Genomic DNA, 72,089 nt, shown 5'->3' with positions numbered 1-72,089 from the left:
AGTGAATACATATTCTAACCTTCATGAACAGGCCAGGCAGACCACTCTTGAGAGCCTTACCTCTTTCAGTTCAATATTTCCAGTGTATCTTTCTGCTCACATCGCAAGACCTTTACTGCCAGGGCCCCAGTCCACTGGGTTGGTCTCAGGATAGGAGAGCCAGACACCACACAAGCCCATCACCTTCCACCCAGGAACTCTGTCTTCAAAGTCTCAGTCCCTGTGGTCTTCCTCAGTAAGAGTGAGCAAGCTCCTATGTGATTCCACTCCTATGTGATTCCTATGTGATTTCTCAACTCTCCAATTCATCACCTTGTAGCTTCAACTCAGGATACAGCATTCAGTGAGCTAAAATCTTATATCAAAGACACAACCATCACCCTAATTCTAGATGGAAGATCTCATAGGCAAAACACAATAATAATAAAACCCAGCACAGTATGCTGCCTCCCCAAATCACCAACTTGTCCTAGTCATCCCCAGTGAGAGGAATTTATGTGAAACTGGAGACACTGAATCAAAAAATAACAGTGAAGATGACAGAGGAATCTACAAATTCCTGAAAACACACTGAAAAAATTCATGGTGGACATAAACGAAATCTTGATTGATTCAAGAAAACACAAATAAGTGGCTGAATGAAATACTGTGGACTAGCCAGGATTTGAACTCAATAAATAATAAGAAACATCAAGAGGCAGGGCAAGATGGCGGCACCGGAAGGACTCTCATTCTGACCAGCAGCACAGCAGGATCAGCATAGTGACCAGCAATCAGAACTCACGGCCATAAAACACTGTGATTGTGTTTCCCAGGTGAGAGGATACCCCACGTTGGGGGATTCAATCAGCTTTTAACTCACCCGGCTAAACCTCGGAAGAGATCCCGGTTCCGCCTGACACTTGGCTTCCTGCTGCCAGCACCAGCCCCAGCCCAGAGCCACAAGCCAGTGTCTCTGGTCACGGTCCCAGACTGAACCGTGTGCACCACACTATTAGAGACTGGAATTTTCCGTCGAGAGATAACCTCACAGTGCAGGAAACGATTGGGATCAACCTTAGGTCACACAGACTTCCCCCGGAAAAGACTCGGGTTCCAAGGGCGCCCCAGGTGCCAGCCCGGAGCCAGAGCCTGGGACCCAGGCTCCTGCACAGAGCCTTGCCTGTGCGCCTGATTCGCCACCTGAGATAGAACTGTGGGCACCAGGGCACCAGTGAATGAGTTTCACTGTCCAGTGCAAACAAACAGGGAGGGAAACAGCTGGTCTGATCTCAGAGCACTCAGCCGACACCCCCAGCCTGAAAAGGTCCCCAGAAAATTACCCAGCTTAGGGAAACACCCTGGCTCCCAAAGGCCAGAAAGGCAGACACAGGCAGTTTCTGCACACCAGACAGCTGGCAGGGACTGAGCCACCATCACTCAGCTGTGCTCCAGACACAGGCACAAACAGTTGCTGTGCACCAGATGTCCAACTGAGTCACAGCAGCTGATCATTAAATTTACAGCAAGAAACCCAGAAACAGGGCAGCTGTCCTCAGGACTTCCCTGGGTGAGAGGAGAACCCTCTCGACTAACAAAGACCACAGTTACCACTCAGGTCTCTATCCATGAGGTGAGCAGCAGCAACTCTTGAAAAAACGCCAGCCATCCAGGGACTATACCCAAAAAGCTGAGAAGACATCCTTCAGGAAAAACCAGCTTTCTGCAAAGGGGATTCTCTCTACCACAGGGTCCCCAGGAACCACCAGAAAATAACCCCAAACACCTAAGATAGCACAATGGGTAGAGGACAGTGTAAAAGCTCAAGCAAAAAAAGACAGAGCAATATGGCATCTACAGAAACCAGTTACCCAGGGGCAAGTAGCCCTGGACACCCCAGCATAACTGAAATCCAAGAAGATGACCTAACAACTATGTTCAAGAAGATGATAACACAGGAAACAAATAAGATACGTAAAGACATAGAGGAAGATAAACTCAAACAGAATATTGCCATCAGTAAAGAAATAGAGGAAGCTGAAGCCAAACAGTTTATGGCCTTTAGAAAGGAAATGCTTAAATCACTGAATGAAATAAAAGAAACAGAATTGAAGGAACTAAAAGAAAAACAGGAAAGTACAATCAGACAGGTGAAGGAAGTAAACAAAACAACTCAAGACCTGAAGATAGAATTGGAAAATTAAGAAAACACAAATGGAGGAAATAATGGAGAGGAAGAACCTAGGGAAGAAAACAGGAACTACAGAGGTAAGCATAAACAACAGACTACAAGAGATGGAAGAAAGAATCTCAGGTGTAGAAGATACAATGGAAGAAATCAATGTATCTGTCAAAGAAAATGTTAAATCCAAAAAATTCCTGACACTTACTGTCCAAGAAATCCAAGACAATATGAAAAGACAAAACCTAAGAATAATAGGTATAGAGGAAAAAGAAGATTTCCTTCTCCAAGGCCCAGAAAATATTTTCAACAAAATCATTGAAGAAAATTTCTCCAAGTTAAAGGAGAGGCCAATAAGAATACATGAAGCCTACAGAACACCCAGCAAATTTGACCAGAAAAGAAAATCCTCCCGCCACATAATAATCAAAACAGTAAGTATACAGAAAAAAGAAAAAATACTAAAAGCTGCAAGGGAAAAAGGCCAAGTAACATATAAGAGCAAACCCATTAGAATCACACCTGACTTTTCAACAGAGACTATGAAAGCCAGAAGGGCCTGGACAGATATCATGCAGACCCTAAGAGAACACAAATGTCAGCCCAGGCTACTATACCCTGCAGAGCTATCAGTCCTCATAGATGGAGAAAACAAGATATTCAATGGCAAAAACAAATTTCAACAATACCTACACACAAATCCAGCATTACAGAAGACACTGGAAGGGAAAATACAACCCAAAAAAATTAGCTCCTTTCAAGAAAACACAGAAAATAATTAACCTTACTACAGTAAAACAAAAAGCAACCAAGCACACAACCTGATGACCACAGCCAACATCAAAATCAAAGGATCTAACAGCCACTGATCATTAACCTCTCTCAACATCAATGGACTCAACTCTCCAATAAAGAGACAGAGATTAACAGAATGGATACGTAAACAAAACCCAGCAATCTGTTGCATACAAGAAAAACACCTAACATGAGAATTTTTCCTGTGCTGCAAATCTGTCTAAATAATTGTCTAGCTATATTTTAGGTAACTGGACTGGAGAATTCGATACTATGATGGAGCAGCTGAGAGTGGCCATTGTCATGGTAAATTCTACCAGAGTGGACGCAGGACTAGCCACAGGATTATCATCATGGATTGCTGCAGCCATGAATCATCTGAAGGAATGGGTGGGCATGGGAGTGTTAGCAGGCCTTCTGGTGTTGGTCTCCTTGGTTTGCCTATGGTGTATATGCAAGATTAGAGTCTCACAACAGCGTAATGCACCCATGACCATTCAGGCCTTTACAGCCATTGAAGCAGGACAGTCTCTCCAAGCATGGTTGGCTACCATAAAAAGCTAAAATGTTACCCTCAGGATGCGAGTCTAAGCACTGCACTCAGGGTCAGCTGCTTTCGACCCAGAGAAGAGCATGTCTGATTGCATGCGGGTTGATGCCCCAGGTCCTGCCTCTGAGAAAAAGGTATCGGACGGGTCTAATGCTCTTTGGGTGGATGACATCTAAATGAACATCCCAATTTATTTCTAATATCAAAGATCAGACCTCTACTCTTGCCTGATGTGTCTAAAACAAAAAGGGGGAACTGTAGAGAGCTGCGTAATGCCGCGCCTTAAAGATGGAGCTGGTTTCTGCCTTCCACCTTCCCGATGGTGAGTGCTCTCTGTCACGAACAACTCCACATTTGGCTACGGGGGAGGATCTGGCTTGCTTCCATGTATGTGGACCTATCTGCATTTCCCACGTGGCATGCTGGGGTTGGCTACCCAGAGGCTATTTAAGCTGTGGGCTGGCTTTCCCCAGGGTCAGATGATTGTTCAAGGTTCCTGAATAAACTGCATTGAAAAAAAAAGAAACACACCTAAGTCACAAATATAGACATTACCTGAGGGTAAAGGGTTGGAAGATGACTTTCCAAGCAAACGGACCCAAGAAGCAAAGAGTAGCGATTCTAATATCTGATAAAATATACTTTCAACCAAAATGAATTAAAAAAGATGGGGAAGGACACTTCATACTCATCAAAGGAAAATTCCACGAGAAAGACATCACAATCCTGAACATCTATGCCCCGAATACAAGAGCACCCACATTTATTAAAGAAACATTGAAAAAATTTAAACCACATATAGATCCCCACATAATAATAGTGGGAGACTTCAATACCCCATTCTCAACAAAGGACAGGTCAACAAAACAGAAATTAAACAAAGAAACAATGTCTCTGACAGAGGTCATGAATCAAATGGACCTAACAGACATTTACAGAATTTTACACCCAAACACGAAAGAATTTACGTTCTTCTCAGCACCTCATGGAACCTTCCCTAAAATAGAACATATAGATGTCACAAAGCAAGCCTCAACAGATACAAGAAGATTGAAATAATTCCTTGTATCTTGTCTGATCATCATGGAATAAAGCTGGACCTCAATAATAACAGAAATAGCAAAAAGCCTACACACACATGGAAACTGAACAACTTTTTACTAAATGACAGCTGGGTCAGGGAAGAAATAAAGAAAGAAATTAAAGTCTTTCTAAAAATCAATGAAAATGAAGATACAACATACCCAAACTTGTGGGACACAATGAAAGCAGTGCTAAGAGGAAAGTTCATAGCACTAATTGCCTTCAAGAAGAAATTCAAGACAGCTCATTCAAGCAACTTAATAGCTCACTTAAAAACCCTAGAAAAATAAGAAGCAGACAAACCAAGAAGGAGTAGACGGCTGCATGGCTGAAATCAATCAATTGGAAACAAATAAAACAATTCAAAGAATCAATGAAACCAAGAGCTGGTTCTTTGAGAAAACAAGATAGACAAACCCTTAGCCAAGCTAACTAAAAGGCAGAGAGACACCATCCAAATAAACAAAATCAGAAATGAAAAGGGGGACATAACTACAGACACTGAGGAAATCCAAACAATCATTAGGACTTACTTCAAAAGTCTATATGCCACAAAATTTGAAAATCTAAATGAAATGGACAATTTTCTTGATAGATTTGACTTAGCAAAGCTGAATCAGGACCAGGTTAATCAATTAAATAGTCCTATATCCCCCAGGGAAATAGAAGCGTTCATCAAAAGTCTCCCATCCAAAAAAAGCCCAGGACCAGATGGCTTCAGGGCAGAATTCTACCAGACCTTCAAAGAAGAGCTAATTCCAATTCTTTTCAAACTATTCCACAAAATAGAAACAAAAGGAACATTACCAAACTCATTCTATGAAGCCACAGTCACCTTGGTACCTAAACCTCACAAAGACCCATCAAAGAAAGTGAATTTCAGGCCAATCTCGGTTATGAACATTGATGCAAAAATATTTAACAAAATACTTGCAAAACGAATACAAGAACACATCAAAGATATTATCCACTATGACCAAGTAGGCTTCATCCCAGGTATGCAGGGGTATTTCAATATACAGAAATCCATCAATGTGATACACCATATTAACAAACTGAAAGAAAAAAAATCACATGATAATCTCCCTAGATGCTGAAAAAGCATCTGACAAAATCCAACATCCATTCATGTTTAAAGTATTAGAGAGATCAGGGATACAAGGCACATATCTAAACATAGTAAAGGTGATATAAAGCAAGCCTATAGCCAACATCAAACTGAACGGAGTGAAACTTAAAGCAATCCCACAAAAATCAGGGACAAGACAAGGCTGCCCACTCTCTCCATATCTCTTCAACATAGTGCTGGAAGTCCTTGCTAGAGCAATAAGACAGTTGAAGGAGATCAAGGGGATACAGATTGGAAAAGATGAAGTCAAATTATCGCTATTTGCAGATGATATGATAGTATACGTGAGTGACACCAAAAACTCTACCAGGGAATTCCTACAGCTGATAACCACCTTCAGCAAAGTGGCCAGATACAAAATTAACTCAAAAAAATCAGTCGCACTCCTGTATACAAAAGACAAAAGGGCTGAGAAAGAAATTAGGGAAACAACACCCTTCACAATAGCCACAAATGACATAAAGTACCTTGGTGTAACCCTAACCAAGCAAGTCAAAGACTTGTATGAAAAAAATTTCAAGTCTCTGAAGAAAGAATTAGAAGATATCAGAAGATGGAAAGATCTCCCATGCTCATGGCTTGGCAGGATTAACATAGTAAAAATGGCCATCTTACCAAAAGCAATCTACAGATTTAATGCAATTCCCATCAATTGCCAACACAATTCTTTACAGACCTGGAAAGAAAAATTCTCAACTTCATATGGAATAACAAGAAACCCAGAATTGCTAAAACAATCCTCTACAATAAAAGATCCTCTGGAGGTATCTCCATCCCTGATCTCAAGCTGTACTATAGAGCAACAGTTATAAAAACTGCATGGTACTGGCATAGAAACAGAATGGTGGATCAATGGAACTGAACAGAAGACCCAGAAATAAACCCAGAAATAGCACACTTATGGACACCTGATTTTTGACAAAGATGCCAAAACCATACAATGGAAAAAAGATAGCATGTTCATCAAATGGTGCTAGTCTAACTGGATGTGCACATGCAGAAAAATGCAAATAGATCCATACTTATCACCCTGCACAAAACTGAAGTCCAAGTGGATCAAAGACCTCAACATAAAACCAGACACATTAAATTGGCTAGAAAAGTAGAGAACTTCCTGAACAGAACACCAACAGCACAGGCTCTAAGAGTAACAATCAATAAATGGGACCTCATGATACTGAAAAGCTTCTGTAAAGCAAAGGATACTGTCATCAAAACAAAGTGACTGCCTACAGATTGGGAAAGAATCTTTACCAACCCTCTATCTGACAGAGGGCTAATATCCAGTATATATAAAGAACTAAAGAAGCTGAAAAGCAACAAACCAAGTAATCCACTTAAAAATGTGGAACAGAGCTAAACAGAGAACTCTCTGTAGAGGAATATCTAATGACAGAGAAGCTTTTAAAGAAATGTTCAACCTTATTAGCCATTAGGGAAATGCAAATCAAAACAACCCTGAGATTTCACCTTACACTCATCAGAATGGCCAAGGTCAAAAACTCAAGTGACAACACATGCTGGAGAGGTTGTGGAGAAAGCAGAACCCTTCTCCACTGCTGGTGGGAATGTAAACTTGTGCAACCACTCTGGAAATCAATCTGGTGCTTTCTCAGACAACTAGGAATAGCGCTTCCTCAAGATCCACCCATACCGCTCCTAAGCATATATCCAAAAGAGGCTCAAGTACACAAAAGGACATTGGCTCAACCATGTTTGTAGCAGCTTTATTTGTAATAGCCAGAAGCTGGAAACAGCCCAGATGCCCCTCAACTGACGAATGGATGTAGAAATTGTGGTACATCTATACAATGGAGTATTACTCAGCAATGAAAAATAAGGTAATCATGAAATTTGCAGGTAAATGGTGGGACCTGGAAAGGATCATCCTGAGTAAGTTCTCCTAGACGCAAAAAAACACAGGGTATATATGCACTCATATAAACATACAATAAAGGATGAACCCACTAAAATCGTTACATTTAAACAAACTAAGCAAAAGAGAGGACCCTACCTAAAACGCTCAATCCCCATCCTGAAAGGCAAAGAGGATGGACATCAGAAGAAGAAGAAAACAGGAAACAACCTAGGAACCTACCACAGAGGGCCTCTGAAAGCCTCTGCCCTGCAGACTATCAAAGCAGATGCTGAGCCTGATGGCCAACTGTTGGGCAAATTGAATGCAATTTTATGTAAGAAGTGGGAAATAGCAAGAGCTGGAGAGGACAGGAACTCCACAAGGAGAGCAACTAAACAAGAAAATTTGAACACAGGGAACTTCCCAGAGACTCATACTCCAACCAAGGACTATTCATGGAGATAACCTAGAACCCCTGCACAGATGTAGCCCATGGCAGTTTAGTGTCCAAGTGGGTTACATAGTGATGGGAAGGACTGCCTCTGACATAAACTGATTGGCCTGTTCTTTGATTACCTCCCCCTGAGGGGTGAGCAGCCTTACCAGGCCACAGAAAAAGACAATGCAGTCATTCCTGATGTGATCTGATAGACTAAGATCAGAAGGAAGGAGAGGAGGACCTCCCCTATCAGTGGACTTGGGGAGGAGCATGCATGCAGAAAGTGGGGGAAGGGTGGGGTAGGGAGGGGAGTAGGGAGGGGCTTATGGGGGGATATAAAATGAATAAAGTGTAATTAATAATAATAATAATATAATGTTAAAAAAAGAGAAACATCAACACCAAAATAGTTTGATAATGGCTCCAGGAATTATAATTTACCTAAAATAATAATATATAATATATGCATATGCATTATATATTTATAATATATACATATTTTAGTTACAGATATCTTAAATTAATACGTTATCTTATTAAGCAATCTATATTATTATCTTAATAATATAGATAATAATATATTATTATTTTAATAATAAAGATATCTTAATAAGATAATATATAATATGTATATTAATACAATGATACTTATCAGTAAAGGAATAAGATATGTAGTCCTTTATATCTAAAGATACCCTTATTTTAAAGGACATTAAGCCACTTGGGCTGACAGTTCTCCCCATAAGAGCCATAGTCTAAGAAAAACAACAGTATCAGGCATGAGAAACCTCTGTTTGAATTGCTTACCAGGGTAGTTTGTTCATGTGACTTCCAAAACAATATAGATTATTGATGTAGACCTTGGTTGCCTCTCAAGTTTGAGGATGAGCTATTGCTAAAGCCACCCTATACTTTGTACTCGGAACTTGAAAGATTCTTCCTGGATCTGACCTGAAGAGCCCTTTCCTGTGGTCTAGCTCTTTTGAGTTTAGAAAATACTATGCAAGCTTCCAAGAGACAAACCTGCTTACCCAGGGCAACATCTGTGAACCATGACAATTACCAGTACGACAAGAAAACCATAAAGATGAAATAAATGGCACTCACAGGTGACTGGCAACCAGTTGCTGTCTATTTTGAAGTTAAGGTCCACTCTTGAGGAAAATCATGCCTAGTACCGGAAACGTAGCCAGCTTCCTGGGACTGATGGTATCATAGACCTTAGAAAATAGTTTATTACCACTGCTTTACCAGATGAGCATAAGTTCTTACTACAATCTAAATCTTATCTTTATACTCACAGCTAAGTGTAGTTACTTCTTTTCATCAAAGAAACCCCTCTCTAAAGAAAATGGAGACCATTGTAAACAAACAAACAAAACCCACAACTGAACACAAAGCAACGATCAAAGGATTGTGGTATGTCCAGTCCCAATAGATGCACCTACATCACAGTTCCCTATAGTTTAGGGAACATAAACAAAGAGGGGCTGAAAGATTGTAAGAGGCAGAGTACCAGAAAGTCTGCTCTGGAACAGTTTTGCCTAGAAATGGCTGCATAAACAACACCTGACTGATGCCAGAATCAAAGATGTGTTAACATAGATGGGGAAGATTTTCTCATGGTCCCACCTCAAATAGAAAACAAACAACTAAAGGTTGCTGGGAGAGGAGAATTAAGAACAAAACCTTTATTGGTTTTCAAGTGCAGGATGGTCATTCCTCACATAAAAACAACAAAATGGACTCAGCATGTTTTATTTCTATATGCTTGTTTACACATGTGACACATAGAAAGCACACACATGAAATGTTTGTAACAATAATAATAAAAGAAAATGCTGTGAATTTGAGAGTTGGAGGACACAGGAGAGGTTTGAGAAAGTTCAAATTTGAGAAGCTTGAGAGATGAAAAGGAGAGTGAAGTCGTATAATTTTATTTTAATTAAGAACCTATTTTTTGAAATTTTTTTATTTAACTTTTATTAATTACACTTTATTCATTTTGTATAAGTCCCTCCCTCCTCTCCTCCTGGTCCCACCCTCCCCCCCCTTTCTGCATGCATGTCCCTCCCCAAGTCCATGCCCCTCCCCAAGAGGGGAGGTCCTCCTCTCCTTTCTGATCTTAGTCTATCAGTTCTCATCAGAAATGGCTGCATTGTCAGAGTTCTAGGTTATCTCCATGAAAAGTCCTTGGTTGGAGTATGAGTCTCTGGGAAGTTCCCTGTGTTCAAATTTTCTTGTTCTGTTGCTCTCCTTAGGAAGAACCTATTTTTTAAAATTAATTGAAGCTAGATGTAAAAAGCTTAAAAACTGAATAAAAATTCAGCGGATTTATTCGTAGGTAAATTAAAATGAATTTTAATTCATAGGTAATTAAAATGTTTAATTTTTAATGCTTTTCACCAGAAGTTACCTAGAAATATACTACTGTAGAAACTTCCCAAAAATCTGCATACCCACGCACCAAAAAAAAGTTAAGATGGAGTTACCATATAAGTGCACTACTAGGCAGTGCAGGCTAATAAATTAAAAGCCCCGTGGTAAGAATGGGCTATCTTTGGTTGGGGTGTCAGTCTCTGTAGGGCCCCCAGGGCTCAGGTTTTTCTTTTTCCTTTTTTTTTTTTTTTTTGGCTTTGTTAGTTACCTCACTCAAGATGACCTTTTCTAGTTCCCACTGATACCACAACCAAGGACAATGCATGGAGAGGACTTAAAACCCGGCTCAGAAATAGCCCATAGGCTCAGTCTCCAACTGGGGTCCCTAATAAGGAAAGCAGAGGTTTTCTCTGGCATGAACTCAGTGCAGGCTCTCTGATCACCTCCCCCTGGGGGAGGTGCAGCCTTGCCAGGCCACAGAGGAAGACAATGCAACCAGTCCTGATGAGACCTGATAGGCTAGGGTCAAATAGAAGAGGAGGAAGACCTCCCCTACCTCTGGACTATGGGAAGGGCATAGGGGGAGAAGAGGGAGGGAAGGTAGGATTGGGAGGAGAAAAAAGGGGGACACAGCCCGGATACAAAATGAATAAATTGTAATAAATGATAATAATAATAATAAAATTTTTAAAAGAATGGGTTATCCTGGACTTGTTGTCCGCTGAGGTCCCAAAGACTCTCACAGAGTACAGACAATTGCCAATGCTCTTGGTTACATTCCAGAACTTAGCAATAAAACTCTACTCCTGAACATACCAAACTTAAGTCATGGAACATGGAGAAATCAATATGGCACTGACCTGGAAACTTCATCCCTACTGGCTAGCTTTCACAGTGCTGGAAGGGGCTATTAATGCTACTGGAGTGGAAAAGAAATCATCAATATTACTTAACTGCAACCCCAACCCTGGGAGCTACAACAGTGACTGCCTGGCAAGAGATGTCCACTGGTTCAGTATTAGCACAAACATATTGAGAGTAATTAGACACTTTCCTACTTGATTTAACTCCTTCTCCTTAAGATGAAACCCATACTTCAATACCCAAAACGGTTCTGAAGCAAAAGAATAATGACAAGAGGGATCGCCATATCTAACACTAAGCTATACTACAGTCACAGTAATGAAATCATGTCATCATGTCAATGTTGTGAAAGTAGACATGTCAATCTGATGGCCACACTTTATAAATTAAGGTTCCTCTTTCCAAATAACTCTAACTTGTTTCAACTTAACAAAACAAAACCACCATACTGGCACATGTAGCAGTAGAATTAGAATCTAGGATCCCCAGAAAGCTAAAAAAATTAATCCAACACATTACACAGACACACAACTCAGGGATATTTGCCTAAAAGACTCTATATCCATCCTGTTAAAGATAGTTGCTCTTCCAGTTCACTGACGTTTCAATCATAATGCCTCGGAAATGGAAACAGCCTCGGTGATTACCAACTGATGAATGGATAATGGTGTGGTACAGTACATAATGGAATTTTTTTCTTCTGCTCTAAAGAGTAACGAAATTGGGGCTAGAGAGGTGGCTTAGCAGGTAAGAACAGTATCTTCTCTTGCAGATGACTTGGAGTTCTGTTTGCAAAGTCAGCTAAAAACTTGTCTGTAACTCCACCTCTAGAGAATTTGAGGCTCTCCTCTGGCCTCCATTGGCACTGAACATATGTGAACCACAGACACACATGCAGGCAAAATGTCTATACACACTTAATAGGTTCTAAAGTAAAAATTTAAATCATGAAATTTGAAGAAAAATGGACCAAACTGAAAAAAATTACAATGAATGTTGTAAACCAGATCCAGAAAAATAAATGCAGCATGCATCTCAGCTTATATGTTTATCCTAGTATCAAACCTTTAGATTTGTGAGCTTGTCTTGTGACATATATGGAAGCCAAGAAAAAAGAAAGTAGCCATTAGGCAATGGAGAAAGAGCTTGAGGATGGGTACAATATAACACAGGTGGTATGAAAAAGGAATGTAAAGAAGGGGTAACCTTATGTGAGGAAAGAAATGGAAGGGAAGGGCATGAGACAGTACGGAATGAGTATGTTTAAAAACACATGAAATCTAGTATTTTATGAGCTTCATATATGTTGTTTATCTCTCTATATATAGTTTATATGTATAGTTGATCAAACTATAAAGTTATCATTGTCAGGTATGGTCTAACTCCCTTCAGTTAGTTGGTCAGGTGAATCCCAGTGATCCCAGCAAATAATAGAGGCTATTGCTGTTTCTCTTGACCAACTGCCAAAACTTGTTGGCAAGACCTGACTGTCTACCACATGCTCAGGTCACAGGACATGGAGAAATCAAGCTGGTACTGACCTGAATTCTTCTACCTTGCTGGTTATCTTTTAAGATTTCTGAAAGGTCTTTGAAAGCTGCTGGTGGACAATGGTTATCAATATTATTAACCTTCTGTGAACATTGAAATCTGTAATCACCAGCCTGGAAAGATGTGCTTATTGGTTCAGTTGCCACATCAGTGTAATGGGGGTAACCAAGAGCTTTTTAACAGGATTTAAGTCCCTCTCCAAAAGAGGTGTGTCATATCTTGTATTATAAACCTGGCTAAAACCCCGTGGCTGTGAAGGTCGTACACCTCAGGGAAGACCCCACTATTTTCCTAAGTAGACATAGCACCCAAATACCCTTATACCTTCATATTATTGTATCTCTCATCCTTAATCAGAGACACTTCTTGTTATTAAGGGGAAAGAGTTAACATAGAGACTCACTATTTGTCAAGGGTCAAAGAATAAAATGGCTATGGCAATCTCAGCGCCAAACACTGAATAAAGTGATGGAAATTTGAAAGAGCCAGAAGTCCGAGAAGACTGCCATGAAATAGGGTCTTCTGGGTATGAGAGGGTTGTTGCACTGATGACCTCATAGCAGGTGGAGTTGCCCGAACATGATCAAGCCAATGAGCATTCTAGGATGGGTGAAAGAGCTGCTGATATGACACCAGTAGTAGCTGGGAGATATAGATCATCAAGAAATGAAGGGAAAGACAGAGTCAGTTTTCTCCATGAATGTGTGTCCTGGCAGGTTGTCTGTCCTCCAGTCAATGGTCCTATACTTATGTGTATAAGGGCAGCTATAATTGATTCCGGAGTATTACAAAGGAAAAAACAAAAAGGAGAGAATAGAAATGCAGAAGAGCATCAAGAAGTGAGATCTGAGAAAATTTGATGGAGGAAGCATGGTGTGGATATGATCTAAATATATTATGAATATATGAAAAAACAGATAAAATAAAATTTTAGAAGAGGAATGAACACTGACAAATCAGAAAGTGTCAATAAATGTTTCTATATTTTTAAACTTTTTTCTAAAGGATAAAACAGGGTATTTCAAGAGATAAAAGGGTGCCCATTACTGAAGGATAATCCCTACAAAAGCTGCTTTGTTCTTCTGAGCTGAAATGGAATAGCACTTTGATGGTTAGTATAAAGTTGTCAATTCAGCGGACTCTAGACCCACCTGGGAAAGTATGCCCTACAAAGCCATGCTTTGGGCCAGCATACTGCTTTAAGCTTTCTTCTTCACTGCCAAATATTTGCCAAGGAGGTGTTGCTGCCATCATGTGCTCCTGCCATGCCTCCTCTGGTTTTCAAATGTACTAAGAAACAGCTGTTATGCTGTGTCAAGTGCACTGTACCTTTGAAGATCATGATTTATCTGTTTGCATTTTCCCATGCATTCTATTCCTTATGCAGTTGTCAGTGGGCAAGGGAAGAGTCTGATGAGATAATATTTAGTGAATGCTGATTTCATGTCTTTTGGGTAGAAAGGTCTGATAGAATGCTGGCTCTCAGCTACCAGTATGTGCAAAGATGTGAAGTATGTTGTAGGACAAAGGAAGAACACAAATTTCCTGTGCGTAGTTCTCTGAATACCCATTTAAGCTTTTGGTTTAGATGAGCCTCTGATACTTTGCCAGTTAGGTTACAATTAGAGACATGAAGAAAAGCTCAAGGGGAGATGTATGCATTCATAACTTTCAGAGACTGGGGCTTTTTCATAGAAGGAGAGGAACAATAGAATTTAGAATATTTAGTGTTTGTCAAGAAAAATAACTCCTCTCCCAGCAGCTATGACATGCTAGTTTCTCTCAGCTAGGGATGGTAATCAGTGCCCCTTCTCATCTTTGTCTGTATTGAGCTGGCACACGTTTTATGCATGCTACCACGACTGCTGTAAGTTCAAATGAGCCTTACTTTGTTCAGAAAACACTGTTTCCTGAAAACACCATCTCTGGCAATCCTTCCATTCCCTTCTCAGTGTAGAACCCTGAGCCTTTATGGAACACTGTAGGATATAGATGTTCTTTTTGGGACTGAGCACCCCAAAGTCTTTTATTTTCTGCACATTGACCACTTGTGGATCTCTATGTTAATTGCTATCTACTGTGAGAACCTTCTCTAATGAGGTTCTGAGATGTACTGATTTGTACCGACATGATAGAGCAACATGTCATTAAGCCTCAAAAAGGCCAAGTCCACTTAGTTAGTAATACTACTAGATTCTCTCCAGGTACTATGACCTACCTCGTTACATGTTCTTGACCTCATTGAGAGTTACAGGTATGGTTCTATCTTCCTTAAATTCAATCAGATCCAGTGGGCATGTTTTACAAGAAATTTTTCTGCACATTGGGTTTTGCTTAAATAAAAAGTAGAAGGTAAAATGTGGACTCTGCTTGGAGATTCCCATCAGAGTATACAGAAAGCAAGAATGTAGAAAGTCTCTGCATCTATGAGCAGACATTGCTTTAGTTGAGATTTGAGTAGCCTGGCTTTTTGATGGATAAATCTTTTTAAAAAAATATTATTACAGTTTATTCACTTTGTATCCCACCTGTAGCCTCCTCAAACATTTCCTCCCATTCCTACCTCCCTGTTCTCTCCTCCCTGTGTCCCTTCCCTGGTTCACTGATAGGGGAGGTTCTCCTTCCCTACTCTCTGACTCTAGCCTATCAGGTCTCATCAGGACTGCTTGGATCCTCTTTCTCTGTGGCCTAGTAAGGCCACCTAGCCAGAGAGAGGTGATCAAAGAGCAGGCAAAGAGTTCATGCCAGAGACTTCACCTCTTCCCATTACTAGGGAATTACACATGGAGTCTGAGCTGCCCATGGGCTACATCTGAGCAGGGGGTCTAGGTCCTCTCCATGCATGGTTTTCATTTTCTAAGGGTAAGAAGGTGGTCCAGTTTCTAGTGTCACTTCCTACCCTTCACAGTGCTACTTTTTCCACCTTAGATAGCACATCCTTAGCCTGCCTCTTCTGATTACAATGGCTAAAGGATCTCAGGAGGATATTATTATCCTAGTAGCCAAGAATATTGTTGTAGATGTCCACTGGTCCCACTGTGGACCCTCTATCCTGGGACAATGAGCACCTTTTATTCTCAATTTGAACCCCCCTGTCTTACCAGGGGTAACTTCAGGTTTCTCCCTATTGAGGATTCAGTCTTTCTGAGACAGCTTTGTAGATGTAGTTAAGAAAGTAGATATTAATGTCTAGTTCTTGCTGAAAAATGTGCAAATACTGAGAAAATAGCAATGGTATGAATGCAGGCCCAGGGAGGATCTGGAACCTTGTTGAGTGAGTCTGAACATCTAAGTGTCCTGTGACCTGTTTCAGTTGGATGAGTGTAGACCCAGAAGCAAGTCACAGTTGTGCAGTTTGTATCCCTTAAACACTCGTCTGGGAACCAGCTGGGAACATTGTAGGCATCAGAAGCAAACCTGTGAGGGAAGGCCAACCCTGCCCATCAGTGTAGGCGCTATTTTTTAAACTATTTTATTTGCGTTCCTTAAGCGTCTACCTTCCTTCCAATCCCTAACCCTATGTAGGAGAGAATGAGCAGGGAAAGGAATGTAGACCTCTTCACACTTAGTTCCTTAGGGCAACTCCAATCTTCGTAGCCAGGGTATACAGCAGTTCAGCTAACCAGCAAGCCAGCAAACAGCAAACGAAGCAGCAGCCTTTTTCCTCCTTGGACTCCATTTTCTCTCAGTGCTCTAGCATTTATACCCTCTCAGAGTTTTCACAATTAAATTCTCTGTAGCTGGCAAAGAACACCACCCTCTCTGAGCCCATAAGAGGCAATCATAGTTAACAGGTATGAACAAACTGAAAGCAGCCCCATATCCCACACTTGGGGGTAAAACAAAAACATATTCACATAATACAGTGAATTGTTAAAGAGAGCAAAACTGTGTCTGATAATTAGTTAATTAAAATCATTTGCGAAGGGGGGTGGCTAATAGACTGAAGCCTACCAGCTTCCATTCTCCATCTGGCTCTCTCATCATCTCTGTGAACATGGATAAGTTACTAATCACTATAAGCATTTTTCTGGGTGCAGTAAACTCAGTAAATGGGGCTTGTGATGCCTTTCTTGGCATCTGTGGCTGATTTTCTTTTGCCAAAGAGCATGGTCATAATATCCTCTGGGATGCTTTTCATGCAGGAGAGGGAAGAAGAGTTTGGACCCACCTATGTTCTTGAGCCTTTTCATTAGCCTACCCTAAAGAAAAACAGAGAATTTTAAGATTTTCACATTTTCTGCCCCTTTTGGCGGCACAAATTGATTACAGTCTTCCCACTTGATCATTACAAGCCTAGGTAGGGAAGATCCAAGATTAGACATCAGTTAGAGAGAGAGAGAGCGTGCAAGATTTCTGTTGGCTTGATCCTCCAAAGTCACAGGTGTTCACTTTCACCTACCCAGAACCTTCTGCACTTGCCAATTCCTATTCCCAGTGCTCAACTCAATACTTGACAAGAAACTGCTGGGTTCAGTTTGGAGAGAAACAGATGCCTTATACATGGACATTAAATTGTCCTGTGCTGTTTGAGCTCATTGAGAAGTAGGCTCTGAAGATGGAAATTGGCCCTCCCACTTCAGATACAAGCATATTTATCTCAAAATGTTCTCTCAAGCTCTCTTTCCTGAATGAGGCTTGTTTTCCAACTCTCTAACATGGAGAAAATAGAACAACAACAACAAACCAGTCGAAGGGTATAGGCATTGTGAGTGTTATTGATTTCATGGTATAAAGCTCTATTTCTATCTGCACATTCAAAACCAAAAGCACTGATACAGTAGATTGTTCCGCATACTGTGGTCTGTCCTGTCCTGTGTTTTCTATAAGGTTAACCTTGGAACTTCTCAAACCACATACTATGACAGGATCTACACAGGTTGTATTATGTTTAGATTCAACCATCTCTTATAAAGCTGATGTTAATAGTACTATCTTCCAGGCCAAATGACTTGGACATCAGCTGTGCCTACCCTGAAAAGATCATCACAGCTAGGCCTGTTGACTGTTCATTTATTACTGTTATTTTACAAAATAAGATGGAACAGAAATGACTAGAAAGGAAACTGGAAATCGTAAGCAATTTACAAGGGTCTAAGCAAATTTTAAGATGTATGAAAAAGGTCAAAGTTCAACATATTGTTGGCTTAAATCAATAGAGTTATTTGTCTACTTTCCACAACAACTATGAGGACCATCTTAAAGAACAAAAATGCATGTATTATCAAAGTTCAATCTTTATCTTTTTAATTTTTATTTTCATATTAACTACAGTTTATTCACTCTGGATCCCAGCTGTAGTCCCCTCCCTGAATCCCTCCCAATCTTACCCTCCCTTCCTCATCTCCTCCCATGCCTCTCTCCAAGTCCACTGCTAGGGGAGGTTCTCCTCCCCTCCTTCTGACCCTAGCCTATCAGATCTAATCAGGACTGGCTGCATTGTCTTCCTCTGTGGCCTGGTAAGGCTGCTCCCCCATCAGAGGGAGGTGATCAAAGAGCCAGCCACTGAGTTCATGTCAGAGACAGTCCCTGTTCCCCTTCATAGGGTACCCACTTGGATACTGAGCTGCTCTGAGCTACATTTGTGCAGGGGTTTTAGGTTATCTCCATGAATGGTTCTTGGCTGGAGCACAAGTGTTGTAGGCGACTATTAATATTTCTATTGTTTTATCTTCTTGTAATGCTGCTGTTAATCCTCTGCAGCTGTATAACCAAATCACCACACAGAGACTGGGTTTTTAGTTAACCTAGAACACAATGCTGGGCAATATTTACTCCCTCCTAAACCTCCAAGCCCTCAGTTTCCTAACATTTAGATTTCCCACATTATACTTGGTTTTTGTGAAATCTTGAGTCTGGTTCATGCTTCAAGTCCTCGAAGCTCTCTCCTCCTGGTCTGCTCTCCTCAAGATCCTCTCTCACTCCTCCTCCTCCCACTCCTTCCTGCTCTCTAGCTCCTCCCCTCTTTCCTGTCCTCTGGCTCCTCCCATTGCACAACATTGTATCTAGTTGCTTTATTTGTGTCCTGTTTATACAAGAGTTGAGACCGGATGCTTATAGTGAGTATCACAATGCAATATCCAGATTGAAACCAGAGAGTTGGGGGTGGGAAATAAGCATTTGAATTAATAAGGGTAAGGCATATACATTTTAAAAGAACATTATACCAACACATTAAGTCTCAGAAAAGACCCCTGGGCCCAGATTTCCTGGTTCTGTTGCTCTTCTTGTGGAGCTCCTGTCCTCTCCAGGTCTTTCTATCTCCTCATTCTTTTATAAAATTCCCTGCACTCTGCTCAAAGTTGGGCTATGAGTCTCAGCATCTACTTTGATACCTTTTTGGGTAGAGTCTTTTAGAGTCCCTCTGTGGTAGGCTCCTGTCCTGTTCCCTGTTTTCTCCCTTTCCCGAAGTCTATCCCATTTGCCTCTCTGAGGGAGGATTGGTCATCTTACCCAGGGTCCTCCTTCTTGCTTAGCTTCTTTAAGTGTATAGATTTTAGTAGTTTATCCTATATTATATATCTAATATCCACTATAAGTGAGTATATACCATGTGTGTGTTTCTGCCTCTGGGATACCTCACTCAGGATGATCTTTTTCTAGATCTTTATCTAAATATACCACAGTAGTTAGAAGTACAGACTGGTGCAACTAACTTTCTGTTTGTTCAATAACCATCCTTGAAGGGTATTCTAATGTGTTCAGAGAGATTAAACTAGAAAATATTTCCTCTCTTCCCCTCTACCATCAACTCGGTTTCAGATGGTAAGAAGAGTCTGTGCTTACAATATTTCTTTGACACTAAGGTGAATCCACAGGATGGCAGTCTCCTCTCAAAGACCCAGAGGTGATTTGTCATGTGGTTCTTTGGGTGTTGGTGGGGCTTGGGTGGGGCTCAGAGGGAGGAAGAGGACTTTTGATGTAGCCCTCCTTCTTTCTAATTGGATGAACCATCTGAGGTTTTTCTTTTTATGCATCTTTGAGCATAAGAATTTAAACTGCCTGAATGCCACTTTTTCTGTGATGCTTGAAGTAAGAATCTTCTGCAGAAACAATAATGTCCCCTTTAAGGGTTTCACTAGTGGTCCTCTGGCTTCAACTGAGTGGTGAGTTTGACTATGCTTATGGGAACATAAAAATATAATATATGAAGATGTTGCCTATTTGAGGCTGGAGAGTAGAAATATTGGTGTTCTCATACTGTAACAAAAGTAGGCAGGAGGCCTAGGGAAAGGCATTCTGGAGTGTTAGCATCCCTATGCCTCCAGTCCTGTTTGTCTGACCTTTGTCTTTCTGCACAGGGGTGAGCGGCCAACAGAAGGTGCAGCAGAACCCAGAATTCCTCAGTGTCCCAGAGGGAGCCATGGCCTCTCTCAACTGCACTTTCAGTGATAGTGCTTCTCAGACCTTCTGGTGGTACAGACAACATTCCGGGAAAGGCCCCCAGGCGGTGATGTCCATCTTCTCCAATGGTGACAAGGAAGAAGGCAGATTCGCAGCTCACCTCAATAGAGCCAGTCTGCATGTTTCCCTGCACATCAGAGACTCCCAGCCCAGTGACTCTGCTGTCTACCTCTGTGCAGTGAGCACACAGTGCTCCCCAGGCACCTGCAGCCTGCACACAAACATACTGTGCCACAGCAAGGTCTGAGCTAGAATGCAGAACAAACATAAGGTGGAGAAATTCCGATTATTCTCCTTGTCCCCCATATACAATGGGAATTAAGAGCCACAGTAGGAGAGTTTGACTTATAGGGGAAATACTTTATTATTCTGAGAATGTGTGATACACATACTGGTGTGGCTGAAATATTTTTCACTTAAATTTAATTGAAACCATTTCATATACAATCTTCTGATTATGGTTTTTCCTTCCCCCATTTTCTTCCAGATCCTTCCCACCTCCCCACACAAGAAATACTACACTTGCTATCTCTCTCTGTCTTTAGATGACAAACAGGAAAATAAAAATTTTAGAAGAAAGGAGAAACACACAAACACAAATAAAAACAAAAACCATAAAAACACAAATTTGGAAACTGTAATATACAAGCAAAGAACAAAAAATATTTTTTAAATGCCCAAACAAAGCAATCTGAGACAAAAAAAAATCTGCAAAACTACCACTGAGTTAGTTTTGGGTTGGCTAGGAGTGTAGCGTATTACCAAGTGTGGTTTGTGTACCCAGTGAGACTCTGTTGGAGAAATTTAATTTTTCCTTTGCAAGCACATGTCAATTCGAGGTATCTTCTTGGTTAGGGATGGCAGCCTTTGTCCACGTCCCACTCTCAGCCCTGAACATGTGCAGACCCTGCACATGCTGCCGCAGTCTCCCGAGTTCATACGTGAACAAGCCCTGTTGTCATCCATCTGCTATGGCTCTTATGCTCTATCCATTTCCTCTTGTACAGGGTTCCCTGTGAACTGGCTGGAGCGATTCGATGAAGATGGTCCATTTAAGATTAAGTCTTCCAAAAACCTTTCAGTCTCATATATTTTTCAGTTGTGGATTTCCGTATTATTTTCTATCTACTCTACGAGGAAGTTTCTGTGGTGATAGCTGAGTGAGATACCGATCTAGGAGAACAGCAAAGTGTCATTAAGAGTCATTTTGTTGTTATGTTCCATTAGCAGAACAATAGTATTTGGTTTTCCCCTGGGCCCATGGTCTATCCAAACTAAGGTTCACTGACCGAGCAGTGTCAGGCATGAGTTCCATCTCATGGAGTGGGCTTTAATTCCAGAGTGTAGTCGGTTACTTCCACAATTTTTGTGCAACTATTATGGCAGTATATTATGCAGGCACTGAAGATTAGAGGGTTTATTGCTTGATAGGGCCTATCTTTTCTTCTGGTAGTATCCAATGTATCTTCCAGTATCCTGAATGATAGTCCACGGAGGTGAAAGCTCTAGTTAGGCACCAGCTCGCCTTTTTCCATGTTCAATGAGATATTTAGATAGTTGTCTTTGGCAATAGGACCTTACTATCAGTTTGTGTGGAGCAACCAACTGCCTTGGCAATAGTCAGAGGTATTTGGGAGTTTACAAGGGGCCTCTTTATTTAACAGTTCAGCTAGATGTAACCCATTCCTAGCATTAGAGGTTTTAGTTAAAGGGAAAAAAAGAACCATCAGTTGGAGCTTTGTCTCCTCCCTTTTTGGTGACTCCATTTCAATTTCTTTTGTATAGCATGTATTTTAAGAAGCTCTTACAATAGTAGGTTTTCATAGAACTCTTCAAATTACACTTAGTATTAGTTGTCCCAACCTGTATTCCCTCCCTTCTCCTTCTCTTTCATCTCCCTCCCATTTAGTTCTTCCACTCTAGTCCACAATACCCCCATATTCCATAACTATATATTCTATTTCTTCCTCATTGGCAGACCTTCCCCTATCTGCTAGTCCCTTATCCTGTACCTAACCGCTGAGGTCATGTGGATTATAGCATGCCTATCAAAGGCTTAAGAACTAACATCCTCATAGAAGAGAAGGCATGCATTTATCATTTAGGATTTAGGTTACCTCACTCAGGATGATTTTTCTAGCTACATCCATTTACTTACAAATTTTATGATTTCATTGTTCTTTGTTAACAGCTGAATATTCCATTGTGTAAATGTAACACATTTCATTATCCATACATCTGTTGATGGATATCTAGTCTGTTTCCAGTTTCTGAATATTACTAATAGAGCAGCCTTGAGCATGGGTGAGCAGGTGTTTCTGTAGTAAGTTGTAGATTCCTATGGGTATATGATCAAGAGTGGTATAACTGGATCTTGAGGAAGATCTGTTTCCAGCTTTTAGAGGAAGCAATATACTGACTCTGTAGTAGACATAAAGGTTTGCACTCCCCCCGCCAATGGATGATTGTTCCCCATACCCCGTTTGCTTGACAACATTTGCTATCATTTGTTTTATTGACCTTGACCATTCTAACTGTTCTAAGTTGAAACCTCAAAGTATTTTTCTAATTTACATTTCCATGATTGGTAAGGTTATTGAACATTTCTTTAAGGAACTCTTGATAACTCTGTTTAGTTCTGTAGCTTTTTTATTTAATTATTTGTTTTCTTCCATGTTCAGTCTTTTTAGTTCTTTATATATTTTAGATACTAAGTCTCTGTCATATGTGTAATTGGTAAAGATATTTTCCCATTCTGTGGCACTCTCCTTTGTCTGAATTTCTAAGATGTTTGCTGCTAAGAAGCTTTTCAGTTTCATGAGGTCCCATTTTTTATATTATTTATGTATTATTAACATGGTTGGTCTCAGTGCCTGTGCTATCAATGCCCTCTTCAGAAAGTCTTTTTCCTGTGCTACGGAGTTCAAGACTATTCCGACTTTCTCTTCTATCATGTTCAGCATATGCAGTTTTATGTTGGTTCTGAGGTTCTTGATCCATGTGGAGTTGAGTTTTGTGCAGGGTGATGGGTATGGATCTATTTGCATTCTTCTACATGCAGCCATTCATTTGGCCAGCACCATTTGTGTTTATCACCTGTAGAAGTTTTTGTTGTTGTTGTTTGTGGAGTTCTTAGGGTCTTTTATGTATAAAATTATATTATCTCTGTAAGGACCCCCAAGACTAAGTTCAGAACACAAAGAAGATTTATTTACACCAGAGGGACAAAGATCAGGGATTAAGAGATAAAGAAAGGACAGATGAGGGATTGTGGGGGAGGGGACAAAGGACTGTCTCTAGATAAAGAGAGAATAGAATTGGCCCATAGGCAAATGACAGTTTATAAAGAGAAAACTCCATGTTAGGATGATGTGTTTCATTTTAATTAGGCATGTTAATTAGGTGAGTCAAAGGAGGCTTTTGACTGATGGACTTCAATACATTAATAGCTGGATCTTGGTAATCAGCCTCAGGAGCAGAAAGTGGCCAAATAAGGGAATGGACCTTCGTGGTTAACTTTAGGAAAGTAATCTAATGGCTCTTTTTTCATTTTTATTAATTAATTCAACTTACATCTCAGTCATAGGCTCCTACCTCCTCTCCTTCTAGCCCCACCCTCCTTCTCATATTCCCCCTCCCCTATTCCTTAGAATAGGAGATTCCCCCTACCCAGACACCCCAGCTCATCTCTTAACCTGAGGACTAAGTTTAGCTTCCTCCCCTGTGGCCTGGTAGGGTGTTCCCATCAGGGGAAAGTGATCAAAAATCAGGCAACATAGTCTATGTCAGAGATACTCCCCACTCTCCTAACTAGTGGGTCCACATGAAGCCTAAGATGCCCATCAGCTGCTTATATATAGAAGACCTAGGACCATCCCATGCACTGTCCTTGGTTAGTGCTTCAGACTCCATGGGCTCCTCTGGGTCCTGTTGATTGGCTCTGATGATATTCTTGTGGAGCTTTTGTCACCTGTAGGACCATCTCTCCTCCCACCCTCCCCCGCCTCTCTTTTCCAGTAGACTTCCCATGCTTTGCCCAATGTTTGGTTCTGAGTCTCAGTATCTGTTTTGAGTCATTGCTGGTTGGAGGCTCTAAGAAGACAACTCTGGTAGGCTCCTGTCTGCAGGCATACCAGAGTATCGTTAATAGTAATAGACGTTGGCTTCACATGCTGACAAGGATGTGGAAAAGGGAGAACACTCCTCCATTGCTTGTGGGAGTGCAAACTTGTATAACCACTTTGGAAATCAATCTGGTGCTTTCTCAGAAAACTGGGAATAGCCATATCTCAAGACCTAACTAACCATTCCTGGGCATATACCCGAAAGATATAACAAAGACATTTGGTCAGCCATGTTCATGACAGCTTTATTTGTAATAACCAGAAACTGGAAACAACGTAGATGTCCCTCAACCAAAGAATGGTTAAAGAAACTGTGGTACATTTATACAATGGAATATTACTCAACCATTAAAAATAAGGAAATCATGAAATTTGAGTACAGATGGATGGAACTAGAAAAGATCATCCTGAGTGAGGTAACGCAGACCCAGAGAGACACACATTGTATATACACATGATAGGGGGATCTCCTATTCTAAAGAATAGGGGGATAGGGGAGTGGGACTGGGAGGAGAGGAGGGAGAAGCCTATGACTGAGATGTATACATATAAGCAGCTTTTTTTCCTATATTAGAGGATAGACATTTCACAATGCACAAGCCCCAAGGAGACAAGTATCAAGGAGGACCAAAGGGAGGATGCATAAATCTTACCCAGAAAGGGAAAATAAAATAGAAAGGAGTAGTGGTTAAAGAGTGGAACAGGTAGAAAAGGTAGCACAGAGAGAAATAAGGGTAGAGATCAGACCTGGAGAGAATAGGGGCAGGAGGGCAGAGGACCTGCAGAGAAAAAAAAAAGGTAGGTGGGGGCATCTCTGTGACAAGCTGCAGACCTAAATCAGAAGAGGCCTCTAGGAGAATATGAGAGTATTCTAGCAAAGACTCCTAGTGCCTAAGACTGAAGAGACACCCTTTATCTAGACAAGTCTCCTAATGGATGGAGGAGATCACCAACCCACTGGCAAAAGCCTCAATCCAAAACTTACCATACCTCCAAGACCAGCTAGCACAAAGATAGCACAGATAGAGCAGAGATTGAGGGACTGTCCAACCAATGCCAGGCCCAATCCTAAGATCCATCCCATGGAATCTAATGGGTTTTAGCAAGGCAGAGTGAGTAGGAGAGAAGGGCAAGGCCTGCCAGAGCCATGTTTCCCATACTTGGGCTGACTGGAGTCCCTTCAATCTCTCAATAAAGATACGTAGAAATCTTCTTTGATACTATTTCTATCTCCTTGCCCTCCTTCAGTTGTCTTGTTGCTCCAGCTAAGAATTCAAGTATGATGTTGAATAGATACAAAGAGAGTGAACATCATTGTCTTGCTTCAGGTTTTAGTGGAAATGCTTTTGAGTTTCTCTCCTTTGGTTTGATATTGGTTATGGGCTTGCTGTAAACTGCTTTTTTTTGTGTTGAGGTATGTTCCTTGTACCCCTAGATTCTTTAAGACTTTTATCATGAAAGGGTGTTGAATTTTGTCATAGGCCATTTCTGCATCTAATGAAATGATCATATGTTTTTGTCTTCCACCATGTTTATGTGCTTATGTTTATTGATTTATGTATGTTGTGCTATCCCTGCACCTGTTGGATAAAGCCTACTTCATCACAGTAGATAATCTTCTTGATGCGTTTTTGAATTTGGTTTGGAAATATGTTATTGAAATTTTTTATCATCTATGTTTATAAGTGATATTGATTTGTAATTTTCTTTTGTTGGACCTTTTGGTGGTTTAGGTATCAGGGTAATTATGGGCTTTTAAAGAAAATTTTCTATTATACAGAATATTTGGGGGAATATTGGATTTAATTATTCTTTTAAACTCTGGTAGAATTCTGACCTGAATCCATCTGGCATAGGCCTTTTTTTGTTTGGGAGACTTTTAATTACTGCTTCTATCTAACCAGGGTTCTGGGTCTTTTTAAATTGTTTATCTGATCTTGATTTTGAGATCTAATATAGATCAAGAAATGTATTTATATATTTAATTTTTCTTGTTTAGTGGAGTACATAATTTTTTTACAATTTCCCCAAATTTTATTTTATTTTTTCTGCTTTTTTTTCTTTATTAACTACACTTTATTCACTTTGTATCCCCCATGTGGGTCTTTCCCTCCTTCCGTCCCAATCCCTCTCTCCCTCCACCCTCTGCATGCCCCTCCCCAAGTCCAATGGTAGGGGAGGACTTCTTTTCCTTCCTTCTGATCCTAGTCAATTAGGTCTGATCAGGAGTGGCTGAGTTGTCTTCTTGGAGTACAGATTTTTAAAGTATGTCATCATATTTCTTTGGATTTCCTTGGTATCTGTTATGATGCTTCTTAATTGCCTCTAAAACTATTAATTTGGATCGATTTTCTCTGTCTTTTGTTTGTTTGGTAAGACTATCAATCTCAAAAACCTAACTCTTCACTTCGTTAATTCTTTCTATTGTTTTGTTTCTATTTTATGGACTTCAGTACTGACTTTGATTATTTCTTGCCAAGTACTCTTTTCAGGTGTAATTTTTTCTTTTTGTTCCAGGGATTTCAGGTATGACAACAAACTGCTAATATGAAATTTCCCCAATTATCATTTTTAATATAGATTTGTAATGGTATGAACTTGCCTCATAGAACCATTTTTACTGTGTCCCATAGGTTTGTGCTTTTATTTTTATTCAATTCTAAAAGATTTTAATTTCTGCCTTGACCCATTTTTCATTCAGTAGTGAGTTGCTCCGTTTCTATGAGTTTGTAAACATTCTGTTGCTGGTATCCAGCTTTAACCCATGGTGGACAGTTAAAATTGAGGGTGTTACTTTAATTGTTTTTATATCTGTTGAGACTTGCACATCCAAGTATGTGGTCATTTATGAAGAATATTCCATGAGGTACTAAGAATGTATGTTCTTTTATGTTTAGGTGAAGTTTTCTGTAAATATCTACTAGTCCACCTGATCTAGAATGTCATGTAATTCCAGCGTTTCTAGGTTTAGTTTTTGTCTGGCTATTCTGTCTATTGGTGAGAGGGAGGTATTGAAATTACCAACTCTAACTATGTGAGGGTCAATGTGTGATTCTAACTGTAGTGATGTTTCTTTAAGGAACGTGGGTGCCCTTGTGTCTGGTACATAGTGTTTAGAATTGCACTAGCCTCTTGGTGGATTTTTCCTTTGATGACTATATAGTGTTCTTCCATCCCTTCTGATTAGTTTTGGTTTGAAGTTTATTTTGTCAGATATTAAAATATCTACACTGTCTTGCTTCTTAGGTTTATTTGCTTGGAATATTTTTTCAAGATGCAAACATTCAAGAAATTTACTTGTTGCATTTGACTTGAGGCCCAGGACATGAAAGGGAGTCCATGACCTACACTAAGTATAAGGCCAGGAACTGGAGACTGGATAGACAAGAGACCTAGAGTAGAAGCAAACATGACTGGCAAAAAAAAAAATCAATTACATAATTCCTAACAATATTCTGATATAGCCATGGTACCTTGTCTAGTCATCATCAGAGGGCCTTCCTCTGGCAGCATATGGAAGTGGGTGCAAAGACCCACAGCCAGACATTTTAATGAGAGAATGAGTCTATATTGGTGGTCTCTATTAGGTTTCTTTCCTAGGAGCTCTGGAAATCCCACAGAATAGGAGGAGAGGAGACTGTTGGAATCTGAGGAAATGGAGAACACCAGGAGAACATGGCCCACTGAATCAACTAAGCAGGGGTCACATGGGCTCACAGAGGCTGAAGATACAAACACGGGCCGGCGAACTAAAGCCGAGCAGTAACAATCAAATTCTGTAGCTCAGTGCTCAGTATCTAAGACTCACTCATGATCGTGGGCTGCCAGGGGTCTGGCTAGCCTCAAAGTTCTGCTCTGCCATGCACAATACAGGTAGCTTATCAGTTAGGCTCAGGCCTGCTCCACTACACAGCTGCCTTGGTTCTCTGCAGTCATCCTGCAGTCCTGGCATCTCCAATACACTGGGGTCTTCACTAAAACTTAGGCTGCACCTTCACCAGTGTCCTCTCCTTTCCTCTTCAGAGACCTAAACCATGCCACATCTTTCTAAGCCTGTTTCTCTTCAATCTACCACCTTCCATATTGCCAAAAACACCACCACATGGAAGGCTCTTGCACTTTACTAAGTTTGGATTTTAGTGTGGCCTTGGCCTTCTCTGGACCAGGACATCATACAGAGGAAATACTACCTAGATTTTTTTTTTTTCTCAGTGATGCTGGTCTCTTTTAAATCACAACTGATTTTGCAGCCCCGGATAACCAGCATCAATTGTCACAGTAAAGCAAATTTTTCACTTCATTGTTTCTTGTCTCTTGTTAAGTTAACCACAGCTGATCCTTCAGCTCTCGCTATCCAGAAACCACAACTATAGTCACTGGTGAAACAGTATCACATATGTTATATGGGAGTAATCAGATGGTTTCTGATTGCATTTAAAGCTTGATCCACAAGATGGGATCTCTGCCTGGTACCATGACTTGGTGAGTCATGTTTTCAGAGATGGAGGCCCTGAGGGGCCGTGGTCCCCCGGCCATGCACATACTTGCCAGCACTGAATGAACTTGCTAGGAAGAGAGACAGTGCATGCAATCGGGAGGGAAATTAGCAGAAAAGAGCCCAAGGAGAAATCCTAGGACACTATTATTCTGCTATAAATAGACATAGCAATAAACTCTCCCTTAACTTCTTACCTGATACCCATGGATTAGTGCATCTCTCAACCCTTAATAGAGAAGCTTCTATTTTTCAGTAGTCGCTATTAATACAGAAACAAGCTGTCCTTTGAGGTGCACAGAATAAGAGATTGTAGAGTGTTCAGCAGTAAATGGGAAACTGTATCATACACTTCACCCAGAAGTTCAGGTATCATAGCAGAGGAGAAGTAAGGAAAAGTATAAGAGCCAGAAGATTAGATTGTGGAGAGCCGGGGTTTGGTCGCCATGGTGCTGGCTTCCGCCCTCAAAACTAGTAAACAAGTCCTAGAGCACATGACCGTTCGGCAATAGCGCACCAAGTCACGAGCCCAGCCCGGGACGTCATATGGGGTGATGGGTGAGCAGCCAATCAGGGGATGATATGTCATCTCACACCATGGGTGAGCAGCCAATCAGGTAATGATATGTCATCTCACACCACTCTGGTGCGAGAAGGGCTTATATAAACAGCGCCACTTCGGGGCTCAAGGTCTTCCTCCTTTAATTGCTTGACTATAATAAAGCCTGCTGCAGAAGGATCCTGTTGTCTGTGTGCGTTCTTGCTGGCGAGACGATTACGCGGGTCGCAACATTAGATGTCTGTAGGGAAACATTATTTCTAAGACACAACTGTTGTAGTTGATTATTAATATCTACTATAGGTTTATCTTTGAGTAATGCTGCTATTAATCCTCAACAACTGTATAACCAAATCACCACACAGAGACTGGGTTTTTAGTTAACCTAGAACACAATGCTGGGCAATATTTACTCCCTCCTAAACCTCCAAGCCCTCAATTTCCTAACATTTAGATTTCCCACATTATACTTGCTTTATGTGAAATCTTAGGTCTGGTTCATGCTCCAAGTCCTCCAAGCTCTCTCCTCCCACTCTGCTCTCCTTGTCCTCTCTTCTCCTTGTGCTCCTCCTCCTTCTAGCCCCTTCCTGTTCTCTAGCTCCTCCCCTCTTTCCTGTCCTCTGGCTCCTCCCATTGCACAACATTGTATCTAGTTGCTTTATTTGTGTCCTGTTTACACAAGAGTTGAGACAGGATGCTTATAGTGAGTATCACAATGCAATATCTAGATTGAAACCAGAGAGTTGGGGGTGGTTTTGAATTAACAAGGGTAAGGCATATACATTTTAAAAGAACATTATACCAACACACCACAGTACAGCAGCTCACATGAACTCACAGTGGCTGGGATTTCATGCACAAAATCCCTGTGTGAGCTGGGATGGGGCTCATGGAGCCTCCCCCTACTTGAGAAACTATTGGCAATTAATGGCTACTGGGAAGGTAAAAGTCACTTTTCTTCAGAGATGGAGGCCATGAGGGGCTACTTATAACACACTCGCTAGCCCCATGGCCATGCACATACTTGACAGCACTAAATGAGCTTGGTAGAAAAAGAGAGAGAGTATGTGCCAAATTGGAAGAGAAAAGTGGTAAATAGGACAGGAATATGAAAGGTGAGTATGGGGGTTGATTCGATCCAATCACATTTCTATGGATGTGAAAATATTTGATAAAATGATGTTGTAAAAGGAAATAGATGAACTACACTAATTTAATGAAAGAAGGCACCTTTTGGGGACATGTAGTTGAAAAGTTCCCCAGAATACTTCCTTGTGATTGGAGATTCAATGTGAGCTATCAGACCCTTTTCTCAAAAGGGTCCAAGGCCTGAGAAGAGCCCAGAAGTGTGCTCACATGGTCTGAAGTTATAGATCATTCTCAAAAAGTGAAATATTTTGAAGTATTTTCCCCTTCACATTCTTCTCTATTACATTTTATTTGCCAGGTGATGATAAAGCAGCCTTAAACATATTTGGATATGGCCAGGGTGAATGGCTGAGTTGGACTTATTCATGTAACTCACCACCTCTTCGTTGTAGACTTAGGAGTCACCACCAAGATTTCGAAGCCTTTAGCTAACTCTGGTTTACATTATAATCATTTGCTTCTTGGTTCCTTAATTCAAAGTTATGTTGGTTTATTTCCAGTTTCTGGTGTTGGGACCTCTCTCCTGTCTACCTACTTCCAATATTCTTTCTGCTCTCACTGTTCGCTGCTATCTCACTATGCACTCTGATCTGTCTAAAGAGGATTCTGTCCTTTGTGTTCTTCCTTGGGCACAAAATTGCTTCATTTGAAAGGTACCTGTTAAGTCTCAGAATATATGTACTTTTTGCACAATGAAACATTCAAAGTACATCCCAAGAATGAGGACACTAAACGTGGTAGTGAGATTGGAGGGAGATACTCACAGTGCCTGCCCCCTGGTGTGAGTTCATGTCACAGTCTCCTGCAGTTGGAAGGACCTAAGATATGACAGGCATCCCTCCTGGGATTGGATTACATTTCATAAAAAAAAAGGCAACAAGATTTTGCATAAGTATCTAATCATTCTGAAGCATGATGAATTTGACTTTGAGTCTCTCAAAAATGCAGATTATCTGTGGCAGGCTATCTAAGTGTGTTATTTTCTTGAGACATTAGGTGATTGATTTTGTCACAGTTCCTAGCTGGCTCTTCTTATGGCAACACATTTGTCAAGTTCCCTGTGGAGAGAAAGAGAAAATGCTGACTCTATTTGCATCAGTCAAACTGTGTACTCATGGAGCACCTTGATTATGTCATTTCGACTTTAGCAGTATAACATCATGTGATTTTTCTAAATACTGGGATTTTTCTGAGAGTTTCTTTAAAATATGTAAAGGTGTTATAATTGTCTCAAACTAAAACAGTTTGTTCCATTTTCAGTTTGCAACTTTACGTTCTTTTTTTTTTAAGATCACAGATTTTCTTCCATAGAAAGCACTGCTCTCGTTCAGTTTATGATCAAGAAGCTTTGAAATTCAATCCTAGAAAGACAGTGAGAAAGAAACATACAGAAATTGTGAAATTGTATTTCTCAATTTGGCCCCTAGGGAACACTGCACTCTAAGGAGAGAATAGGGCTTTTATGCAGATTAGATCAAAGACAGCAAAACCTAATGTATGTACAAGTCAAATGGTTGTTTTCACCAAACATATATTAAACAGTAACAGAATGGATCTCAGATTGGTCAAGAATGACATTTCATAATAGTTCAACCAATGTTGCTGCAGAGAAGCTATCTAAATCCTTCTGTTTTCCTCTCCCACTCTTAGGCTTTGTTTCCTAGGAATCTCCCAGGAGGAGAGAGCTGCTTCCTGCTCCCCCTGGTGACCTTGCTGAGCATCCTGGGCTTTGAGTGCTCTGTGAGTGTGTCTCTGCTTTAGTCCATCTTCACAGAAAGAGCATGGTGCAGCTTCACTCAGGACAGAGACTCTCCTGTGGCCGAGTCTACACAGCACTGATGCAGCAGGCGGATGCAGAGCCCAGGGGCTGCCAGACATGATGGCTGCATCTGCGCATGTCCTGCAGCCGCTCTGGGGCTCAGGGGCAACTGCTCATCCCTTGTCCCTCAGAATCCTTTCCTGCATATGCTCAACCTCATCTGGATCCTCAGTGCCTCCTGAAGCTTACAGCAGGAAGGCAGCCTGTCTCAGGTGTGGAAGGCTTTCAGACTGAGTCCAGGAAGGATAAAAATCTTTCCACCTGGGGACCACCAGACAATGGGAATGAGAGAGCTAGGTGATCCTCTGCAGAACTGGACCCAAACCACCTAAAGGCCCCCCTGCAGAGTAAGAAACCAGGGTACCAGCAACAGGCACTTCCAGGGAGTTGGCATGTTCCATGGGGTTGATGGTACAGAGAGAGTGGGATCTTGGGAACTGCTTCCTTCCCATAGGATAGAACTTAGTTGGCACTTACTTTCTTCTCATTTTGAAGAAAAGATCTTATTCCTGAAGGACATTTATACCCATGTCAAAAGTCTACCCCAATTATCCTACAGAGTTCTCTTTGAACTTGAGCACATGAGTTGTCCCAATACCATTTGAGACAATTATGAGCTGAGGTGGTGTAAGGTTGGCTGTGAGTTGTTTTACAGCAAAATCTGGGTTTCCTTTACTTTATTAATTTCTTTTCTTGAGCTATCATATTTGTGGTAAGAACTTTAAAAAAAATGCTTCTTTATTGCTATGAATGCACAGAACATTATTCCCTGCAGTTACCAAGCACCAATAGCACAGCAGCACTGTCTGATGTCACTCTGGAACACAGCACTCCTGCATTAGTTTTCCTCTTCCTCCTTATGGAGTCATTTGACAAATTGACACTCAAATTATAGCAAAGGTTATATGTCATTTCAGATAAACATTGCATCTGTTTGAACATTTTAATAAAATAGCCTCTGATTACCCAAAATGTTTCAATGCTGCCTCAAGAAAATAAAAAAGTAACACCATGGTGTAATTTAAGACCAGACCTGGATTTGAACTCTCTGCTTCTCCCTCTCTGTGACTTCCATCATTCCAACATGCATGTATCTGTCTCTTGTATGAGTTTCTACTTGTTTATCCCTAAATGCTTTCTTGCCTTGCTTGTTCCTGAGTTTGTGTCTGTGTAGGTATGTCTCCAACAAAGGGGTTCTGTTCTATATTTATTGAACAGCACAAAAAGCATAACATGAAGAAGGAATGAAGGATTCTTTACACAAATCTTTAACAGAGTTTTACAAAGGGATAAGTCATTTATTCCAACCTATAACAAATGGCCCAGATCCCAAGCAAAGACACATTATTACACAATATCTGTATGTTGTCTTTAACATATATAGCAGCTATTTTTTTTATAAGATTGATTTCAACCTATGTTTGCTGTTTCTGGCATTTATTTTTATAACATGCATACACATGCATTACTCTGTTGGAAGCATGGAAGTATCCATAATTAACATCAGATCTATGCATTAACTTATTTGTAAAACTTGATTACAGTGGAATCCAAGGCAAGTAATGTTGGTTGTTACACTGTTCTCTTAAAGGCAGGTTAAATAAACAGGCTAAGTACTCTCTAGAATAACAGCCTTAAGTCTTAAGGAACCATAAGGTATGTTAATAACTCTTGTGCAAGGTCCACAAAAAGTTTCAGTCTCTTAGAGTGTAAGAGATATTTTTTGTTGTGTTTGGCACAACACACATTTCATCTATTTCAAGATTGGGAATCATTAAAAAAGGTTAGATGCATTTTACTTTGCATGATTGGAATACACCTCACTTTATTTAATTCATAGATCACAAAGATTCTTTCAGAACACACATCAGTTTCCAGGCTCAAGTTTTAGTTGTTCCTCTTTTTAATGTTCTCCATTAAAATGCTCTCCATTTCATGTAGGTTGGATCCAATGGCTTATTCCTTTTTAAACTCTGTTAAAGATTTGTGTAAAGTATCCTTGTTTTTCATTTAAGACAAATATCTTCAAAGATCATTCAGTGTTTATTATCTCAAAGCCATTTCAAAATGTCCATCTCCCTCCAACTGTGTTCCACCCAGACTCTGAGGCAGATCTGGTGGGGGAGGAACTTCAGCTCTGAAGGCTGGGAGGAAACTCAGCAGGGTCTGGCCTGGCAGGGTCCTGGGTGGAGCCAACTGCAGGAGGAGGGACATTTCAACAGTTCCCACAGCCCAGGGGTTGGTTGCTTGCTTCTGTCTCCAGCAGCCCCACCAGCACCATGAAGAGGCTGCTGTGCTCTCTGCTGGGGCTTCTTTGCACCCAGGTTTGCTGTGAGTCTGGCTGTCCACATTCAGGGCACCTGAGGAGACAGTGAACATGGAGGGGAGGGGAAAGCAGCTCAGGAGTCCTGCAGAGCTCCCACCTTCTCAGAGAACATGGGGGTGCATTCAGGGCTCAGAGGACACTGCAATGACAGCCATCTGTGTCTCTGTTTCCAATCAGGGGTGAAAGGGCAAAAAGTGGAACAGAGACCTGCAACCTTGGTTCTGCAGGAGGGAGAGAATGCAACACTGCAGTGCAACTTCTCAACAGCTATATCCCAAATGCAGTGGTTTTACCAAAGTCCTGGAGGACACCTCATCAGCCTGTTTTACAATCCTTTTGGAACAAAGCAGAGTGGAAGACTGACATCCACGACAGTCCCTGCAGAGCGTCGCAGCTTTTTGTACATTTCCTCCTCCCAGACCACAGACTCAGGCACCTATCTCTGTGCTGTGGACCCACAGTGCTCCCCACACACCTGCAGCCTGTACACAAACCTTCAGCTGGGTGTGTGTGTGGCCCTTACCATGCACAAGAAATCAGGAAGCCTCAAAGAACACCTGTCTAGTTCAATGTCTCTTTCCAGTACTGGCAGTGTTTCATCCTCAGTTAAGCTTTTGGCCTCACAGGTTCAGGACTTTGGTCTTAATCTTCATTTCTCAATATATACTCACTCCTGAAGTACAAATGTCCAACTCAGAACTAACAGAGAAGCTTATGGAAAGAATAAATAAACATGAACTTTTTAGAGGGATTATAATGTAATTTCAACATTTCTCCTTTCCCTTTCCTCCCTCCAAAGGCTCCCGTATAACCCTCTCCTTTATCCTTCAGATTCATGACCTCTTTTAAAATAATATACATGTAAATTATATATGTATATATATATGTATATATGTATGTATATTACTAAATATAACCTGTTTTGTCCATATCATATAATGTTGTTTGTATAGATGTTATATGTCTTTTCAGGGTTGATCATTTGGCACTGGGCAACAACAGTAATGAGCTTCAACCTACAAATATTTGTCTTTATACCCATAGATAAGTGTAATCTTCACCCCTCATCAAAGAAAATTCTCTTTGCAGTAAATGGAGAATAGTATAGAAAACCACAACCAAATAAAATGCAGAGCTGTAGAGCCCAGTCTACATCTACAGCACACATACACACACACACTTAAGGCTGTAGAGCCCAGATACATCTACAGCACACAAACACACACACACTTAAGGCTCAGGTAACAGTGTGGAAGAGAGGGAAGAAAGATTGCAAGAGCCCAAGGATCAGGAAGTTTGCTGTGTCTTCTAGTAGCATCAGTAGCAGCAGAAAGCTGAACACATAAAGTCTCACCAATATGAGTGCTCAAACATGAGCTAAACAAGCATGGTGTCAGTGGACATGCCAAACTGGACAGGGAAAATCCCAAAAGGTGCAAAGCAGAAGGAATGCAAATCCACAGCCGTCATCCATGCAAACTCTGCTGTCGACACTAGTGTCTCAAGCACATTCTGTCCTGACCACGGTGGAGCCCAGCAATGGCAGGCACATGTATCTGGCCTATTGATGCGGAAACAGCCCACATGTTTCTATGCTGCTAAACAGATGTGAGCAGCACTTACTGTGTAGTTTTCCCTCCCTTGTGTCTTGTTCATATCGTGGAGTTTCACTGGGCTAGGACCCCTGTATAACACTGTTCTTAGATACAAATGTGTTTAAAAGCATTCCATTTTCCTCATAGATCACCTTCTTTCTTTTTCCTGAGGATTCAACCCAGGGTTCCATGGATGCTAGAAAAGCCAAGCTGACCAAAATGAATACATAAGTGGGGAAAAGGTCCCAGTCCTTAGTGAGGAGCTATTGGCTGTTGACATATGATGAAGGAAGAAGAGTCTTCTTTGAGAATGTGTGTCCTGGCAGGTGTCCAGTTTCCCAGTGGATGGCCCCACACTCATCCAAATGTGGCCAGAAAGAACTGGACTTAGGGGGAAAGAAAATGAGAAAGAGAAACAATAAAGTCAGAGGGAGAGATGTTTGGTATGGCGAAAGGAAATGGGAGGTATGTGAAATTTTCAAGGAATAACAAAATAATCCTTAAAAGAAATGAAAATACCAGCTTTTGAAATATAAAGAAAGATCCTGATAAATGTTTCATTGAAAAAGAAAGTCATGAGGGTTAAAATAAATGAAAGATGAAAAAGAGGAGGTGCTGAAGCAGCCTCTTCCAGGAGCCAGAAAGGTGGAGACTGTTGTATCCATGGGGTAGATGGTCACTGAACTTGTGGACTCACACTCTTTGCTACGCTTTATGCTGCTTCTGATCCCACACTGAACAAGCAAGAGTCTGATGCCCAACAGAGGGGTCTTCGTTGCTTCTTTGTGTATCAGGCTGCTCTGTGTACCAGGATCCTCTGCTGTATACATTTAGCCTTCGGGTTCTGTGGACTAGGCAGATTTTCTTACTCTCTCAAGTCTCCCCATGTTGGGTGCCATGTGGGGCAGGTAATGTTTAGTTTGGGGGCTATGTCTCAAGTGCCTTAGGAGCATGGGAAACAGCATAGCCTTGAGATCCTACAACTACAGGATTGGTCCTTGTCCTTTCAAGACCTCCTGAGAATTAATAATCGTGCTTGAGGGACATATGCAGATCTCCTGATCTCTCCTGGAACTTCAGAATCTTTGATCTCTGTATCCAGGAATGATAGATTGGTGGCTCCAGAGTCTGAATGGCCTCAGTCTTAGAGCTGTCAAACCCCAGGTTGTTCTTAGATGATGAGGTCTCTTCTCAACCACTGAGAGGGGGTCCAAAATCGATATGCATTTTATGATTCTCCTGACTCCTGCACATTTTGGCTCCTTGGTGTCCAACTTTTCTGCTCTTCAAAACTTCCTCACTGGACCTTTCTTTACCCGCAGTTTGGCCAAATTATGGCTTCTTGGCCAGTCATGATCCCAAGTAGGTCACTATTAAATCATAGACTCTCTTTAGGAAGTACTGGACCTCTACTCTAAGTTATAACAAAATGGGATTTCTCTCCACCACCTGTTCACTGGATGAGTCACTGTCTCATGGATATCCATAAGCTGTACTTGTGGCTTGTTACTGCTGTGGGCTTCCCAAGATAATAGAGCTGTTTACCTTCTAGAAGCTGCTCTGGGGAGGATCTGGGAGGAGTTGGGAGAGGGGAAACCATGATCAGAATTTATTGTGGAAAAAAAATATTCAAGTAAAATAAACACCTGCTCTGGGCCCTTTGACCCCAACCAGAGAATTTCATGGACAAAGTTGTTTAGGTGACCTAATTGGGTTCCCCTTTTCCCTTTGCAGGGAGCCATTTTATATTTTAATTTATTTATTCACTTCCCTCCCTCACTTCTGCTCAATTCAATGGGATCAGGATTGAGCTTATCCTCTTTCCCTGTGGCCTGGTGAGGCAGCCCCCAACTGGGGGTGGGGGGGCATGATCAGAAAGCAGGCAACAGAGTCCTTTCAGAGACAGCCCTTGATCTTCTTACTAGGGAATCCACATGAAGCCTGAGCTGCCCATCTGCTACATCTCTGTAGAGGTCCTAGGTCCTGTTACACATGTTCCTTCATTGGTGCTTCACAAAGCCCTCTGGGCCCTGGTTAGTTGGCTCTGATGCTCTTCTTCTGGAGATCCTGGCACCTCCAGATCCTTCTTCCTCTCAATTTTCCATAAGACTCCCGATGCTTCACCCAAAGCCTAGTGTTTGGCTCTGAGTCTTGGCACCTGTTTCAATCCACTGATGGTTGGTGCCTCTGGAGGACAGCTATGATAGGCTCCTGTCTTGATCCTTCCCCTTTGCCTCTTCCACTGTCTATTCTACTTCTATTTAATTGTTTTGTAGATTCTGAAGCTCTTCCTCTGATTTTGTCTTTGAGATTAATTCTACATTTTTCTTAATCTGACTTTATCTTACTAGCTCACACAAACAAAAATCCTCTAGTCTACCTTCTTATTCATAAGTCTCTAGTTAATTATTTTCTTATGAAAACAATTTTGTGGGAATTCTTTTGATATTTCATTGAATTTTTAGTAGGCCTTGGGGAAAACTAAAGCTATTGAATCTTCTAACTTATTATTGTGATTTATCTTTCTATTTACCTATCTTTGTTCAACTTTAGTTAATATTGTTTTGAATTTTGGGAGAGGGAAGAGGAATAGGGATCTTTGAGAAAACAGAATGCCAAACAAGCAATCAGGAGAAATAATTTGAAATATATTGTTCAAATAACTTTAGATATAATATGTACAAAGTTCTAATTCACTGAAAGAGAAAGAAGAACCAGTTTGGAAAAGGATAAATTTTTTTCATAATGAGTGTGGCTTACTAATAACTGCCTGAAAAGGTACTCTACTTTAGGGGTCAACAAAATATAACCCCTCTCAATTCTAGCCATCTTTCTACTGTTTAGATTTTTCTGAAAGAAAAAACATGGACAAAAGAACTATATAGAGTGCTTAAAATTATCACTTAAAATTATCTAAATTTAAAGTCTCTATAAGACCATGTTTTGTCAGTGTGAATGGCTCATGCTGACTTGATTTTAACATGGGAGGAAAGGGAGCATAGACAGTGATAGAACTTGAGAGCCCACTGTGTGCTCTGCAAAGACCTCAGGGCAGGTGTGGTGCATATGTCACACTGCAGAGACATTGTTGGTCCCAAGTGTGTCTGGTATCCTAAGCAAGTATGCCAGATCTCGGTGAGGCACACCTCAGTACAGGACAGAAAGCACAAAACCTCTGCTCTCAACAAGGACAAAGCCTTTTCTATTGGAAGGAATATTGGTGCAGGAGGAAAACTCACTCATGCAGAGGTTTCTGCACACAAACTTTTAGGAACTTTTAGCTTGACTGTTGGTGAAGAATTCCATGTTTGCCCACAGAGGGGCAGTGCTGTACCAAAGCACATGAACTTTTTTATTATTATTATTTATTTCATTGGAAAAGAAAAAGAAGGAAAAATTGTTGGGATATACAATTAGATGACAATTAAAGTAAACTATATGGAAGCAGAGCTCACGAAGAATAAAGATCACCGAGGATTAGGAAGCACAAACAGGTAACGTTTAGTGAGAAGGCTGTAAAAAAGAACAATTTCTACTAGTTTCATGATAGTTAAGGAATAAATTGAGATGTTTCTCATTCAGGCCTCAAATTAAGCTATTAACAATTTTCAGTAGACAATATAGTGATGAAATGTAGGTCAGCTACATCTCTGAGCATTTGTTCTTTTTAGTCTAATCTTGGATTGTGATAAGAAGCAGCAGTAGCTATGTTATAATCATTTACTATTTGCATTTAAATATTAGTGTTTAAGTTTAAAATAAAATCAATAGTTTATTTGTTCTGAGTTAAAGCCCTAATTAAGAAAGACATTACTTTAAAAATCTTATTTTTCCAAAATATTTCACATTTTATGATATTCCCATAGAAGCATAAATGTTAGCTGAGCTTATCCAAAAACTTATTTAATTTAAAATTTTTATAAATATTCCCTGTTACATCCTAATTGTAGCTCTCTCCCTCATTTCCTCTGGTCCCACCTTGTGTCCTTCTTCCCCCAATCTCCATCGCCAAGTCCTCAGAAAGGTGAGGCCTCCTCCCCTACCAACTGACTGCAGCCTATTTAGTCTCATCAGGACTCCCTGCATCCTCTTCCTCTGTGGCCTGGCAAGGAGTCACTGCCAGGAGAAAGTGTTCAAAGAGCAGGCAACAGAGTCAATGTCAGAAACAGCCTCTGCTCCCCTTATTAGGGTACCCACATGGGGACTGAGATGCCTATCAGCTACATCTGAGCAGAGGGTCTAGGTTCTCTCCATGCATGCCACCCTTGGCCCAGATTTGTTGGCTCTGTTGGTGTCCTTGTGGAGCTCCTGTCCCCTCCAGGTCCTGCAGTTCCCTACTATTCCATAAGACTCCCTGTGTTCTGCCCAAAGTTTAGCTGTGAGTCTCAGCATCTGCTTCGATCCCCTGCTGGGTGGAGTCTTTTAGAGGACATCTATGGTAGGCTTCTCTCCTGTATGTTATCATTCATATTCATCACAAGCAAAAGATTATTGCTAAAAACTAAGTTAGTATCACCCACCTTGCTTAAGTTAAATTAGAGATCAAATACAGTTATTGTTCTCTTTATCTTTTTTGAGTTGTTTGACCATAGCTATAGTCATTCTTTTGGGTCCATTGCCCAGAGGTTATTTCATGTCATTTTTATTAAATGTTATTACTATGGAATATGTTGGTTTGGGAGGAGATATGTTATATTGGGTTCACTCATTCTTTTCATTTCTGCACTTTATTCCTGTTACTTAAGCATCTGCAGTTAATTTGTTGGTTGGAATTTTCTTTTCTTTTTACTCACTTCATCTTTGTTGTTTCAGCAGAGTTCTTTACAGTGTTCAGGAGAAGCTAATTCATAGTGGGATTGAGTTGTTTGATTTCTTCAGTTTGGTTTTTGAGGGTGTAAGACCTGGGGTCTCACAGCTCAGGAGTTTAAGATCACACCCTTCCCAGAAACTCCCCAGACCAAGACTCGTTGCAAAAGCAAGAGGTTTATTAACCATTGCACAATGGGGTCACCCCTGCTGGTCAGCAAAGAGTGGCACCCGGAGACAAAGGCCTTTAGGTTTTTAAAAGAAAAATTGCGGGAGATTTGAAGTTCTAGTTTTGGCAATTTAGGATTGGATGAGGAAGCTATAAAGTAATATAATTGGTTAGTCTTAGGTGCTCAAGCTTGGCCAATCCTGCCAAGTGTGGATGCAGATGCAATTTAAGGTGGGGGTGGTTAGCTCATCATTGAAGATTAGGGGCTGCAGACTTTTGGCTGCAGGTCAAAAGCTACTCAGAAGAAGTCTGCGTTCGTTGCTAAGAAATGCTATCTCAAAGACAAGGGTCTGGTCCTTTTTTTGCTGAGTGAAGGTCATTGCTTGCTTGCCTTTTTTTATATCTGTCCTCACAGATATGGTCACATTCCTCCATTCTCTGGAAAGGTACTAAGAGGCTTTAGCTTAACCTGAACTGAAAATTCAAAGCTATAGGCTTTAGAAGACATACAGTTTACAAAGTTAATCTAACCCTTTCAAGGGCTACAGACATCTTTTAATTGTCAACTACATTCTCCTAAGAGTTTGGGGCAAGTTCCTTCTGGCAGGATGAACTCCTCCTGTGTCTCAAAGCTTTATAAGGCAACTAGAAGATCTCAGTATGGCAGGTGACAGGGATTAGGGCCTCTGGGTCATGGGTTTTGGCTTGAGTCCCTAGAGACTGGGCTGGAATTTGACAAGTCTCAAAGGGAAAAGGAGGGGTTGGAAAGAGGTAGAAAAGCAGCCAAAGAACCTGAACTCATTGATCAGACTAGACTGGCAAACCAGTGAGTCTCCAAGCCTTCAGTATCTGCTCCTGAGTGCTTGGATTACAGATGCACCTCACAATGCTTAAGCCCAAATATAAGACCTCATGTTGTACAGCAAACAATTTACACACTGAAACAAAATCTCTACTGCTCCTAACAGCCAACATTTATTCCTCTTATAATTTCACAAGACATAAATCAATGAACAACTGCCAAAATTCTGATGGGTGGACTTTAACCCTGAGGTTTAGAAGCAGCTTTGTTAGTTGCAGAATTTAAATAAGTCCTAATTACCCTGTAAGGAAGAAAAAGGTGTTAACATTGTTTTCAATAACAGCATTTTCACAGAAAACACAAAACTGTGAGGTTTTATAACATCAAATTATATTAGATTCTGAATGGAGAAAATTAAATACATGTTAACACTTAGTAAGTATTTCTGCTCAACATCACTGCTCAGCAGGGACAGATATTCTCAAGCTTCCTTTTAAGTGCTGTCTCTTCTAATTACCAGAAAAGACAAGCCAGCAAGTAAAAGTCTGTGGTGAGCTGCATTTTTTTTCTCTTTGTACTTAGAACTTGTGATCATACAAAACCCCGTTTCCTGGTTGGGGTGCAGTGTAAGAACACAGGCGAGAACACACATACAATTGCCAGGCACTCAGACATTGGATGCTGAGCAGAACAGAGCAGCCAGACACACTGATGCAGAGGGACCTGTGTCACATGCCTCTCCGAATCCTTGTCTCCTGTTGGTGGCCTTGGCCTTCTCTGGTATAGATGTTTACATATAGCTAAGGATCCTAAGCAGGATGCTCTAGGCATATGGTGTTTTTTTTTTTTTTTTTTTTAAGGCCAACGGCATAGGGATTGGGGAAAACAAGCAGAAGTTATCTCTTGGTCTTAGGTTAATCGAATTCCTATAAGTTTTTATTCTCAAATTTACAGGCTCATCTCTGTTCTCTAATTGTTCCCACAGACTTCTCTATAGCCCAAAAAGTGACTCAAGTACAACCAGCTATAAACAAGCAGGAAGGGGAACAGGTCATCATGGACTGTTCCTATGAGACAAGTATGAGATTTTACCAACTTTATTGGTACAAACAACGTCCTAGTGGAGACATGATTTTCCTTATTCATCAAGTTTCATCTTATCATCACAATGAAAGCAGTGGCCGCTATTCTGTCATCTTCCAGAAGTCAGCCAAGTCCATCAGCCTCATCATTTCAGCCTCACGGGTGGGAGATTCAATGAAATATTTCTGTGCCCACGTGGAACCAGTTCAGTGTCTGAAGTAATAGCACAAGCTGAACAAAAACTGGAGCTCCTTAAGCACAGCGCATCGCAGGAGCCCAATTGAGAAGAACACCTGCACATGATGAACAGGAAGGTTCCAACCTGCAGTATGCATAAGAAGTGTCTAACTAAAACACATTCCTATGAAATTTGGAAACAGTCATTGTTTTCTCCTAATATTTCTTAAAACTTTTAAGCAAAAAAATGGTCATAAAATCTATGAAAAATATTTCTATAATCAAAAATCTTACACTGGAATGACTTTAACTGTTGTTTTCTCTTAAAGATACATGATAACAACATACACCTAGGTGTGTGTATCTGGGCTAAAAAGAAAAGAACATAATTTCTTCATGAAAGTTAAACTCAGAGAGGCAGAGCCATCACAAATGAAGCAGTCAAAGACACTTGAAGTTGCAAATCTTTGTCTTTGTGTCTGGTGCTGAGTCTGAATCACCACAGTCAGCTAGACCAGCAGTGGGGAAGGATGGCTATATGAGGGTAGCACATGGATGCACCATGACTTGTGAAGATACAGTGAGTCCATAAGACTACTTGGAACCTAGGAGAACAAGCCTGTCTGTTTTACAGCAGTTTCTTTGAAATGTAAACCTTCAAAAATGGAGGTAGTCTTAATTAGGATAATAGACTATTTTAAGGCAGGGTGTTGGAGGGGAGGTGAAACAACTGGATGTCTTGAACAGAAGTGAAACATCCTATCCCAAAAGACATGTTTTGTGCTCAGAAAAGCGAGCAACTCAGAAGTTTGAGGAAGTCCCCAAAACTGACTATACTCAGTAGGCTTCTCCCTCCATAGGCGTGTATAAGTAAAGCAGTAACAAGTGTAAGGAGACACTCTTAGATACGCTGAGCTGTCTAGACAAAGGAGACATCACCTGAGTGGTTTGGAAAGAGGTTTAGACCAATGGAACTAAGTGGAAATGGCACTCTCTCACCTGATGAATTGGCTGCAGGTTCTATAGTGCACTTCAAGCTTCCAGCTTTTATGAGCTGCCACCCTTACTTAAATAGGTTTTTACGATGCAGCTGCCATTGAGACATTTCTGCTCCTGCAAGTAAGCACTCTGATATTCTTGTAGGTTAGCCCCCAAAACACTCTCTGTCTCATCAAGTTGGCCTTCGGTGGTATCCATTATGTACACTGTTGTTAGTTCCCTATCTGGAGTGAATATACATTTGTCTACATCTCACCAGAAATAATGTCACACAATATTCCCTCCTAAATCTCACTTCTTAGAAGAACTTCAGAAGAAACAGTGTCATTTGCTAACATACTACATTGATACTTAACACAAGACCAAAATAAAAATTTAAAAAAAGGAAATAAGAAAGAAGGAATCAGCAAGAAGTGTAGCTGGCAGATCATGAACAGATATGAGCCATCCCAATGTCTAGGGCATGAATGTGTACAACACTATCAAAAGTAAATATCACATCAGTTCTCCAATCCATACAGTTTCTTTTTCAATGACAGACTTTGAAACAGAGTAAGACTGGGAAGGAAATTCTGTTTCCTTTTCCCAGATCAAGCTACTACAGGAATTATAGATAAAATATAATATTAAAAACTGTGTTTATGTGATCAGATGAAAACTCAGGAATGAGCTAAAGAAAATGGAAGTTAGCTAAGTTGTGAATTAAAAATGGCTAATCAGAGCATTTTTGGGGGAGCCAAAATGGCAGCGACGGGAGAGCACCGCTTTTGAGAAGCAGGACAGTACTCTCTGTGCAGAGACCAGGAGACTGAACTCTGGGCCCTGAAACTACATCTATTGTGTTTCCCAGGTGAGGGGAGGCTCAACACGGTGTGGGAATCGGTCGGGTCCACTCACAGATACACAGCCAGAACCCAGAAGAAATCCCGGGTAACGCGGGCTTTGTGTCTCCAGGCTGGAGCCGCAAGCATGCGTGTCCCAATCACTTTCCCAGGCTGATCCCTGGGCACAAGGGTACCTGAGACTGGGAGTCCCAGTTGCAAGAAAACCCCACGGGGAAGCAAAGTTGCCAGTCTGATCACGGGTCACCCAGACTTTCCCCAGAAGGTCTCTAGGATGGCGCGTACCCACCACCAACACAACTGAGCTCATGCCGCGCTCAGCTCAGCAGTACAGACAAGCTGCGTGCCCCAGTACAACAGGGACTGGGAACCCCTGTCCAGAGAGGACCCCACAGGGAAGGAAGAAACCGTGCTGCTGGGGTCACCTAGGGAAAGTCTAGCAGCCTGCAGACCGCAAACAGGTGAGTACGCGCAGCCATCACAGATCTGGGCCCAAACAGGGAGCACAGAGTGATTGGAAACTCAGCTCCCACAAACTGGCAGGTGGGCGCACACTCCACCAGCCCAGAGGCCTGCTTTGTACCAACTACACCTTAAAGGCAGAACTGTGCGCCCCAAGACACCACAGCAGTACTCACCTGCCACAGACTACCTCTTGGGTTCTGGGGCACAGAGCCCCAACCTCAGACCTACAAAAGACCGAGAACCCTGAGATCAACCCCCAGATACTGCTCTAAGGGGCAACTAGTTATCCCTAACAAAACCGACCAAACCACGAGACACACAGGTTACAGAAGTTGATAACTAAATTGACAGCAAGAAACCCAGAAGGAGGGCAGCTGTCTCCATGACTTCTCCCAGTGAGAAGAGAGCCCTCTTGACTAATCAGGACCACAGTTACTACCCAGGTCTCTATGCCTGAGGTGAGCGGTAGCAACTCCTGAAAAACACCGGACATCCAGTGACTATACCCAAAAAGCTGGGAAGGCTTCCTTCAAGAAAAACCATCTTCCTGCCCAAGGGATTCTCTCCACTACAAGAGTCCAGGAACAACCAGAAACTAAATTCAAACAACTAAGATAGCCCAATGGGTAGAGGACAGCGTAAAAGTTCATCCAACAAAAGCCAGAGCAATATGGCACTTTCAGAACCCAGTTATCCAGGGGCAAATAGCCCTAGAAACCCCAGCATAAATGAAATTCAAGGAGATGACCTAACATCTATGCTCATGAAGAAGATAACAGAGGAAACAAATAAAATACGAAAAGAATGAGAGGAAGATAAAAACAAACAGATTATGGCTATCCATAAAAAAATTGGAGGAAATTAAAGACAAGTAGATTATGACCATTCGTGAAGAAATACGGGAAGCTGCAGCCAAACAGTGTGTGGCCTTTAGAGAGGAAATGCTTAAATCACTGAATGAAATAAAAGAAATAGTGGATTGTTCAAACAAACAGCTGAAGGAATTGATGGAAAAACATGAAAAATACAGTCAGAGAGGGGAAGGAAACAAACAAAATAACTCAAGACCTGAAGATAGAATTGGAAAAATTAAAAAAAAACACAAATGGAAGAAATTGTGGAGAGAAAGAACTTAGGGAAGAAAGCATGAACTACAGAGGTTAGCATAACCAATAGACTACAAGAAATGGAAGAAAGAATCTCAGGTGTGGACGATACAATGGACGAAATAGATGTATCTGTCAAAGAAAATGTTAAATCTAAAAAATTCCTGACACAGACCATCCAAAAAATTCAAGACAACATAAAAAGACAAAACCTAAGAATAATAGGAATAGAGAAAAAAGAAGATTCCCTGCACCAAGGCCCAGAAAATATTTTCAACAAAATCATTGAAGAAAATTTCCCCAACTTAAAGGAGAGGCCAATAAGAATACAAGAGGCCTATAGAACATCCAATAAATTAGACCAGAAAAGAAAATCCTCCGCCACATAATAATCAAAACTGTAAGTATACAGAACAAAGAAAAAATACTAAAAGCTGCAAGAGAAAAAGGCCAAGTAACATATAATGGCAAACCCACTAGAATCACACCTGACTTTTCAACAGAAACTATGAAAACCAGAAGGGCCTGGACTGATATCAAGCAGACCCTAAGAGAACACAGATGTCAGCCCAGGCTACTATACCCTGCAAAACTCTCAGTCCTCATAGACGGAGAAAACAAGATATTCAATGACAAAAACAAATTTCAACAATACCTACACACAAATCCAGCATTACAGAAGACACTGGAAGGGAAAATACAACCCAAGAAATCTAGCTACATTCAAGAAAACACAGGAAAAAAATAACCCCACTAAAGTAAAACAAAAAGCAACCAAGCACACAACTGTATGACCACAGCCAACATCAAATTCAAAGGATCTAACAGCCACTGGTCATTAATCTCTCAATATCAATGGACTTAATTCTCCAATAAAAAGACACAGACTAACAGAATGGATGCATAAACAAAACCCAGCAATCTGTTGTATACAAGAAACACACCTAAGTCACAAAGATAGACATTACTTGAGGGTAAAGGGATGGAAGACGACTTTTTAAGCAAATGGATGCAAGAAGCAAGCAGGAGTAGCCATTCTAATATCTGATAAAATAAACTTTCAACCAAAATTAATCAAAAGAGATGGGGAAGGACACTTCATACTCATCAAGGGAAAATTCCACCAAGAAGACATCGCAATCCTGAACATCTATGCCCCAAATACAAGGGCACACACATTTGTGAAAGAAACATTGATAAAACTTAAACCACACATAGATTCCCACACACTAATAGTGGGAGACTTCAACATGCCACTCTCAACAAAGGACAGGTCAACAAAACAGAAATTAAACAAAGAAACAATATCTCTAACAGAGGTCATGAATCAAATGGACCTCACAGACATTTACAGAACCTTACACCAAACACAAAAGAATTTACCTTCTTCTCAGCACCTCATGGAACCTTCTCCAAAATAGACCACATAGTTGGTCACAAAGCAAGCCTCAACAGATACAAGAAGATGGAAATAATCCCTTGTATCCTGTCTGATCACCATGGAATAAAGCTGGACCTCAGTAACAACAGAAATAGCAAAAAGCCTACACATACATGGAAACTGAACAACTTGCTACTAAAAGACAGCTGGGTGAGGGAAAAAATAAGGAAAGAAATTAAAATCTTCCTAGAACTCAATGAAAATGAAGACACAACATACCCAAACTTGTGGGACACAAAGAAAGCAGTGCTAAGAGGAAAGTTCATACCACTAAGTGCCTTCAAGAAGAAATTTGAGACAGCGAATTCAAGCAAATTAATGGCTCACTTAAAAACCTTAGAAAAAGAAGAAGCAGACACACCAAGAAGGAGCAGACAGCTGGAAATAATCAAATTCAGGGCTTAAATCAATCAACTAGAAACAAATAAAACAATTCAAAGAATCAATGAAACCAAGAGCTGGTTCTTTGAGAAAATCAACAAGATAGACAAACCCTTAGCCAAGCTAACTAAAAGGCAGCAAGACACCATCCAAATCAACAAAATCAGAAATGAAAAGGGAGACATAACTACAGACACTGAGGAAATCCAAGCAATCATTAGGACTTACTTCAAAAGTCTATATGCAACAAAATTTGAAAATTTAAATGAAATGGACAATTTTCTTGATCGATTCCACTTAAAAAAGCTAAATCAGGACCAGGTAAATCAATTAAATAGTCCTATATCCCCCAAGGAAATAGAAGCAGTCATCGAAAGTCTCCCATCCAAAAAAAGCCCAGGACCTGAAGGTTTCAGTGCAGAATTCTACCAAACATTCAAAAAAGAGGTAACTCCAGTTCTCTTCAAACTATTCCACAAAATCGAAACAGAAGCAACATTACCAAACTCATTCTATGAAGCCACAGTCACCTTGGTACCTAAACCTCACAAAGAGGCAAAAAAAAAAAAAGAGAACTTCAGGCCAATCTCCCTTATGAACATGGATGCAAAAATATTCAACAAAATACTCACAAACCGAATACAAGAACACATCAAAGATATCATCCACCATGACCAAGTAGGCTTCATCCCAGGTATGCAGGAGTGGTTCAATATACGGAAATCCATCAATGTGATCCACCATATTAACAAACTGAAAGGAAAAAAAAAAAACACATGATAATCTCCCTAGATGCTGAAAAAGCATTTGAGAAAATCCAACATCCATTCATGTTTAAAATATTGGAGAGATCAGGGATACAAGGCACATATCTAAACATAGTAAAGGCAATATACAGCAAACCTATACCCAACATCAAACTGAACGGAGAGAAACTTAAAGCAATCCCACTGAAATCAGGGACAAGACAAGGCTGCCCACTCTCTCCATATCTCTTCAACATAGTTCTGGAAGTCTGTGCTAGAGCAATAAGACAGTTGAAGGAGATCAAGGGGATACAAATTGGTAAGGAAGAAGTCAAATTATCACTATTTGCAGATGATATGATAGTATACGTGAGTGACCCCAAAAACTCTACCAGGGAACTCCTACAGCTGATAAACACCTTCAGCAAAGTGACCGGATACAAAATTAGCTCAAAAAAATCAGTAGGCCTCCTGTATACAATAGACAAAAGGGCTGAGAAAGAAATTAGGGAAACAACACCCTTCACAATAGACACAAATGACATAAGGTACCTCGGAGTAACCCTTACCAAGGAAGTCAAAGACTTGTATGAAAAAAATTTCAGGTCTCTGAAGAAAGAATTAGAAGAAGATATGAGAAGATGGAAAGATCTCCCATGTTCATGGCTTGGCAGGATTAACGTAGTAAAAATGGCCATTTTACCAAAAGCAATCTACAGATTCAATGCAATGCCCATGAAATTACCAACACAATTCTTTACAGACCTGGAAAGAAAAATTCTCAACTTCATATGGAATAACAAGAAACCCAGAATTGGTAAAACAATCCTCTGCAATAAAAGATCTTCTGGAGGTATCTCCATCCCTGATCTTAAGTTGTACTATAGAGCAACAGTTTTAAAAACTGCATGGTACTGGCATAGAAACAGAATAGTGGATCAATGGAACCAAAAAGAGGACCCAGAAATAAACCTACACACTTATGGACACCTGTTCTTTGTCAAAAACTCCAAAACCATACAATGGAAAAAAAGATAGCATCTTCAACAAATGGTGCTGGTCCAACTAGATGTCTACATGTAGAAAAATGAAAATAGATCCATACTTATCACCCTGCACAAAACTGAAGTCCAAGTGGATCAAAGACCTCAACATAAAACCTGACACATTAAATCGGCTAGAAAAAAAAGTGGGGAATACACTAGAACTCATTGGTACAGGAGAAAACTTCCTGAAGAGAACACCAACAGAACAGGCTCTAAGAGCAACAATCAATAAATGGGACCTCATGAAACTGAAAAGCTTCTGCAAAGCAAAGGAGACCATCACCAAACGTAAGCTACTGCCTACAGATTGGGAAAGAATCTTCACCCACCCTTTATCTGACAGAGGACTCATATCCAGTATATATAAAGAACTAAAGAAGCTGAAAATCAGCAAACCAAGTAATCCATTTAAAAAATGAGGAACAGAGCTAAACAGAGAATTCTCTGTAGAGGAATATCGAATGGCAGAGAAGCACTTAAAGAAATGCTCAAACTCACTAGCCATTAGGGAAATGCAAATCAAAACAACCCTGAGATTTTACCTTACACCCATGAGAATGGCCAAGATCAAAAACTCAAGTGACAACACATGCTGGAGAGGTTGTGGAGAAAGGGGAACCCTTCTCCACTGCTGGTGGGAGTGTAAACTTGTACAACCACTCTGGAAATCAATCTGGCGCTTTCTCAGACAACTAGGAATAGTGCTTCCTCAAGATCCAGCCATACCACTCCTGGGCATATATCCAAAAGAGGCTCAAGTACACAAAAAGGACATTTGCTCAACCATGTTTGTAGCAGCTTTATTTGTAATAGCCAGAAGCTGGAAACAACCCAGATGCCCCTCAACTGAAGAATGGATGCAGAAATTGTGGTACATCTACACAATGAAATATTACTCAGCAATGAAAAATAAGGAAATCATGAAATTTGCAGGTAAATGGTGGGATCTGGAAAGGATCATCCTGAGTGAGTTGTCCCAGAAACAAAAAGACACACAAGGTGTATACTCACTCATATAGTCATACAACATAGGACAAACCCACTAAAACCTGTGCATCTAAAGAAACTAAGCAAGAGAGAGGACTCTAACTAAAATGTCCAGTCCCCATCCGGAAAGGCAAAGAGGATGGACATCAGAAGAAGAAGAAAACAGGAAACAACCTAGGAACCTACCACAGAGGGCCTCTGAAAGCCTTTGCCCTACAGACTATCAAAGCAGATGCTGAGCCTGATGGGCAACTGTTGGGCAGAGTGAATGGAATTTTATGTAAGAACTGGGAAATAGCAAGAGCTGGAGAGGACAGGGTCTCCACAAGGAGAGCAACAGAACAAGAAAATTGGAACACAGGGAACTTCCCAGAGACTCATTCTCCAACCAAGGACTATTCATGGAGATAACCCAGAACCCCTGCACAGATGTAGCCCAGGGCAGTTCAGAGTCCAATTGGGTTACATAGTAATGTGAAGAGGGACTGCCTTTGACATAATCTGATTGGCCTGCTCTTTGATCACCTCCCCCTGGGGGCGAGCAGCCTTACCAGGCCATAGTAGAGGACAATGCATCCACTTTTGATGTGAACTGATGGACTAAGATTAGAAAGGAGAGGAGAACCTCCCCTATCAGTGGACTTTGGGAGTGGCATGCATGCAGAGGGAGGAGGGAGGGTGGAATTGAGAGGGGAGGATGCAGGGGCTTATGGTGGGATGCAGAATGAGTAAAGTGTAATTGATGAAAAATAAAAAAAAGGGGGAAAAATAATTTAAGAACCTTAAATGACTTTCAAAAGTGGAGGAAAACATGGAGTTAGTCAATTTACATGGAGCACATCTCGCCCCTGGGGGCAATGGTCTCCTGAACCTACTCAGACCTCAGACACCACCACTGCTAGTTCTAGAACTGATGAAAGATGTTCCAACGAGGGGGTTAAGGCTTCTCATAATATTTCCTATAAGCCCACACCTGTTTATATCCCCCATTTCTATTCATTATTAGCCAGATAGAGCCAAGTAATTGTGATAATGATACTTGCTTTTTTGCCCAATGCTGGAATGCTAGTAAATTTACTAGCTGGTTACTCGCATGCCTCGCTGGGTGCCTGTGCCCATTGATGCCCCTCATGCTATGACTCTCTTCAGACAGAAAAGGGATCTTGACACTACAGCCGCCATTGTTACTGCCATCTCATTGTTGGCTGTTGGAGCTACCACCGCGGCATTAGCCATGAGTCATACTGTGCAGACTGCTCAGACCCTGAATAATCTTTTAGCCAATGCAACTCATGCCTTAGATGTACAAAAAGGAATTAATGCTCAACTAAAAGGAGGCTTGATGGCGTTCAATCAGAGGATTGACCTCGTGCAGGAGCAAATTGATACCCTATGGCAAATCACTCCACTTGGCTGTCAATGAAAGTATGCTGGACTTTGTGTCACTAGCATACAACATGGGAATTTTTCCTGTGTTGCAAATCTGTCTAAACAATTGTCTAGCTATATTTTAGGTAATTGGACTGGAGAATTCGATACTATGATGGAGCAGCTGAGAGTGGCCATTGTCACAGTAAATTCTACCAGAGTGGACGCAGGACTAGCCACAGGATTATCACCATGGATTGCTGCAGCCATGAATCATCTGAAGGAATGGGCAGGCATGGGAGTGTTAGCAGGCCTTCTGGTGTTGGTCTCCTTGGTTTGCCTGTGGTGTATATGCAAGAGTAGAGTCTCACAACAGCGTAATGCAGCCATGACCATTCAGGCCTTTACAGCCATTGATGCAGGACAGTCTCCCCAAGCATGGTTGGCTACCATAAAAAGCTAAAATGTTATGCTCAGGATGCGAGGCTAAGCATTGCACTCAGGGTCAGCCACTTTCGACCCAGAGAAGAGCAAGTCTTATTGCATGCGGGTTGATGCCCCAGGTCCCACCTCTGACAAAAAGGTATTGGACAGGTCTGATGCTCTTTGGGTGGATGACACCTAAATAAACATTGGTACAAAGTCCCAATTTATTTCTAATATCAGAAATCAGACCTCTACTCTTGCCTGATGCATCTAAAACAAAAAGGGGGAACTGTAGAGAGCTGCGTAATGCCACCCCTTAAAGATGGAGCTGGTTTCTGCCTTCCACCTTCCTGATGGTGAGTGCTCTCTGTCACAAACAACTCCACATTTGGCTAAGGCTGAGGATCTGGCTTGCTTCCATGTATGTGGACCTATCTGTATTGCCCACGTGGCACGCTGGGGTTGGCTACCCAGAGGCTATTTAAGCTGTGGGCTGGCTTTCCCCAGGGTCAGATGATTGTTCAAGGTTCCTGAATAAACTGCATTGAAATAAAAATGGCTAATCAGCCCAGCAAAAACATATTGCTTTTGCCACCATCACCAGCTCTAGCTACTAGCAAAGTTTCCCCAGGTGAGGACTCTGAAATTCAGGATATGGTCATGCAGCCACAGGCTGTGTTGGCATGCAGGCAGAGTCAGCAGTAGCTGTGCAGGTGATGGACAGGGGAGCATGACTGTGGCACAGAAGACTGAAGCTGTGGTTGATGGATGTTTGCAAGTGTATCTGTTACTTTGCTGTTGCTATAATGAAATATCATATCTAAGAAAGTTATAGAAGAAAGAATTTACTTTAGCTTGTGGTTCCAGAGGATAAGAGTTCACAATGGCATGAAGATACGGTAGCAAGCAGCAGGGATGGTAGTTGGAACAGGACTCTTAAAAGCACACACCTTCAAACTGCAAGCAAGAAGCAGAGAGAGAGCTGGATGTGGTGAGAAACTATAAACACTCAAGCCTGCCCTCAGTGACATACTCCTTACAGCGAGTCCGACTAGGAACTACATGCTTAAATATCTGGGCCCTGGAGAACATCATCATCCAAATCCCTACGTTCGTACATATATAGGTACATAGAACATCCCATGATCATACCACAACACAGGAATGTTCTGTGGAAACTGTCACAACATCCTTATAGCCATCAAAAACTGGAAAGTTGTTACTGACAGGTAAATGGGTTGGATGGAGAAAACATGGAGTAATTGGAAGAAGGAAAGGGAAGAAAGGAATATATTTTATTTTAATTAAATTATTTTAAAAATATTACCCCAAAAGGCTATAAGGGAAAAATTACCTCACATTCAAAGGCACAAACATAAGAATAAAATGAGATTAATTGTAAGCAACCTTAAAAGTTAGGAATCTATTGAATAATATGCTTTAAGCTCTGGAAGTAAATAGCTATCAACCAACATTGTTATAATTGGCAAAGTTATCTCTTCGAATTGATAAAGAAATTACATTATTACAGGACAAGCACAAGTTAAGGCAATTTACAAAACCCAAGTCACTCTATTAGTTACTTTTCTGTTACTGTGGTAAAACACCATGACCGAGGCAATTTATATAAGAAATCATTTAATTGAGCTTATGGATCCAGAGGGTTATGGTCCATGATGGAAAAGTGAAGGAATGGCAGTAAGTATGGATGAGAGCTGATATTTCAACCCACAAAAAAGGAGGAGAGATAGACCAGCTTAAAAGACCACAAGTCTTTTGAGAGCTCAAAGTCTAGCCCCCCTTCATGACACACTTCCTTCCACATGACCGCATTTCCTGTGCTAGCTAGTTATGTTATCTTGAAACAAGATAGAGTCATCAGAGAGGAGGGAGCCTCAATTGAGAAAATGTCTCCATAAGATAGGCTGTAGGCAAGGCTGTTGGGCATTTTCTTAGTTAGTGATTGATGTGGGTAGGCCCAGCCCACGGTGGAGGTCTAAGTTCTATTTAAAAAAACAAAAAAAGCAGTCAGAGAAAGCCATGTGGAGCAACTCAGTAAGCAGCATCCTCCATGGCTTCTGCTTAGGCTCTTGAAGCCAGGTTCCCACTGTGCTTGAGTTTCTGTACTGACTTTCTTTGGTGATAGAGTATGGATGTGGAATCATAAGCCAAATAAACCCTTTCCTCTCCAACTTGCTTGTGGTCATGGTGTTTCCCCATGGCAGTAGTAATCCCAGGAAACCTCATAATCTTTCCCAAACAGCTCCAACTACTGAGGACCACCATAGCTATTCTCATTCAGACCACCACAGACATGGATGGGGTGGAATCTGGTAATAATTGGGAGGGGAAACTGAAATTAGTGAAATTCTCAAAGAGTTAAAATAAAAACCCTTCAATATCCAAATACTGTTTCCAAGAAACACACTTCACTTCACATGCACAAACATCAACAAATTAACAGTCGGAAGATGAAAATCAGCATGCCAAGTTTCATACATGCTGATTTTAAACATGGCATAACAAGTTTGATATCTGAGAAAGTAGACTTCAAACCAAAGGTAGCTAGAAAGATAAAGAGAAGTAACTGTGTAGTAGTAGAGGCAATAGTGCATTAAGAAGATATTACACAACTTCCCAATTTACAGATGCAATGTGCTCCCAATCACAATCTCCACAATATTATTCACAGAAATTAAAAAGTCATTTTAAAGTATCATCTTAAATTTCACAGTCACAAAAGACCAAACCAATCTTAAAGAAGAATATTGGAACAGAAGGAGGAGAAGGAAGAGGAGGAGGAGGAGGAGAAGGAGGAAGAGGAGGAGGAGGAGGAGGAGGAGGAGGAGGAGGAGGAGGAGGATGAGGATGCTGGAAAGATTATAATTGCAGATATCAAATACATTACAGAGATCTAGCAATAAAAAAGCAGCATGATATCAGCACAAAAACTGACATATAGATCAATGGAACAAAACGGAAGATTCAAACATGAGTAACTGTATACAGCCACCTGATACTTGATGGAGTCGAAACTACATACTGGAGGGGGGAAACATCTTGAACAAATGGTAAAATAGGGTATCCCAAAACAGAATTAAATTAAACCTAGATTTATCACCCCTCACAAAAATTAACCCCAAATGTATCAAAGACTACAATGTGAAAATTGAAACACTGAAATTGCTAGAATAATACATATCTAGCATCCTACAGGACACATATTGAAAAAGACTTCCTGTTGTATCAAAGCAGATATTAAGATTCATAACCAAACCCCACCATGATGATAATGGACTAAACCTTTGAAACGGGGTTAAATGTTTTTTAACCCCCAATTAAATGTTTTTCTTATAAGAATTGCCTTGGTCATGGTGATCCTTTGCAGCAATAAAGCAGTGGCTGAGACAAATATAGCAGAGGGCTGATATCATATATGTGTATACACACACACACATTCAAAAAAACAGATAGGAAAACAAATAACCCCATTTAAAAAGTGACTGTCTGAATAGAGCTTAAAAAATGAAATAAAAATGACTAAGAAAAAGCTCAAAAAGTGTTCAACATCCTTAATAATTAGACACATGCAAATGAAATCAGAATGCTTAAAATGTAGAAAACAACTGACAAAAATTCTAGAGAGGCTTTGGAGAAGCAGGAATCCTCATTCACTGATGGTGGAATTATAAATTGGAAATAAGGGTAAAGAATTCTCAAAATAAATAGATAAATAAGTCTCCCATATGACCCAGCTCTACCTGCTTTGCATACATCCAAACCTAGATACCCTATTCTATAGCTACTTGCTCAGCCATGTTCATTGTTTCTCTATGTAACACAATAGCAATTAAATGGAAATTACCTAAATATCCTGCAATTGATGAATGGATCATGAAAAGGTGGTACATATGCAGTATGGAAAAAATATTATTCAGCTGTGAAAAAAATAAAATCAGGAACTTTGCATTGCAGGTAAATAAATGGAACTGGAAATATTATAGTAAGTGAGGAAACACAGATTCAGGGAAAAATCAATACTATATGCCCTCTCTTTTGTGGCTTCTAGTTCTGATTTTTCAGATGGTAGTATGCAACTTGGAATAACCTTAGAAACCAGAAAAGTGTGAACAAGGCAGGGGAGGAGGAGCACTAAAGAAGAGAATTGCTACAAAGGAGGAAATTAAAATGGCAGAGGTCTCAAATTGGGGCTGAGTGATATTGAGTGAGAGAAAGAAAAAAACAATGGAAGAAAAATAAGTAACACCAAGATGTTCAGAAAAGCCAGAGGAACCATATTATTCTATACTTAATTAAAATTACTTATTATATATACACACAGAGGGCGAGAGAGAGTTTTAAATGATGTTATTCCACTTGGATTGGTAATGCCATGGGGTAACAAAAGCCCCAGCACCAGGCAAAAAAAAAAAAAAAAAAAAAAAAAAGAAAGAAGGAAAGAAAGACAAAAAAAAAAAAACCTCCAAGAGACTAAAAATAATATAATTTAATAATGTTGTCTCTGGTGGCAGACCAGAAAATGAAGATAAGATCCTACTGCTAAAAACACCTTGGGCACAGGACCTATCAGAATCAAGCTACAGCTGACCAGCTCTCATGGTATTCAAAGGTGTCATGCAACCTGGCAGAAGAGAAAAGCAACCAATAACCTTGCACAGTTCTAAAGCCAGCAAACCAAAACATGACAAAAAACACCCCCAAAACACCCAAGTGCAACAGTGGTACTTACATCTTGGGAGTAATCAACAGCTGTCCAATTGAATTTAAGGCACATTCAGTAGAATGGGATTTATGCCTAACACTGTAAACCTGGCTAATGCTTTGTTGAAGTCATTGACCCTAGAGAACCTACCACAGCCACTTTCCTGAACCAACACCATCCCTATCTACATTCTAAACTTTTGTTCTTACACCACAGAAAGGTGTAGCTCTCACCCCTTGTCATAAAACTTGTTTGTTTTATTCTGCAAGCAAATGGAGAACGAGTTGGCTAATCTTGTGTCAATTTGACACAGCTGGAATTATCTCAGAGGAAGAAACATCACTCCAGAAATTTGCTTCATAAGATCATGCTCCGTGTTGGTAAGACTCCTGTAGGCTCCTGCAGGGCTTTTTCTTAATCAATGATTGACATGGGAATGTCCAGCTCAATGTGGGCAGGGCTAATTCTGGAATGGTGGTTCTGGGATCCTAAAAGAAAGCAGGCTGAGCAAGCCATGGGGAGCAAGCCAGTAGGCAGCACTCCTTCCTGGCTTCTGTATTAGCTCCTGCCTTCAGATTCCCATCTAATTTAAATTGCTACAACTTTGAAAATCTGAAACAATAAAGATACAGACAAACAAACCTACTGACTATTAATCAGAGCACAGAAAATAGTAGCTATCACCGAGTAACTTTGGCAGTTACTTTAACAACCTGTCCGTAACTTTCCTATAACTGAAGAAAAACTTAGTAGTTTCAACATTTTTGAAACTAACAACTTAATTTGAATTTTTATTGATTTTATCTCTTTTTTTTTTTTTAGAAAAAGATTGAGAAATGGGGATGCCAGTGTGTTTCTATGACATGGTAAGGGCAAGAGCTGATATGTGTCCATGTGTGGTGGGAGATGTGGGCATGGACTCCCTCTAAAGTAATGAATAAGCTCTTGCATCTTGAGGTCAGGAGGTTGAGTTCTCATCAGTTCTTAAAGAAAGAATGAGGTAGTCCAGGAAAGACAAGGGGCAGGTGTGGAAGTGTCTAATCGAGGGGTACATGCTTAGTGTATGGTACAGGGACCATACATTAAGGGGAGCTCGCAAAGCATGCTTTGTCATGCTCACAGCAAACTGCAAGACACAAATTTTCACAAGAGAGGGAGGATAGACATTACATTCAGGCCTGGGGAAACGTAGAGAGCCCTTTTGCCCCAACTTGTCAAAGTGATGAGAAGGATAACAGCCACTTTTGCACCTGAGATACCCTTTAAACTCTACAGAAAGCTTTTTCTGTATCCTTGCATTCCCATTCAGATGACAGTGTTACCCTGTCTACAGCCTAAGATACAGAACAAATTACCAGGACAAAAACAAAAAACAAAAAAAAAAGAAAGAAAAAAAAACACAAAACAAAAACAAAAACAAAAAATATGCTGCAATACAGACAGGAACCACAAGAGGAAGGTTCCCCTTTATGCTATTGATAAATACAAACTCACCCAATGCTTCTAAACATACCTTCCAGCCTCCTATCTCAGCACAGTGCCATGATCTTGGAGGTAAGTGTTTGTCTTGCTTAATATGTGAGACAGATTTTGTTTTCTTTTAAAAATCTTATATTATATGTCTATATGAGTGAGTATATACCGTGTGTGTCTTTCTGCTTCTAGGATAGCTCACTCAGGATGATCCTTTCCAGGTTCCACCATTTACCTGCAAATTTCATGATTGCCTTATTTTTCATTGTAGAGTAATACTCCATTGTGTAGATGTACCACAATTTCTGCATCCATTCTTCAGTTGAGGGGCATCTGGGCTGTTTCCAGCTCCTGGCTATTACAAATAAAGCTGCTACAAACATGGTTGAGCAAATGTCCTTATTGTGTACTTGAGCCTCCTTTGGATATATGCCTAGGAGTGGTATGGTTGGATCTTGATGAAAGGTAATATGTACATATATGATATATATATACATATACATATATATATATATATATATATATATATATATGTCTGCTGATCTGACAATGCTCTTCATAAGAACCATAGACTAAAAAAACCCCAATATTGTGTCTCTGAAAACTAAACAAGCTATTGCTGCTGCTCTTAGTTACTTCTCAGCTGGAAGGGAAATCCCTCTTGCTGAAGAGAGTATATTTGGACACAGGACTCAAAAGACTCAAATGGATCTAACCTGAAAGTCTCCTCCCTGCATTCTACCATTCATGGTACAAAAGCCTGTTCTGTAAGCTACCAAGAGAGGGCAGCAAATAACAGTTTCATCCAGGGGTGACACCTATGAATCACAATAATAAACAGCATAACAAGATATCCCTACCTTGAAATAGTGGTATTAAAAGCTTCGTGGATACCAACAGCAGTTTAATGGGCCTTAAGACCTGCTCAATGAGAAGAAAATTTTGCCTGGTACTAGAAACTTAGTCAACTACCAAGGGCTAGTGAGGTCAAAGATTGTAGAGGAGAATATGTCACTTCCACTTTATCAGAGTGAAACAGTTTTTAATATACTGTTCTATAGAAAGGGGCACCAGAATAGGGAAAGTGAAAACAACAGCTGATGTGCTGATTGTATAAGAGATGCAGTTTTTATGAGTCTTTGATTAAGAGAAACCCATGCCAACTTGCCATTGAATAAAATTTTGTGAATTTACTTTTGTTCATTCTTGTGAGAAGGAAACACACAATGTAGATAAACACTGTGTGTGTGTGTGCACACACGCATGCTTTCTTTCTTTCCATTATTTGGCATGACACACATATGACAGACTATAGACATGCTGCTTCCCCCCATGGCCCTGACAACAGATTCTGTTATTCAGGGGACGTGATGTGAATGTTTTCAATAAGAATAAAATATTTTTCATATAAATTTGCCAAAATCCTTTCACTAGAAATGTAGGCAGAAAAACTGATGCAAAGTTTTGCATTCTTATTAAAATTTCAATCTTTTGTTTTCTTCTAGGAAAAAAGACTGTATTGATAAAACTAAAAAGGACATGGAAAGTCATCCATGTATTACTAGGTTTCATAATAAATTGCATGTCCTGTGTTGTCCATTTAAAAAAGAAGATCTGAAATTTAGCCCATGTTATTACTGATGGTTTCCAGTCCGTTATAATGAGATCAACAGGTCCTCAAGGCAGACTAGCATTCTCCCATGCCCATGCAGGAAGGTAAGACAGGGCACAATTAAACTTGCCCCATAACTTTCAATGCATTTCCTGTTGAGGCGGTTGTACCACACAGAGCAGCAACCTTGCCTGTTCCTCTTAAGCACGCCGTATAGATTAAGATCTGGGTTGAGAAAGAACATAGAATATTTCACTGCAGACAAGAGCTAACAACATGCTGATGCTGAGCCTGCTGGGAGCAATCCTCAGCTTCTTTTGTTTTGGTAAGGATGTTCCCTAGCAGGATCAGGCTCTTATCCCTGAAGCTCACTGGGGGAAGAGGCCATTGTTTTCTGCTGAGGCCCAGAAGGGAGGGATTATCAGGATTCTGGCTCATAAACTATTTCTTCCTTTAGAAGCTGATGTCTCTGTGCTCTTTCCATCAGCAACCAGCATGGCCCAGAAGGTAACTCAGGCTCAGACTTCAGTTTCTGTGATGGAGGAGAAGACTGTGACGTTGGACTGTGTGTATGAAACCAGGGAAAGCACTTACTCCTTATTCTGGTACAAGCAAACAACAAGTGGGGAAATGGTCTTCCTTATTCGTCAGGACTCTTACCAAAAGGAAAACGCAACAGAAGGTCACTATTCTCTGAACTTCCAGAAGTCAGAAAGCTCCATTGGACTCATCATCTCAGCCACACAGATTGAGGACTCAGCAGTGTATTTCTGTGCTATGAGAGAGGGCACAGTAGCAGGGACGTTTACAAGGGCCCCACAAAAACCTCAACCAGAGATAGAGGTTCTGAGGAAAGACTTCACAGGCAGGAAGAGGCAGGGCTGTGGCCACACACATACAAGACAGGCTCTGGCAATAGACCTCAGTTCAGTTCATGTGAATGTCTGTCTATCTTTATAACTTACCTGAAGTGTGCATGTTCAGGGCCTGTGTGGGTCTGCACCAGGTCCTCTGCATATAATGAGAGACAGAAAAGATAAATGAAAGGGGAAGTGGAGAGAAGCTGACAGACAGATGCAGTAGTACGTGTGTGTAGATACCATTATATATGTGTATACACATACATATCATATCATAACATATCATATCAATCATATCATATCATATCATCTACCATGACTTCCAGTTAAGTGTTTTTGTGGGATTCCTGAGTGTGCGAGCAAGGAAGTCTGTGAATCTTGTGCCTTCTTTTGGCCTTTTGGCCTTCTGTTGGTTTGTCTTGTCCACCTTTGAGGTGATAGGTTTTATTTTTATTTTAATGTTCTGTTGGTATCTCTGAGAAGTCTATTCTTTTCTGATGAGAGACAGTAAAGGAGTAGATCCAGTCGTAAGGGGAAGTAAAAATTAACTAGACCCCAAGTCTATAAACTTAGAATTGGCTAATGCCAACTTTACTTTTCCAGGTGTTGATAAAAGTGACCATACACATATTTTGGGTTTCGCTGAAGTGAATAATTCAGTTTGAGTAGATTGTTCATTCAACATTTTTTTCATTGTACACGTAGGTGTTGCCACCAAGATTTTACAGCCGTTAGCTGCAGTCATTTTACATTGTGACTGCATCCAATATTCTTTTCTAATCTCACAGCTCACTGCTACCACACTGCACTCTGATCTGTCTAAAGAGATTCTGTCTTTTGTGTTCCTTCTGGTGGCACAAAATTGCCTCACTGAATGGTACCTGTTAAGGCTTACAGTAATTATCTTTGATTCATTGATAGGTTTATTTGCAAAATTTAATTCTTACAATACCTTGCTACAACTAGAATTGTGGTAGGAGCATTGGAAGGTGATGCTTGTGATTCCTGGTGTGCAAGACCAGCATAATCTCTTGTTGCAATCACCTACAATATGACAGGTGTCACTCCTAGGATTAGGTTACATTTCATAAGAAAGTCAAGGAGTAAAAAAGTCCTTAATCACTTTGACACATGCTGAATTTGACTTTGAATTAGCACAACCAACTGGAATTTGTAAGTTTCAGGCCTGTTATAATAGTTTTATTTACTCAATTTACTTTTGTAATTATTTTCTGGCTCAATAATTTTTAATTGCGTCTTCTTATGGCATCACATTTATAGTGTTTCCCATGAAGAGAGAAAAGAAAGAAAGAATGCTGTGTTTATTCCTAGCAACATCATCGAAATTTCTACTCATGATGTACTTTGATGATATTTAGAGCTTTAACAATAAAACATTATATAGTTTTCTGAACAGTGATATTTCTGGTAGGTTCCTTTAAAATATGTTAAGATACTGTATTTTTTTGCCCTCTAATTTTTTGTCTATAATATTTTAAATTCTAACATTTCAGGTTTCTAAAGTTTAGAAAACCTAACTTTTCTTTGATATATGACTGTTCTAGCTACTTTTCCTTTTGCTGTAACAAACTATGAACCAGAAGGAAGTCTGGGATGAAAGGGTTTATTTTAGCTTACAATCTTGGGCAGGAACTCCAGGCAGGAGGGAGTGAGGCTTTCTGGCCTGCTCAACTTGCTCTCTCATACAAGACAGGACCAGATATCTGCTCAGGAGCAGAAATGTCCAGAGTGATCTGGGAACTTCCAGATCAATCACCAATCATGAGACTGATCATCTACAAAGATGCCCAGAGGCTAAGCTGAAGGAAGAAAATACTTTTTTTGGGTTCCCTCATACAAGCTGACTGTAGTTTGTGTGAAGCTGACAAAACATTAACCCATAGAATTTTCCCTGGTTCATAGACCATCCTCTACTGAAGGAACAAAGCTAAGAGTATATGGGAAGAAAAGCCTGAAACGCAAAAATTTATGCGCCTTATTTTAAAAAGAGAGGCCACACAATGTCATTGGTAGGGAAGTTGGATGTATTTGTCAGAACTGGAGGGAACAGATGAGTATAATAATCGTTCACTGCACAACATTCTCTAAGAACTAATAAAAAGAGAAAAATGGATGAATTTTATCAGAGGTATGCGTGTGTGTACACTTTTATATACACTCACCACATTAAATACCATAGGATACATGTGGTTCAGTAGCACAGGTGTCAACTAGAGACCTGTCTGCTTAGGGTGAGGTTTCAAGTTTCTTCACAATGACTTGTGCAGCCACCTGTGGTGCAGGTTGAAGGGAAATCAGCAGAGGGCGCTGATTCCTTAGATGTGGGTTACATCTCCTTCAGGTAGCTTAACATGACAGACTCACTGTGCAGACAAAGGTCCTTGTCCATGAGTGAGGGGTTGGATGAGGTCCTGCTGAAGACTTGCCCTGTGAGGTTGATGCACTCAAGGACCAAGTGTCATTTCTTCTATGAACATGCTTCCTGTCACCTGCTCAGTTCTTGTGCTCCTCTTCATGCTCAGTAACTTACATTTTACCCTAAGTGTTAATGATGTCTTTGTCTTACAACTATGGCAGTCTTTAACCTTCCTCCTCACATAGAATAGTAATTCCTCCTTGTTTGTTTGTTTTTTAGGAAGTAGCAATGGAGACTCAGTGACCCAAACAGAAGGCTTGGTCGCTGTCACAGAGGGGATGCCTGTGATGCTGAACTGCACCTATCAGACTACTTACACAAATACTTTCCTCTTCTGGTATGTGCAATATCTCAAAGAAGATACTCAGCTACTCCTGAAGAGCATCACAGACAACAAGAGGACAGAGCACCGAGGGTTCCACGCCACTCTCCACAAGAGCAGCAGCTCCTTCCACCTGCAGGCGTCCTCAGTGCAGCTGTCAGACTCTGCCCTGTACTACTGTGCTGTGAGGGACACAGTGAGGGAGACTGCAGGGGAAGCTGCACACAAACCATAGGTGCAGGAGGCCTAGGGGAGCAGCCCTGTGAGGGAGGCTGTGTGCTTTCTCCACGTGCTCTCACCAGCTTCCTGAAAAACAGCAACAAGTCTCAGGTCAAATATCTAGAAACCTAGGAATCTGTGGAAATTCTCACTGACAGGATGGAAGTCAGTGGTAGAGACAACCTAGGCTGTCATCCCTTGAAATAATGTTTTCTCCCTAACTGGAAGTATTAATAGCAAACTTCTCCAGTATAACCCTGACATAGGCTTTATCTTTACCAAGATGTCTTACAAAACCTAGGGACTTAAATTCTCCAGCAATCTTCTGTTATTACCCCACAAATTTACGATTTAAATAAGAAAGCTAGACTCTAGTCATTAAAATTGGGCTTCAGTCTCATTCTATAAATTATTTAGATTATAACTCACCTTGGTCCATGTTACAGAATGTTCCCCAACCTCTACTCTTAGTTACTTGTCTATTGCTTTGAAGAGATACCATGGATGATCAAGACAACTCATGAAAGAAAGCATTTCATTGGAGGCTTGACCACAGTTTCAGAGGGTTATTATCATGGTAGGGAGTGCAGCAGCAGGCAGGCAGGCTGGCATGACCCTGGAGTAGTAGCTAAGAGCTTACATCTGAGTACAAGCAAGAGGAAAAGAGAGAGTGAAGCTGGGCCTAGCTTTGGCTTTGAGGTTCCAAAGTCCAGCACCAGTGACACACCTCCTCTCACAAGGCCACACATCCTGATCCTTCCTAAATACAACACAAACCGAGAGCCAAACATTCCCATATAGTAGCCTATGGAGGTCATTCTCATTCAAACCACCATGCTCCCTGACAGCCTTCACTTAGTGAAACTATACAGCTGATGTAGGTCTGAAGATCATGCCCAGAATGGCATTTCCATTTCTTTCAAAGGTTCTTCCACCTTTTCTTACACACGTTGTATGTAACAGCCAGGTCATTAAAGTCTCTGTCCAAAAATCCCTTCCCCTTAAAGTCTATTCTTGTTTGCCATTGTGCTGTGCTTCAATCCCAATGATGTGGTGGACACACTCACCTGGGATTAGAGTTGGGTTCTCTCATAATTTTTCTGAAACATGAGAAAGGAGGCCAAGGTTTTTGATTCATCTCAATTCTGTAAACAAAATGCTGGTTTAAAGTAAAAAGCTCTACGACTTACACTTACCTCTCTGTAATAAATAAGAGCTGAAATAATAAGAGAAAACCTACAATGTCTTTCAAAAAAGACTCATGTTTGTATATACAAAGATCAGAAAAAAATTACACATTCTATTATTGGTTAAGGAGAATGATGAGACGTCAAATTGCTTTTCTAAACCCCCAAAACTACTTATAATGGCATAGCATAGAATAGAATCCCTTTTATGAGAGCTTGTGAAATCTAATAAAAGCCTGAATGTAGGCTTAGATTTTACTTAAACACCTTTACCTCCCATCCAACCCCCAAATTTAGTTAGGAGATTAATAGGAAAAAGGGTTGTAGACCTCTTTTATCTACTTCCTACTAGTTAGGATCCATGGGTCTTTAAGGGATTACCAAACTCAGTCCACTCCAAAGGCCAAAACCATGCAGCACCATGAAGTCAGTGAAAGCCAGAAGACTTAGGTGGTTGACCCAACAAGTTCTCTGGGACAGTTCTCTTTGCAAAGAATGAAGATCGGCTCAGTGATGTCGATCCAAAAAGGGATTACTCTCTGTGGTCTTTCATTTATCTCCTCTACTCAGAGTCCACCCATGGATGTTCTCAGCTGGCCAACATCATTCACCTTGCATGAGAGAGATGACAGCAAAACACCACATGCCCTTTCCCAAGACCACCTCCAGCAAAACATCAAGTGTGCAGTTTGCAAGAAAACATCACATGATAAAACAGAGTCTTCAGGGAAACCAGAAACTTGCACTTCACATGAGTTCCAGGAGTGGGAACCCTTCTTCCAAGTTCTTAGTTAGGTGGTTCAAGAGACTGCTCCAAATAATTGCCATTACCCTTTGTTACCCCCACAGAATTTGAAGATAAGACCATAGTTCTAAGAATACCACATACCTTCGACAAGGACTTGTGAGGATTTAACTAAAACTGACCTGACAACTCCTCCCTAATGACAGGTTCTCACAGTATCCAAAGGTATCATCAAGATCCCAAGGGAGAAAAGCAATAGATAATCCTACCAAGCTATAGAAAGACTATGAATCAAAACAATGACCAAAATGGCAAGAAAACCCACAGAAATGCAATGGTAGCACTTTCATCTTGGGGGAACTAATATATGCTTCATTGGACATAAGGCCTGTTCAACAGGAAGGAATTCAGGCACAATACCGTAAGCCTAGTTAACTCCCATGGCTGGAGATGTCATAGACACTAGAGGAGAAACAGTTATGGCCATTTTTCTAAATCAACATAGCTTCTAACTGCATTTTAAATATGTATAATTACTCAAAAAGAAGTGTATTTCTCACCTCTCATCAAAGAAGCTTCCTTTTGAAACAAGTAGAGGATAGTACAGTAATGGGCAAATGGGCAAAATTCAAAGAGTACCTGGCCTCAAGTTATCTAGTGTAGTTAATACATCCAGAATGCAATTCCTATATACAAGGCTCAGGGATTAGCACAGAAGAGGAGTGGGAAGGAGTAGTAAGAACTGGAGGGAGAATACTTCTTCATTGCTGATGTGAATACAAATGGGTACAACCAATAAAAAAATCAATATGAACAAAATGCTGTAAACAAAATGCTGGTTTAAAGTAAAAAGCTCTATGACTTACACTTATCTCTCTGTAATAAATAAAGAGCTGAAATAATAATAAGAGAAAACCCACAATGTCTTTCAAAGAAGACATTGGTAAACATAGAGCTAACACAAGATCTAGATGTTCCACTCTTGAGGATTTAACCAACAGATTCTACATCTTTCTACAGAGATACTTGCTCTTCCATGTTCATTGCTGTGCACTTTGATCTGTGTGAAAGGGGTTCTGTCCTTTGTGTTCTGCATTTGGCCTAAAACCTACCTTAGTGAATGGTACCTGTTAAGATTCCCAGTGACTTTATTTTAATTTACACACACACACACACGCACACACACACACACACACACACACACACACACACACGAAAGGGAAAAACTTACACTTCTGGGTAGTAGTTAACCCTTAAGTACCTTGCTAGAATGAGAACTGTGGTAGTGGATTTGCTAGGTGATGATCCTAACTCCTGCCCCCTGGTGTCTACACACAGCATAGTCTCCTCCTGTGTTCAGAATCTAGACTATGGCAGGTGTAACTCCTAAATTGTGTTTTATTTTATGAAAAAGACCAACAGATTGCACAGGCAATCCAGTTTCTCCTTAGTTCACCACACCCTGAATTTGACTTGGAGTTCATCAAATGAGGATTGTCCATGACATGCATGTTTTTCTAAAATGCAATTTTACAATAATTGTTTGTATCTATACTTCCCAGTAACATCAATCATAACATTTTCCCACATGTTTTGGTGGCATTGTGTAGAACTCATGCAACTGTGCAGTGTTCTGAATGCTAAGTTCCTCGCACTTGTTTTGAAATGTGTAAAGATTTTGTAATTTTATCGCTAAATTATTTTCAGCCATTTCAGCTCATAACTTTATATTCTTTAAAAAAAGGCATGAGTTTTACAGTTAGAAAGCATACACCTTCCTCTGTGCATGGTCAGAAAGCCTTGGGATTCCTCATGCAAAGGCAGCAAGGACAGTGGGAAGTCCATTACAATTGTGAATGTTTTATTTCTCAGATGGGACTCTAGAGGACAGTCCATTCTAAAGAGTTAATGGCTTCTCCATAGAGCAGTCTGTAAATGGACTTATGTAATAGGACACATGAAAATAATTAGAATAAAATTTAATTTTTTCTTAAGTGAATGGAACCTATATGCTTCTTGGTTCATTTACTCATAACCTTACCTGGTAATAGGATAGTATAATTCATTGCATGTTTTCAACACATTTTGTTAATATTTGCAATAAACCCCAAATGATCTGGACCTGAAAAGACAGCTCGGCGAATAAGCACACTTGATGTATCAATGCTAATCTTGTTGTCCATGTTAGGATTTTTGTCTTTCTTAAGCTTGCACAGGACTTGTGCAGACTGTCACAAAACTGCTCCTTCATAAGTTCAGCTGCCCTGATGTGTCCAGAAGACATTGTTTCCTGTAGTCATCCACCATCTCTGGTTCCAACACTGACTTTTCTTCTGCAATGATCCCTGAATCTCGAGAGGAGAGCATGTGGTAGACATGTGCCATGAGGGCTGACCATTCCACAGTCTCTTTTTTTTTTCCCTTTTTTCTTAAATTTTTCATCAATTACACTTTATTCATTCTGCATCCCCCCATAAGCCCCTCCCTCCTCCCATCCCAATCCCACCCTCCCTCCTCCCTCTGCTTGCATGCCACTCCCCAAGTCCACTAATAGGGGAGGTTCTCCTCTCCTTTCTGATCATAGTCTGTCAGTTCTCATCAAAAGTGGCTGTATTGTCCTTTACTGTGGCCTGGTAAGGCTGCTCCCCCCCCCCCCCAGAGGGAGGTGATCAAAGAGCAGGCCAATCAGATTATGTCAGAGGCAGTCCCTCTTCACATTACTGTGTAACCCAATTGGACTCTGAACTGCCCTGGGCTACATCTGTGCAGGGGTTCTAGGTTATCTCCATGAATAGTCCTTGGTTGGAGTATGAGTCTCTGGGAAGTTCCCTATGTTCAAATTTTCTTGTTCTGTTGCTCTCCTTGTGGAGACCCTGTCCTCTCCAGCTCTTACTATTTCCCAGTTCTTACCTAAAATTCCGTTCACTCTGCCCAACAGTTGCCCATCAGGCTCAGCATCTGCTTTGATAGTCTGAAGGGCAGAGGCTTTCAGAGGCCCTCTGTGGTAGGTTCCTAGGTTGTTTCCTGTTTTCTTCTTCTTCTGATGTCCATCCTCTTTGCCTTTCTGGATGGGGTTTGGACGTTTTAGTTAGGGTCCTCTCTCTTGCTTAGTTTCTTTAGATGCACAGGTTTTAGTGGGTTTGTCCTATGTTGTATGTCTATATGAGTGAGTATATACCATGTCTGTCTTTTTGCTTCTGAGACAACTCACTCAGGATGATCCTTTCCAGATCCCACCATTTACCTGCAAATTTCATGATTTCCTTATTTTTCATTGCTGAGTAATATTCCATTGTGTAGATGTACCACAATTTCTGTATCCATTCTTCAGTTGAGGGGCATCTGGGTTGTTTCCAGCTTCTGGCTATTACAAATAAAGCTGCTACAAACATGGTTGAGCAAATGTCCTTTTTGTGTACTTGAGCCTCTTTTGGATATATGCCCAGTAGTGGTATGGCTGGATCTTGAGGAAGTGCTATTCCTAGTTGTCTGAGAAAGCGCCAGATTGATTTCCAGAGTGGTTGTACAAGTTTACATTCCCACCAGCAGTGGAGAAGGGTTCCCCTTTCTCCACAACCTCTCCAGCATGTGTTGTCACTTGAGTTTTTGATTTTGGCCATTCTCATGGGTGTAAGGTGAAATCTCACGGTTGTTTTGATTTGCATTTCCCTAATGGCTAATGAGGTTGAGCATTTTTTTAAGTGCTTCTCTGCCATTCGGTATTCCTCTACAGAGAATTCTCTATTTAGCTCTGTTCCCCATTTTTTAAGTGGATTACTTGGTTTGCTGCTTTTCAGCTTCTTTAGTTCTTTATATATACTGGATATGAGTCCTCTGTCAGATAAAGGGTTGGTGAAGATTCTTTCCCAATCTGTAGGTGGTCGCTTTGTTTTGATGACGGTGTCCTTTGCTTTACAGAAGCTTTTCAGTTTCATGAGGTCCCATTTATTGGTTGTTGCTCTTAGAGCCTGTGCTGTTGGTGTTCTGTTCAGGAAGTTTCCCCCTGTACCAATGAGTTCTAGGGTATTTCCCACTTTTTTTCAAGCCGATTTAATGTGTCTGGTTTTATGTTGAGGTCTTTGATCCACTTGGACTTCAGTTTTGTGCAGGGTGACAAGTATGGATCTATTTTCATTTTTCTACATGTAGACATCCAGTTGGACCAGCACCATTTGTTGAAGATGCTATCTTTTTTCCATTGTATGGTTTTGGCGTCTTTGTCAAAGATCAGGTGTCCATAAGTGTGTGGGTTTATTTCTGGGTCCTCTGTTCGGTTCCATTGATCCACCATTCTGTTTCTATGCCAGTACCATGCAGTTTTTAAAACTGTTGCTCTATAGTACAACTTAAGATCAGGGATGGAGATACCTCCAGAAGATCTTTTATTGTAGAGGATTGTTTTAGCAATTCTGGGTTTCTTGTTATTCCATATGAAGTTGAGAATTTTCCTTTCCAGGTCTGTAAAGAATTGTGTTGGTAATTTGATGGGCATTGCATTGAATCTGTAGATTGCTTTTGGTAAGATGGCCATTTTTACTATGTTAATCCTACCAAGCCATGAGCATGGGAGATCTTTCCATCTTCTCATATCTTCTTCTAATTCTTTCTTCAGAGATTTGAAGTTTTTTTCATACAAGTCTTTGACTTCCTTGGTTAGGGTTACTCCGAGGTACCTTATGTCATTTGTGGCTATTGTGAAGGGTGTTGTTTCCTTAATTTCTTTCTCAGCCCTTTTGTCTTTTGTATACAGGAGGGCTACTGATTTTTTTGAGTTAATTTTGTATCCTGCCACTTTGCTGAAGGTGTTTATCAGCTCTAGGAGTTCCCTGGTAGAGTTTTTGGGGTCACTCACGTATACTATCATATCATCTGCAAATAGTGATAATTTGACTTCTTCCTTTCCAATTTGTATCCCCTTGATCTCCTTCAACTGTCTTATTGCTCTAGCAAGGACTTCCAACACTATGTTGAAGAGATATGGAGAGAGTGGGCAGCCTTGTCTTGTCCCTGATTTCAGTGGGATTGCTTTAAGTTTCTCTCCATTCAGTTTGATGTTGGCTATAGGCTTGCTGTATATCGCCTTTACTATGTTTAGATATGTGCCTTGTATCCCTGATCTCTCCAGTACTTTGAACATGAATGGATGTTGGATTTTGTCAAAGGCTTTTTCAGCATCTAGGGAGATTATCATGTGGTTTTTTTCTTTCAGTTTGTTAATATGGTGGATCACATTGATGGATTTCCGTATACTGAACCACCCCTGCATACCTGGGATGAAGCCTACTTGGTCATAGTGAATAATATCTTTGATGTGTTCTTGGATTCGGTTTGCAAGTATTTTATTAATTATTTTTGCATCAATGTTCATAAGGGAGATTGGCCGGAAA

General features: G+C 40.6%; 1 pseudogene and 1 gene segment (V, D, J or C); both read left to right on the top strand.

Moving 5' to 3' along the window:
- Nucleotides 1-19,866: 19,866 nt before the first annotated feature.
- On the top strand, nt 19,867-20,460 carry LOC132656381 (T-cell receptor alpha chain V region 2B4-like). The segment is given in 2 exon segments: nt 19,867-19,915; nt 20,111-20,460. Coding segments are annotated over 2 exon segments (399 nt in total).
- Nucleotides 20,461-34,638: 14,178 nt separating this feature from the next.
- On the top strand, nt 34,639-43,362 carry LOC132656380 (uncharacterized; annotated as a pseudogene).
- Nucleotides 43,363-72,089: the final 28,727 nt, after the last annotated feature.

This window comes from Meriones unguiculatus, chromosome 9, assembly GCF_030254825.1.
Source record: "Meriones unguiculatus strain TT.TT164.6M chromosome 9, Bangor_MerUng_6.1, whole genome shotgun sequence".
Taxonomy (NCBI): domain Eukaryota; kingdom Metazoa; phylum Chordata; class Mammalia; order Rodentia; family Muridae; genus Meriones; species Meriones unguiculatus.
Note: the sequence above shows the minus strand (reverse complement) of the source record. Positions and strands in the feature narration are given on the sequence as shown.